The sequence below is a fragment of the Haliotis rubra genome, unplaced genomic scaffold, assembly GCF_003918875.1.
Source record: "Haliotis rubra isolate DU_JTF1 unplaced genomic scaffold, ASM391887v1 Scf165, whole genome shotgun sequence".
NCBI classification, from domain to species: Eukaryota; Metazoa; Mollusca; class Gastropoda; order Lepetellida; family Haliotidae; genus Haliotis; species Haliotis rubra.
This window is the reverse complement of record NW_025765614.1, coordinates 333,903-390,351: the sequence shown is the minus strand read 5'-3', so window position 1 is coordinate 390,351 and position 56,449 is coordinate 333,903. Positions and strand designations below refer to the sequence as shown.

Genomic DNA, 56,449 nt, shown 5'->3' with positions numbered 1-56,449 from the left:
AACAGGAGTCTTCAATTTATGTGTAAAAATATCACAATACACGATACAGTATGATGCAGTTGTGCGAATAACAATGAGATTAAAATGCTTAACAATCTCCTTTTTCAAACTAAGAATTTTGTGACGCCAGGTAATCATGAGTTATAATTCCGAGACTACGTAATGATATGTTTTTGATTAATTTATCGCCTTTGTGTAATCACGGCATGCCAGTGCGACCACGATCGATCAACAGCAGACACTGTGCCAAAAGTTAACTTGGCATAAAGCATCTGCATAAATTTATTTCAAATAAAGTTTTTTAAAAATACTCGTAGGCTACTATGTAATATAATCACCTTTTCCATGAGAGTAATCTGAATCAAAACAGTTTTCAAACTAATCCATCCGTGACAAAACATTAATAATCAAATTAACTTGTTTGTTGTAGAACATTGCAATATGTATATATAACTAAAATATAAGTGTGATATTAGTTTTATTTCATGTTTCTATAATAGCTATTGTTCGAAGGATTTTCAGTACTTATACTAGTATATCTTTTCACGAGAGATCTGTATAACTGACATGATTATATGAACAGAGAAACGTGCCGCTCAGCGCGAGAGGGAAATCCACAAGGCTGGTCACGTGATCTCTCAGTCTGGCCTCGGTAAGGATCGATTTGCATTGGGAGCGAGAGAGAGCTGGGTCGAGTTTTGTTCAGGAATAGATCGCCTTCTTGTGACATTGCAGAACTGCAAAGGTAAATACTATACCCCCTGTTCGTCCTGTGTACAAACTACCTGTATATAATCTTCAAAATACGTGTTGTTCCGAGAAATTTTTCTACCCATCGTTGGACACTGTTTACCTCTATTTCAATATGGTTGTCTTGACCTCGGGTGAATATGCGTCAAGATTGCACTGTTTGACAGCTTATTACGGTAAAGAGATGCGTATTTCACATGTATATACCCCAACTACACGTGCGTCAGTTATCCAGGATTTGCTCGGTGACGTCCGTTTCAGTTAAATGTACCGTTATTTGCACGATTTTGAGTGAAATGTACAACTCCCCCACGCGATCGGGAGAGGTATTTCATGCGGAGTGCTATTTATAGCGTCTCTCCCTCAGACAATGAATTGAATGCATGTCTCAATCTAGGATCGTTCACGTACTGGTTGTTGTCCTGGTCTAAGCCAATGTTTACTTTTTCTTGCCAAAAAACGTCTTCCTTTGTAAAAGCTTATCTTATGTTGAAAGCTTGACATCAACATAGAACTTGCAACAACTTTCAGCAATACACATCTGACACATTTCAACGTTACTCCAGCAGGCACGAAAACCCCGCGAAATAGCTGGTGTGTTATCGTATATAACACCCCTTTTGGTGAGATACAATGTTGCAAAAAGTATCTTTTTCTATATGATTATATGTGCTGACTACTCTTGTACATAATGTTACACAAAGCAAGCTTGTTTTACAATGGATCTTTCATCAGCTGGTCGAATGAATATTAATTTATTATAATTTTTAGGTTCATGACTCTTTACTTGCATATATAAAGAAGAAGGAATATTAATTTTTACATCAAGAGGACTCTTAAGATTACCTGTGAGTTTGTTTTTTCACAAGTTTAGCATTATTATGATGATATATTAATGTATTGATTCACATACATATATGTTGTGAACACATTCAGGTAGTAACTGTATTGTCAATTGTCAGTATCTTTGTTTAATGAAATGTGTTCTGTCAAGAATGCTCATGAGTGCTTCAGAGATGTTTGGATCACCACAAACACTCCAATCAATGATTCAATCGGATTGGTCATTATTATTGAATCAGGGCTACTGGGCAAGTGAATTGCTATGGCAACAATAAATTAGCTGAAATGGATTAGGTGACCCATGACACCGTAAGCTGATGGGCCCGACACTTGTTAATAATGACCTTAATTGCCAAATAAGTATGATAGTTGCACACCTTTATAGTGTCTTGGACAGGAAGCTGCAGTAGACACGAACATTGAAATCACCTCATTAAGGTGTTGGGAGAAGTAATTTTGTATTTTTAAGTTATATACTTCTAATATTAGAAAATATCTCCAAATATCATAAGCATGATAAAAGGATTTTGCTGTAATTTTGCATGTTTCTAAAATTCATGAAAACAAATTTGTTCAAATATATACCTAATGAAATATAATTTCTAGCATAAATGATTTAAGCAGTAATATTTCTTAAAAGTGTTTTTTAGTAAATAAAATCAATTATTTTCTGATTTCAATATTTTAGCATTTTGGAATATTTGCCAAAAATATTGTCAATAAAATTTATCTGAAATAGTTATATATCTGGAAATGATGTTCAAAAGTACATACTATATCTGTTGTATATTTGAAACATTATTGTGGGGAAATATATAGAAGCAAGAGAGAAACTCTTTGAAAAGTGGCGAGTGACCGATTTGACATAAAGATTTGCCATTATACATCTGTCACAGTAGCTGTCACCTAAGTGGATGACAATGTTATTGATCTTGTGATATGCACGTACTGTAAGCCGTCAGTACTACTGTTGGACTACTGCCGCAGCAAAACACGATCCATACAGTTTAGGTAAGATATTAACCACACGGACGGTCTGAAGGTTTAACTTGAAGAGGCTGAGCGCTTGACATATTTAGTGTGTAGGGGAAAACCAGGATCTATTTTTAACTGGTGCCGCGATATGCTTGTGCTACAACGCAAGTGCGCTGAAATGAAGAGTCGGTTAGTGATGAACAATTGCCGCGTATGTATTAATAAGTGACAACCTGTAATACTGTGCCAGTGACTATCGGCTTTGAATCACAGGTCTCCCTACCAGTGACGAGGAAGTTTGTTGACAGATAAGGGAGAAAATAGCGTCAACAAAACCTTTTTTATTGATTGCGTAATATTTTAGGTATGTTTCTGGTTGAGCATAAAGGTTTATAAATAAAAGAGTAGCTATCAGGATTTAAAAAAAAAACCCAAAAACATTTTATTATCATTTTATTAACATACTGTCTGAACTTAACGACATGTATGCCAAGGCTGTTGCTTAGAAAGCCCAGCCAGTGAGAGCTACTGTCAGTGTCACTGTATGAAATAAGACAGGCTTTAATACTAGCTCTCAAACATGCAAAAGTCAAGTGTTATTTTTAAGACTTAATCTAATTTGCCTAATATTTTGAAATTGGTTTTAACATTTGGAACATTGGTTACTATGCACTGAGATCACTCAGGTATTTTTGAAATTGTCTAGAATAACAGTACTCGTACAAATTTCTTATTCTCTTGTAATTTTTATTGAACAAGGACTTGACATTTTCTATCAGCTATAAATGTTCTGTAGATCATACACATATATACTAGGGCTGTGTATTGGCAAATAAATTGTATTGCTAATTGTGATTCAGATACCTATATTGCGATATGTATTGCGATATATTGGGAACTTAAGTACTTGACAGTGAGTGACACTAATTGTGCATGTCAATCCTATTTTCTGCATTATAAGTGCATAAACATACATGTTATGGTTCTGATAACAGCAGCCTCAAACTTAGGTTGCATAGGCAGGGATTCTTTAATTCTTTTTTATACAATTCATAGTATTACAATATGCCGTGTTGTCATTAAATACCGAAGGAAAACATTTGTTGTGAATGAACGTCTGTGTAGATTTTAATTTAGACCATAAAGATAATCACAAAATCTTCATATGTTCTTTACCCAATATACCGGTTCTCAGAAAAAAATATTGCAATATGTATCATTTGAAAAGTGCATTGTAATATACCGGTATACGTGCAGTCCTTATATATATATATTCCAGGATTTACAATTTTCAATGTTGATAAAGGTTTCCTTGGATTCCCAAACCAATACAACTGCACATCATTATTTCTGTCATATTGTACCTGTGTAATAGTGATCATACAACAGTGAATTTTTTTCTCCAGTGCGATATATAAAAAAAATGCAGTACTTTATTGTCCCTGTGACATGATTTGTATCTTGCAACAATGGCACAGGTCAGCAAGGAAATAAATCCACACAAGCAGGAAATGACACTCCCCGCGAGCAGAATGTGGCAGTTGGTTATCACAGAAAAGTCATGCTTTTTGTTCACATTAATTGAACTGTTGAATTTACGAAATAATTCGGTTTCAGTAATCAGAAGTCATATATCTGTCAAGGGTAGTTGCAGGGTTGCTGGATTTTATCACGACATCTACTTAGCTATTTTTCCACATGTTTGTTTTTGTTCGTTATTTAATGCTGTACTCGACAATATTCCAGCTATATGACTTTGGTCTGTGAACAATCAAGTTTGTAGTATACAATCTAGTGATCGACGTCATGAGCATCAGTGAATTTGGACCATAGGTGTATGTTGCATAATTTGAGTTTGAAGAAAAGGGCCTAGTCCTTTTGATAAATTGTACGAGTTTAGTACCTCGATCAGACAAGTTATCGTCTCACCCTGTCAATGTATGGGACAGATTTCCTTTGGAGTCCAGCATAATAAGCTTCTCCTATTCTTGAGGTTAAAAATTATCTTTACTTTTCTCTGACACGATTATTTCCCATGCCACGGCATTAAACCCAATTAATCAAAGGCAGAACATGAAGCCGTAGCCATTTATTTACCAGTATTATTTCTGAATACTTCACACCCATTCTGGACATACCAGCATACTAAACAGAGCTCCAATATCATTGATTAGGAAAGAATGATAACATATCCGTTAACATTTACGCAGTTACATAGTAACAACCTCATCGATATATGACAGCTGATTTGGGAAAACCCAGCGGGACTATTTTTAGCCCAAGCGTCGACCTTCGCTTTACCAGCAGGCTGTGACCTTGTTTTGTCTAGTTCACACACGAGCGTTACTTTTAACCATCCCCTGCACTCAGAAGAGAAAAGTCATTTCTTACTTATCACAATGACTCCATTTAGAGTATTTTTTCACTATTTTGCGCTGCGGTATTGATTAGGTTGGAATCTGAAGGACAATATTGCATTGCGGTACTTGAAATACAAATCAGGGCGAGAATGTACTTCGGTTTAGTTTTCAGCCGAGGCAGTTTTGACGTAGAGAAGATTTGTAGAATAAGGAACCTGTATACCTGTCTGCATCAAGTTTGATTATAATTTTTATTTTGATGTTTATCATTATCATGATTAAGAAACATGTAATAGCAGAATTTAATCTCCATTATATATCCTTATATGAAACGATTTTACATGTGCTAAAATCCAAACTAAAGGTTTCAAGAATGAAGGATGACTATTATATAACACCCCAACAGCAAATATGAAAGTACGCACAGTGTAAATTCTTTTGTGAATAATCATTATAATTTACATTTTGGTATTAACATAGTAACAGCTTTTGTTTTCATTCCATTACCAGCTGCATGTAAATTCAGCTGTCACTCAGAACATTTTGCGATGAGTGATTAGAAACTGATTAACATTGTATTAACAGCAACATCCTGATATTCACAATGATTTGAGGTAGTTATACATATATGTACAGTATCAATCTATTACTTTACACAGACTTAACGAAATTAGAGAAAGCAGTATGTCATGTTATGTAGAGTATTATGATGCTACTCAGATTGTTAACAGGACATGTTGACTGAGAGATTATCCTTTGGTGGAAGGAATGATGGTGTAGTGGAGAAAGGATTGTCCTTGTGGATATAATCAGTGTGCGAAATATCCACTGGCATGCTAGCCGGTGGCTAGTAAAAATCCAGTGAGTGGCTAGTGAATTTTCATGGGGTCATTTTGTAAATATAATCTTTTGCTCAGTTTCTACATACAAATTTTGGGCTGGTGGATTATTTTGTGGGCTAGTAACTTTCAGGCATAGCTTGCCCGAATGACGAGTAAAATTTGAAACTATTTCGCACACTGGTTGTAATCATAATTTTGTGCTGAAATTATGTCACAAGACTGCATCGTGAGTTGACACATCCCCTCTGAGGTTATTCACAAGGGCTCAGCATTAGCAGATGAGTCATCACAAACATCAACGCAAGAGAATCAATTCACTTGTACTTGTCCCGCTTAGCTATGGGAATGCATACGAGAGGCACTCTGTTAATAGTTTACTAAGCCAGGTTAAGTGGTGTGTTGTGTGCAGGGAGAAACATCTTTCTGAAAATGTGCAATTTATGCAGAAATTACGAAAAATTGATTTCCATATTTCAAAATCTGAAGGTCATCATCGTGTGATAGAGCAACTCACTGGGTGGGCTTCATTTGATACAGCTCTGGTGTTGGTTCCATGAAATATACTGAGTTGTGTTGAAGCACCGTTTTAAGAAATAATGAAAGACAAATCTGTGACTTTAAATAAACAGAATTTGCAAAGTATTTCTTTGTGATAAAAGCCTACGTTTCTTCAACATCAACCTTTTCATACAAAATCACTGCAATGTTTTCCTTTCATTACATGGATCAATTTTCGTAAGAATTTTCACAGCTCGTACAACATAACTTGATCATTCTTTCTACGCCATGTGTGAAAAAAATAGTGCTCATTGCAAGTTTACTGTTATGGGGATGGTGGGGAATTTTATTGTGGAAACAGCAATGTAACACGTTTATCATTAAATCACGAGGCTACGAATCTCGACTGGCACCCAAACCAACCTGTAGGGGAAGTCCAAGTCATACAGGTATGTCATATAAGCGTACAGGAAAAACCAAGATCTATTTATAGCTTACAGTTCGGCCGTGTCATTTGTAACAAGGCCGTAACGGCTGTTGCAATGGCTGTTATGAAATAATACGTTCAAGCTTTCTTTGAAGCTTATGACTGGCACCTGATGAATAGACTCAAACCAGGCACAATAAGCTAGGCCAGGAACTCTGTTCTTTACACAGGTAGGTAATGTTTCAAGAAAGTGACCTTGAACCCTTGTATATAATACCGGTAGATCCTGTGAGCGTTATCAGTTATTAGCCAACTGATTGTTGATGTTACAAATGAAGTGTAATAGTGTTAATGAAAGCTGACCAAACCTCCATGCCTCTGTGTGAAATTGACATGTGGTTGTATTGAACTACATCATTATTCAACCAAATAATCTTGGGGTTCCAATTCCAGGCCCTGTACATTCTATTTCAAAAGAGGGTTTAAAACTAACCAAAAATCCTGCAACAGTGTTGGTTACTTTGAAGTTAGTAGTGTTTTTTAAATGTTTTCAACTGTACCTTATATTTGGTCAGTCTCGTACACAGGTGCAACATGCATGCTTAAAATTTCGAACAACAAATTTCTTATGAAAATAAGACAAATTAAATATTACTTACTTGGTATTGTCATTATTTGATAGTGATTCATAAATCTATGCTTGGTATAATTGGCATCTTATGATGGAATTTTATGTTGTTTTGTTGCTTTTATTTCCTTTTGATGAAAACATCATCATTGTAATTGCGATCATTATCAATAACATTCAACAGACCAAATGTTCAATGTGTCTTAGATTGTAGCTGGATCTCATTACCTTCAGATAAGGTGTACACTTCCTTATAGACATGTTTGTGACACCGTAAGAAACGACTCCAACAGCTTGACCTTCACGCAGTCAGTCCGCTGACACAAATGTGTGCTCCCCAGGGCAACACAGATCTCACTGGCCCCTGTTCATTTGCATTGGTCTGGAAAGGTTAAGGAAACGAGATATTTATGTTGCTATGGTTGGAGCTATGTGGGGTTGACGTAGACAAAAGCTGTAGGTATGCTCAATGGGTCTTTACAATGTATAAATGAGTCTTTATCATTCAGGTGTAGTCATGCAAGGGCTATCGCATTGCAGACACCTGGGTTTACCTGGAGATCTTGCATCTGTCAGCTGGAGAAGTATGTCAGATGACATAGGCTAAGATGTAAGGAAAGATTGTTCTCTGTGTTTAAGGAAATTATCTGCAAATCTGAAGTAGGTGCCACGTGAATGTTTACAATGGTATGAAACAGAAGTAATTGTTTCGTTGTAGCTGAATGAAGGTATTTATCAGTTATTAGGTTTTGTCAATACAGGTAGTTATCATTTTTTAGTTTTAGTCCATTGCAACCCAGGTATTTGGTTTGGTGCAAATTGACTCAAAGTGGCGGAAATTGAATCAAATGTATATGTCAGGGTAGAGACTGCGATCTGGTAGAATCGGAGACTCTACCAGTAGAGATTGCGATCGGAGTCTCTACCAGTAGAGACTGCGATCGGAGTCTCTACTTGTAGAATCTCCGATCCTACTAGTAGAGATTGCAATCGTAGTCTCTACTGGTTGAATCGGAGATTCTACTAGTACATTTTCCAATTCAACTGGTAGAAACTCCGATCCTACTAGTAGAGGCTGCAATCGTCTCCGAGTGATCTGTGGGTAAACAACAAGGACACTTTTTCTGAACAGTACTATGCATTTTATATTAAGGACTAAAAATACAAATGTGACTTGAGAGATCATATTACAATATATACATATATTACAAACCTGATTACAAGCAAGATCAATTGTATAATCAGTGTTTGCCCTAGGCATAAAAATTTAGGAGTCATCATGACTCCCTGGTGTCATGAGAGGGAGTCATGGACATGTTTTGGGAGTCAACTTCTTTCATCAAGAGATCAACTGTTATTGTTTAATAACAACAGGTCCAAGTAAGGCAGGTCAGGTATTTAATCAGCACTGAGCAGTTAACTGGCAAACATTAAACTTAGTAGTTTTAAACAACAATAAATTACAATATGTACTCAAACTTAAACTAAAGTAAAGTTATCTGAACTAACAGCCCAGGTCGAGCATTGCCTCAACAATGACGCGAGCTTATAAATTCACTCTTTGGAAAGCAGTGTTTTTATAACAATTACTGATCATAAGTTTTGAAATACATCTGAATGAACTTCCTACTTTTAACTGAGACTTTGATAACAAACATTTAACACCTCACTGTAAACAATATCAAAATATAAAATAAAAATGGTTTGCAACACTGTATTTACATCATGAGACCAAGCTGCCAAATTTTGACTCCACTCAAAAACCAAAAACAAAATACCATACTCCAAAACAGACTTAACAAATAAAGTTAACAAGATAACAATAAATAAGTTCAATTATAACTGGCAAATAATAGGAAAACATTATCCCCACTTATTATACTTGCTTGCATAAGCTTGCACTTGCTTGCATAGGTTATTCCATATAATCGTAGTCTCTACCAGTAGAGACTCCGATCGCAATCTCTACTAGAATCTCGATTCTACCAGATTGCAGTCTCTACCCTGACATATATACAGGTGTATATTAACTTTTAGGTTTGGTCAACCCTGGTAATTATCAATTGTCGGGTTTGGTCTGACCTTGATATTTTTAAGATTTTAGGTTTTCTCTATGTTGACTGAAGTATTTTTAAAATTTTAGGTTTGATCCATGTCGATCCCACTTTTTGTCTATTGGTCCAGTGGACCCAGATATGTACCAGTATTTTTGTCTTGTCTTGGTTGAGTTGAGTATTGATATTTTGAGCGATCCCAGTAACCCAAGTCCTGGTATTGTCTGTATTCATGCATGCACCATCTTGTGGTTGACATGGTTTTCAAGGTCAAGGAAGCCTCCATTGTTTGAGGACAGCCAGCACAAGACTGAACCTTTAGGTTCTATATATGTCACATCAGTAGTGTATTGTTGACTTCATCGGTTGGTTTCTGGGGGAAACAATGCCGATGCCATGTTAGATTATAATAGGGCTGCAACGATTTGGTTCGATTCATCGAAAAACCGAATCTGACACCTTAGTGTCAATTTTCGATAACCATTATCACTATTTCGATTCGATAATTGAAGATCTATTTAAATTAATTCCACGCAGTGAGAATGTAATTTTGACTCCAACTCAAGGAGTTTCGAGCGTTGAAATAAGGCGAAACGTGATCAATGAGAATAGTTGTTAGTAGACATCGCCAAGTTGACGGTGGATTTCAGCCGACTCTGAGAGTTAAATGATGTCTGATGTTTTTGGTTGTATGAAGAATCGAATCAAAGATGATCGAATCGAGGTTCCAATATCGAAAATCGAAACGAGTCGAGGTCTGGGTGAATCATTTCAGGATTATATCTCACCCCCACTGACTTTGTAATTTGTTTGCCGTTCTGTTTGATTTCCATTTTGTTCACCAAGCCACATCACTAGATTAAGGACTGTTTCGGGATGGTCTGGGCTCAAAATTGATTTCTCCGATTAGATCATGAAAAGATCCATTTCTGCATATCATAAATGAGTTGCAGCACAAAGACAGCTTGGAACCAGTCTTTTATAAACTGAACTGTTCTGAAGAACATTTGTGATCAAATAGCATTGAATGAGTTTTGTACCAACAATAAATCAGTTTATAGTCCCCTACTTCAGCTAATGAGGTCAGTGGTTCTGAGTGCATTTTCATGGCAAGCAAATAATTTTCCAAGCCATCAGATTTAATTCTGTTTATTGATTTATGTTCAGAACAAATCAAACATTGAGAAAACAGATCAATGGCAGTGGATGTATTCAAAGTTTATTACAGAATCTATTTCAATTTCACCAAGCATGCCTGGTCACGGCACCCATTAGCCTGGAGAGAGTCTTCAGGAGTAAATGTGGCATTATCTCCACGGTAACAAGATGATGGCATCTGCCATTAGTTGAATGGAATCTTTACAGGAACAGAAGCCATGTTAACTTTCTTGATTTGAAAAAACTGTTGTTGATTCCCAAATGTGTCTTGTGACATAACAAATAACAAACATGCAACGCAGTGACTAAAACCGTTGAGTCTACTTGCCCCATATTTCCTGCAGACCTTTCACGGATGTTCCTTCTATAGACTAATGCTTAGTCTCTGAAAATATATAATATATATGATCAGTGAAATGGAAATTCTGAGTCAAAGATACATCTAGACTTCCTTCATTTAGATCTTTTGTGTTACAGATAGGGCTTGTTGGAAGAGAAAATATTATGGACTGTAAGATAGACTCTTGGTCCCCATATGGACCCTTGAAACTTTAACTCCTGGAATAAAAGATATTCTACTCTGCTGACTGGATTTTGAAAAGTGGCTGATGTTTCAGACTAGTGACGCTGAATGTGCATATTTCTAGCATCAAACACACACCTCTCATAGGTCCAAGCCTCCATGAAACACACAGGCAAATAAAATCTTAATACACGTGGTCTAGATCCACATTTAGAAGTCATACAATGTATTGTTATAGCTTCATGCCCAGCTACCTGTGAAGATCCAGGTTAGAATATTGATCTTCAGTAACCCATGCTTGTCGTAAGAGGCGACTAACGGGATCGAGTAGTCAGGCTCTCTGACACATGTCATCGGTTCCCACTTGCGCCGATCGATGCTCATGCTGTTGATCACTGGATTGTCTGGTCAAGACTTGATTATTTACAGACCACCGCCATACAGCTGGAATATTGCTGAGTGAGGCATAAAACAAAACTCACTCACTCACTCATGCCAGGTTGGAGGTAAGGGCTTCTTGTAGGGGTGTGTCCCTCCAGGATATGCTGGGTCACAATGACCATGATGTGTGGAAATACTTTCTCAACGATGCCTACTCAGGAAACAATCTTGTACTAAGGAAGTTGTTGCAAATCCGTTATTGTCAGATGTTTGGTACAGTTTGTGTACAGACGTATTTAAAATTACCAATCAGCAGATGGCATGGAATAATCTGGACCTGATGAGGCATATTTAGTCCAAAGTCTAAAATAATATCTTAACAATTCCCAAATGGAATAAAAAATCCCAATTCACGTAAATATGTTTAACGAATACCTAATACTTATGTTTTGGAGAGATCACTTTTATTTCACTGATATCAAAACCTTTAATGAGGAATGCTTTCTTATATATTTTCACATTGAATGCAATCTCAAAATACGCTGTTAAATTACCTCTTAATTAGAAAATAAATACACATAAAATGAAAAAAATATTTAAAATTCAACATTCCCATTTTGCCTGTCGGGGCACTAAGGTTACAATTCTAGATAAGTTCATGGTTATATACTCATGCCAATGATGGTGGTCACAAAAAACCCCAAAAAACCACACACACACCTTCCCCACCTCAACCCCCCACCTCAACCCACACCCCACACCCCCTCTCCAATTAAAAGAATTGAAGGGGGTGACAACCATTATTGGCATGAGTATATTTACGCATTGAACAAGTAATTATCCAGTCCTCACAAGGCTTGTCTGCAGTAAAATACTTTTTTGCAGTAAATTGACATATTAAGTCCAATAATTTTAGTTGAGATGTAATGAGACAAACGTTTCATTACGAAACAACTTTTTTTCTGATAAAATTTAAGAATTTGAAAATAAGTCATAAACATTCCCTTTGCATGTATGTTTGATGATTGCCAGTGATTCTGTCTCATCTTTTCGCCAAAACCTGGTATCATGACTATGTGATCGTGATCAGAGACACCTGTACGTGATAGGGCTATAAAAATACATTGGTCTCTGCTTTTGTTAGACAATTCCTATGAATATGGAAACGGTTTAGTGGCTTGTATTTAGTTTAGAGTAATGTTAATTTTTTTCTGATACCCTATTTTCCGATAACCCTCTCAGCTGATAGTTGTCTGTGATCACTATTAAGACCACAATTAATGACAGTCTGCCTCAAGGAGTGAATGAGTGTAGTTTTAGGCTGCACTCAGCAATATTTTAGCTATGTGGCAGTGGTCTGTAAATAATCGAGTCTGGACCAGACAATCCAGTGATCAACATCATAAGTATCAATCTACACAACTGGGTCAACCAAGTCAGCGAGTCTCACCACCTGATCCTGTTAGTCACCTCTTATGACAAGCATGGGTTACTGAAGATCCGTTCTAACCCGGATCTTCACGAGTAAGCCTCAAGGTTGGTTGAATAAACAGGATTCACATAGCATATGAAACCACAGGAGTCGTTATGACTCAGTGCATATTATTTTCATGAGTCATGGGCACAATTTAGTCATGCGTGAGGGTATGTTTTAGTCTACAAGCAGATTTGCCCTAGAAGAGTTGATGAAAGCAGGCCACACTTAAAATCATGAAGATTCTGTCAATTAAAACACATTATGTTATAAAAAGTTGACAGATTCTGTGAAATGTTTTTGTAGAAACCACAAGTGACTGATAAAATCATGTTGCATAAAAAAATAATTATCAGGGTATTTTGATTTGAAAATTGCATCAGATATAGTCACATGAAACTGAGAACATGTTCGGAACAGTATTTGCACAGCATTTTATGATTGAGGGGTTTATTTTCCATCCTGTTATCTGCATCTGTATGCGTTGACCCGGAAATGTGGGTCATACTACTTGGTCCTGCTGCAGAATACAGGGGTGACAAGTAGCTGAGGAATATGAAAATCAAGTAATGTGTGTGTCACTGTTATGCTTCAATATTCTACCAAAAATACAATATTCTTTTACAGTATGAAGCGTCACCTTACAAAATCAAAACATACAAGTTAAAAATGAAGTTAAGAATATTTGATGAAAAAATATATGGGCCCATAGGAAATGTTGAAATATTATGATGATCAAGTTGAAATATGCATGTGGAATTTTAAAATACAATGTTAAAAAATGGGTGTAATAATATATTTATGTTTTAAAATATTGAAATTATGAAATACTGAACTTTGGAACGTAAGGGTTCATTACTTTGTATTCTACATAGAAATGTCTCTCTTCTGTGAAAATACGTTCTCCCCAGACTAGGAAATCTGTTTACATATTTGGGCCAAGAGAATTAGGAGACGGACGCACTTTCGCGATGGATTCTGTGGTGACTATTGAAAAAAACATTGTACGGTTTGACAGGCAGTAGGTTTTATGTAAAATCACGGGATTTAAGAATGATTATCTTAGATGACCCAATAAGACGGTTGCCAATACGAGTGAGTTAAAGGTTCATCGACTGAAATACTTACAGACAACATGTCTTAGTTTATTTTGACAAATTCAGATTGTTAAAAAGTTAAATTTAGTTGTTTACCATAATTTCTGAGCATATAATGAGTGGAGGCAAAGCCTAGGCGTTGGGATTTGTGCCAAATATGACCTATTATTGAAACTGGGTCACGTGTAATAGGGGAAAGCCAGAGAATCTATATTTAGTCCACGCTGTGGATCGTAAACAAAGCTTTTGTGTTCCGATTGCCAAACTCTCAGATGACAGTTCAACTTAATAGTGGATGGATCTTTTAGACAAAATAAGACTTTCAGGTGGGAGTCTATAAGGTAATTGGAACGTAGTTGTCAGTTTGGGATGAATTTTGATGAGTTTTGTATAGAACATCGCAGATTGCAAATTGTAGGTCAGTGTTCATCGAGTCTTGCAATTTGAATTTAAAAAAATAGAATTGAAATGTTTTCAGTTGTTGAATGCCTTAAAGACTGAAATTTGAATATTCATTTGGTGACTGTTGCCACTGAATTCTGCAGAATTAAACAAACTCCTGGCTTAAGACAAATGTTGAGAAACGTGGTTACCTTCTATTTCCCGTTTCCTTACTATACTGTTGACCTGGTTTTAAGTTTGAATGTAGGCATCCAATGAGAGAAACAGCAACTTCAGGTTGATGCTGACAGAGCTGTCCTGGTCAAGTTTGATCTCACTGAAATGTATTTCCAAGTATTCCAATGATGTAGATGGAGTAGGTGGCTCTTTAGTCCTGAAATAGAAGGTCGAAATGTAAGCATATCAGAATTATATGAATAAGTAATATTTAATGCTTTTTTAGCTCTTTGTGCATGCCTCAGTTTGTGAAAGTGCTATGTTAAACTGACTATTATAAAGGTGAATTACTTTTATCATTTTTTATTTAAATGGAATTAATTACAAGATTCTATGATCCATAATTACAAAAGTCATTTGATTTTTAAAAAATTCCATTTGGTTGAATCGCAGTCATTCCTCCATTTTTGTGGTCTGATTGACATTTGTGTGTCAACATTGTACTCTCTGATAAGTACAGATGCCGTCAGTGTTTCAACATCGTACTCTGTTTTAAGCACGGTTGCAGTCTGTGTTTCAACACTGTACTCTGTTTTAAGCACCGATGCAGTCAGTGTCTGAGTATTTTACTGTTCGATCAGAACAGTTGAAGTGCATATGTCCAGGGTTTTACGGGATGCGTGATTCTGTGTATTGGACACAGAAATTTGATGAAGTACCCCCAAACTAAAATCCTGTGTGCCCTTGTGGACGCAATATAATTTTTTCTAGAAAAGAACTTTATGAGTTTGTAATGATATCCCATATTAAAATATAAACATTCTATTTACAATCATTATTCCAATGACATTGAAAGTAACACATATTATAACCTAATCTTTATCATGCAAGTTGATGGACTCCCAATTTTGGAAATAGACTCTAAAAAAATATGCCCACAGGACTCCCAGTTTCGACTCCCAGTTTCGAAGAGCTATGTAAAACCCTGATATGTCAACATCATACTTCTGTTGATGCTGTGTTCTTGCTCTGTAATTATAAAAGTTTGAACATGCTGCACAGTTACACTTTAGCATGTTAAATCAAACCACATTTGAGTAAACTGCCCAGGCTGAGTGCGGCGTAAAACTAAACTCACTCACTCACTCTTATTGTCTATAGCATAGTATAAAATACATTCCTTGCAATGAATGCCACGATGATGACGGGATTGTGCTCTAAATTAAAAATAACCCAAACTTTTTTAATTGATATTCTTAGGTACATCCTTGTCAGGTAGACATACCAAAGTGAAGAATCAGAACTGTTACAAGCCACTCCTTCCGGTACCTGTTAAGAAATCCAAGCTCCATTTTAAAAGCTATATTTCACAATAATATTGTGACGATAGCTGGGCAAAAGTTATGAGCATTATATTCTTTTACCACAGTGTCGCTGGTGAAGGCTTATCTTGAAGAATTATCCAACCTCCATTGTTGCTGGTTGAGTGGAATTGTGGGTGTAGTGGTTAAAGGCCCACCCCCTAATTTGCAGAAACAGCTTGATGATCAGTGAGCCCTGACCGCAGCTCGCCCAGAACAGCAGCGATGAGGAGGGTATATTTAGCTTGACTTAATAAACCATTAGCGGTCTCAAGGAATGTAAATGTCGCAGACTGATAGTCATGAGTAAGTGAGTGATTACTGTTTAATGACAAATCATACCAAGGGCAGTTGCTGTATGTTCCAATAATCTGACAAAAATATTTATGAAATCTGTTACTGCAATGGTAACAAAAATATATTTGGCATCAGGGCTTCAGATAAGGGCCGTATCGGCGTATGTACGGATAAAAAATATGCACAATACGGTAGGAAATAATTTAGAAAACGTAGCAGATACACACCATGGCGTACGGTCTTAGAATCATTTACAGACACATTTATCCTAAAAAGTATTGTTTTATTGTTTATTGACCTGTTTACACAAGACTAGCAATGTTGTGGTGCATATATGAAACGAAACACAAGAGTACCGACACGCCATTAAATTCCATTCAGTACTCTAATGTATTCTTTAGTTTTTCCAGTACTCCGGTATTGAAAAAATAAGGAGTACATACTCCTGATGTTGAACAATTATCTGGAGCCCTGGGCATACCACAATATCATGGAAACGTGGATGTTTTGGTTCCATGATTTTGTAAGTGTTTGAGCAGCATTATCAGAGTCTTTATGCTTACATTGCTTTGTCGTTGAAACCTTTATGATGCACTCTGAAGTCTCAAGCCAAAACAGGTACCAGATCAAAACGTAATGAAGGTATCGCTTTAAGACTGATAACTTACCATGAACATATTTGAAGATATTGAATTGTATATTTCTTTATATGTTAATTGTTGTGATTTTCATTTGTTGGAACCAAGTGGATGTGAATGAATTGGAATCATTGGCATTTTTGGAAGTAACTTCCACATCAACACATAAATATTACTCATGAGAGACCAACACTAGATACATTTATTCACATACTTGTTTGATTGTCCAGATATGTTGAATCTTACTGAAGAATATGTGTTTCCAAATTAGCCTGTCTTACGAAACTTATACGAGAAAGGGGAAAGCCAGAGTCTATTTTTAGAACACGCTACAGATCATAAACAAAGCCCTGTGAACACCTCTCCAGCTGTCTGCCTGATGTAGCCCCGTGTTGCAAGCTGTGGGATGACCTTGAACCCTACTAGTACTGACAAGCTTAACGTAACATAAATTTTGCTCTCAAATTAATGATTCACTGATATTTTGTAATATACAATAGTGAAAAGATGTTTTACTTTTCTATTTTAATTATTTTTATTATAGGATATTTATATAACGCACATATCCTCGCAACTAGTACATGCTCAAGGCGCTACTACATTGTACTATTGATTGTTGACTGGAGTCAGTGGTTTTAATTAAAGGTGAAGTATCGTTGATTTTGGACAAATGTGATTTTTTCTTAGTCCAACTTGACATCAAAGCTCATTTTGTTATATAATAATGGCTGTAAAATTTCAATTTGAAATAAATAAGACTACTCTGTAGGGGAATATTCAGCTTGGAAGTGTCATGTTACCAGGGCGAGGATCGGATAAGATGCTGAGCCTGTTTGGTAGTAGCCGAATCAAGATGCACGCTTATCAGGGGTACCTTATCAGGTGATACTGGGTAACAGGGTCAATCATGATTACCATCATCAGGGCAGTAACCATGGAAACAGGATACTGGTCATATCACGACACTGTTTATATTTTTCAGTTTATGAAAAACTGTAAACCAGATAAATTAATTCACTTGAAATTTGATCAATTATTTTTGAAAAATAATCCTTTCATTATTTATGACTGTTGTAGTTTTATATGTTTCTAATTTTTTAAAAAATAGAGAGGGCAAGGAAATAATATGAAATTCAAACAATTTGTTATAGTTTTCTTTTATACATATTGTAGCTATGCATCAAACTGATTAATATGAACACAGTTCATAGACCAGTCTACAATTATTCCTTTCTCAATTTCAAACAATTTCATAGAATCTTCCTTCTTCTTCATACACGTCATGTAGTACTGAAATATCTAAACTTGCACAGTCCGTACACATCAATGCTGGGTCCATATGCTGTGCTTTAAAAAAATATTTATCAGTATTGAAACAAAGTGTGCAATTTGTAAAACAGCATTATCACAATTTTGTATGTTATGCTAATGGTAATGTTTTATATACAATACATTTCTTGAAATATATTAATATGCCTGGATAAGTTTAAATTCGTGAGACTTTTGATCCGTTGCCATCCAGGTTCCAATCTTCTGCCTGCAGGGAGAAACAGTCAACTTTGATGGAAAAGTTTCTCCTGTCACTCTTTTGACATGTAGATTAATCCTTAATTCTGTTACATCTATTGTTTGAACGCATGTTGTTACTCTTCATAAGACCTACACATGCATTGTGCAGAGGTTGGAAGATTTGATTCATGGTTCCACAAAGTTTATCACATTTGTGGTCCAAGTAGTATAAGTCAGTTGGTGCCCCTTGCCTCAATGGATATTCACTTCAGTGTCGAATGTTCATGTCACCTTTCAGGAGGGTGCGAATAGATACAGGCTCTGTTCCTAAGTATTACGGCAGTGGGGTAGCCAAGTGGTTAAGGCGTTCACTCGTCACACCGAAGATCCAGGTTTGATTCCCGACATGGGCACAATGTGTGAAGTCCATTTCTGGTGTCCCCAGCTGTGATATTGCTGGAATATTGCTAACAGGCGTAAAACTAAACACTCACTCTTTAAGTATTAAAGATGGTTTGCTTGAAATCTGCATTGAAGGCTTTTCATTTACATGATGATTAAGTATTGTTTGTTTGTGTTTCAGTGTGGGATGAGTTGAAGGTGATGTTATGGAGCAGGATCGAACCCAGGCTGAGGTTGGGTGGGGGCGCCCGGGGATGACGGACGCCCGATCAATGGTAGATGCCATGCAAGACCCGGCATACCTTGCAGCATTGGCAGGTCACAGTTTTCAGGGCGCCAGTTCCCAAGCGGGACCGGTGAGCTTGCCTAGTGGCCTCCCTTCCTTCAACAGCATGGTAGGGAGTCAAGGGGCTGTGGGCATGCAGGGAAGGGCTGGGTACCCTGGGGGTGGGGACATGTCGATGTTCTACCCAAATCAGGACAATGCGCCAGGTGATTTCAGAAGGTCAGGCATACCCGATGCAGTCACTCCCAATGATGCGCAGCTGAGCCTCAAGAGGAGGATAAGTCAGTTGGTCCAGATGCGAGCCATGCAGCAGACACTGTTCGGGGCAGGGGGAACAGGAGGACTGGGAGGACAAGTTGGGGGACCAGGAGGACAAGTTGGGGGACCAGGAGGACAAGTTGGGGGACCTGGAGGACCCGTTGGCGGTCTGGGGGGATTTGGGGGAGCTGTGGAAAGCCCTTCCCCACTGTTCCGTGCCCAGTCGTTGCCCCAGTTACACAGAGGAGAAAACACAGGAGGAAATGTTACAGGGCTTGATGGAAAGACGCAGTCACAGAAGGTACGGCTTTGTTACGTTTGCTGTTGTGTCACCTGTTGTTTGTCTCTACATAGATTCCTAGTTTATAGGTACCTAGTAAGGCTGTAACGATTCTGTAATATTTGGTGAATCGAACCGTAGCCCTTCATGAATTCAGTTCGTCATTCGTGGTCACCAGAACCGAATATTAATGAATATTTATGTTTTTTTAAGGGAGCATGTTTTACTTGAACCCTTGTGTACTTTTTGAAAGTGAGATATGCAGTAATGGAATATGTACTAGCCTTGCAGTAGCCCAAGTCATGTTAGTTTGCTACGGTTCGATTCACCGAATATGCAAGTGAATCGTTACAGCCTTACTAGGTACCTATAAACTAGGAATCTATGGTAATGTCAATTATAACTATTACATACCAAATTTGAGTGTCATGAGATGACTGGTTATTGCTGTGACAAATCAAAACTGTCAACATGGTCGTTCCATATTGTACATCCATCACTTAACTACAATATGTATTCGTGAATAATTATTCATATTTGTTACCCAATATTCATGATGCGTATGATATTCGCCACATAGTGTATTCGTTGCAGCCCTAGTACCTAGTACACCATGCTTGTCATAAAAGCTTACCTGTGATAACAAGGTCTGGCCTGGTTACTAATATGATTGCTTGACAACCTGCTCCGACAAAGTGCATTGTTCATGATGTGACTTTCAGAATATTGGTCACAGCTTTCAAGAATTTTCATCATTCAGCTCTTCCATTGTTACAAGGATAATTTGGGTAACTCTTACATAACCATTGGGTGGTTGCGAACCTTTAGAAAGATGTAGTTGATGATTTCTGGCAAAACAGTACCTAGTATCCTGGAGGTGACTAAAACATAGATTGGTTGGTAACGATGGCTTCTGTAATACTTGCATGAATGACTGCCATCAGTGAAGACCAGCTGGATCCATTGATCGCACTCTCCACGGCCCATTGGGGCGGTGGGGTAGCCTAGTGGTTAAAGCGTTGGCTCGTCACGCCGAAGACCCGGGTTTGAATCCCCACATGGGTACAATGTGTGAAGCCCATTTCTGGTGTCCCCCGCTGTGATGTTGCTGGAATATTGCTAAAAGCGGCGTAAAACCAAACTCAGTCAGTCAGTCCACGGCCCATTGGACATCTATGCAGGGTGTGTTGGAACAGTGATGTTCGTACAATGGCTGCCCTAACACAAAGTCTGAAATAGAATTATGCCTGGTGTAGTGCTAAGATCACTTTGTGGAGTAGGTCCAAGACGTATCCCTGTTTGAGTGCTAACTGTGTTTAGAACCTAATTCACTCCATCATTAGATCTCATGGTATGAATATAGACCCACCAAAGAAGGTTTGCATGCAACTATATAGCACTAACAGTTGACATCTGTGCACTAAACTGTGTTATCTGTAGATATGATACTTTTTACTATTAATAGATGTTACTTTAAATCTTCTGTAGTATTACATGTTTTACTATCTGTAGATTTTACACACACTATACATGTCCTAGTTGACATTACACATGGTTTACTGTCAGGAGAATTCACACACACTGACCTATTGTTTATTTTTCACATTTTACCGTGTTTACTCTCTGTAGATATTAGATACATTTAACTGTTCGTAGCTATTACACACATTTTGCTGTCTCTCAATGTTATGTTTTACTACCTGTAGATATTACCTGGTGTACTATTTGTAGATGACACACACATTTTCCCATCTGTAGATGACACACACATTTTCCCATCTGTAGATGACACACACATTTTCCCATCTGTAGATGACACACACATTTTCCCATCTGTAGATGATGACACACACATTTTCCCATCTGCAGATGACACACACATTTTCCCATCTGTAGATGACACACATTTTCCCATCTGTAGATGACACACACATTTTCCCATTTATAGATGACACACATTTTCCCATCTGTAGATAGCACACACATTTTCCAATTTTGTTTATTTAGTAGTTACATGCATCATTTTGTTTTTCTGCACACTCATGGATGACAAGGTTATGTGGGAATCTAGTTATTCTATTACATATGTTGGAATTACATATTCCACATATACTGTGGTTTGTTTGGATATGAGAAAGATAACCATACCTATAACATATTACAGAATTTGTTGTGACCATTAACCATGTTTAATATGCCTGGTCAAGTTATGGCAGTGACAGCTGATCTGTCCCTCAACTTTCAATATTACTTCAGCTCCAACCACCACCATTTATCATTGCTCATGTTAAGTACAGCACACATAGCCGTCAATCACACTGCTTGCCCTAGCGTTACAGTGATAACAGTATATATCCAGGGTTGTAGATATCAGATTGACTACCCAGGGCAGCCCATATCATCTGTATCAATTAACATGTGCTGTGAATATTTTATTGCTGTCCTGGCATTCAGGCAGCATCTAGGCTTTGTCGCATGTGACATACATTCTGAATCCAGCTGTTGGTTGTTTTGGCAAAGCTGAATTTAATATTTTTGTGCAAGGATTCTGTTGTGTTTGTTTAGTGAGTGAATGAGTGCAGTTTTACGCTGCTTTTAGCAATATTCCAGCAATATCATGGCTAGGGACACCAGAAATGGGCTTTAAGCATTGTACCCATGTAGGGAATCAAACCCAGGTCTACAGCATGACAAGCGGACACCGCCGCCATATAGCTGGAATATTGCTGAGCTGACACTAGACTATGTCTATTGGTCTTTAGCAAGCCATGCTTGTTGTAAGAGGTGACTAATGGGATCGGGTGGTCAAGTTCGCTGACTTAGTTGGTACATGTCATCATATCCCATTTGCATAGGTCAATGCTCATGCTGTTGACCACTAGATTGTCTGGTCCAGACTCATTTTTTACAGACCACCAGCATACAGCTGGAATATTACCGAGTGTGGCATAAAACTAAACTCACTCACTTACTCACGGAAAGGCTGCCATATAACTGAAATATTGTTGACTGTGTCATTAAACAAGAAACAAGAAAACACAACAAAATGTTCATTCCTTACGGATAACAACTTCTCCATTATGCATATGACCCGTGAAGATCCAGGTTAGATTTGGACTTCAGTAACCCATGCTTGTCGTAAAACGTGACTAACGGGATCGGGTGGTCAGATGCTTTGACTTGGTTGACACATGTCATCATATCTCAATTGTGTAGATTGACGCTCATGATGTTGATCACTGGATTGTCTGGTCCAGGCTCGATTATATACAGACTGCCGCCATATAGCTGGAATATTGTTGAGTGCGACGTAAAACAACAAACGAACCCCCCCCAAAAAAAACCAAAACAACCAGTATATATACACAACATTTCAGAGTCTATTTCTTGCCACTTCAGTTGACGAAGTAGCACAGAGTTGCCATGAACTGTATGATACATATCAGAAAGAAGCTGTTATCCATAACACTCATTGCCACAGTTGTATTCAAACTGCAATACCTGTAACGGCTGAAAGATGAGACTGTTTTGTGTGACATCCACAAGGATGTCCACAAGGCAACCCCTCTTGATTCCCATACATTATTTCTAGTGTAGTTTTGTATTTGATGGATTCTGCCGACATTTCATAAAAAGTAAATAGCACTATTAACATGTGGATGAGACAAAAATACCCCTAACGTCTTCAATATTTCTTTTGAGGTAGGAAAATCACAACGACACATTTTCTAGATTTCAAATCTATTTTTTTGTGTACCATGCTTCGAGGGGCCACTTCCTTGTCCTGTGTTCAAATTCTGTAATTCTTATGCTAATATTGTACTTTACACATAAGTGGGCATCCTGTCAATTTACACGATTATGGTATCACAATGTTTTAAATGGTCAGAGAAGGGTAATTTTCATAAACAATGAATTACAGTAAATGCATATTTCACCACTTGTCATGATTCAGGCGAAAACATTGGCTCCCAACCACATATAATGTTATCATAGTTCAAATGTTTTTCCGCGTTTAATTTGTTTGCCCTGAAAAACACCAGGAGCACCCGGAAAGATAACGGGATCAGTCTTTTGAGTATAACAGTTCCCTGTTTCATTCAGTGAGCTGTTTCCATGTCAGCTTCTGTTGTTAATGAAAACCCAAATAATATGAATAGTATGAATCAGATCTCACATTTATAGTGAATGTTAACAGATGTATAAATCCTTTGAAAACATGACCATTAAATTTATTAATTGATTTCATTGACTTGTTTGGCACATTTTTGTCAAAGGGTCTGTCTTTGATTGGAGTCGATCCGATAAATCCTATTGTGATAGGATGATAGTGTGTTGTCAGACTTTGACACTAACCACGGCCTACCCAAAGGAGACCGCGTCTAATTTTAGCCCCGCGATGCTCTTAAATTTCAGTTCATATTGGCCCAATTTCTCTTTAGATTCCATTGCAGCCCATGTGACTGTGTTTACGTCTAGTGACCCAGTTTAGGAGACAGATGAGCCAAGCAGGAACATGACCTCAGACGACCTTGAACAGGCTAGCGCACTTGCCAGTAAAGGTGTCGTCTGTGTGAAGTGGAACAATGTCAAACTGCAGTGTTATCTCTGCATCAGAGTGGTAATAGATGTATAGGGTGCTTGTCACTTTTGAGAGGGGGATATTTCCCTGTTCACACCTGCGAGGAGGAAAATGAATGGAGGCATATAAAGGGGTAGACGAAAACAGGGTAGACTTATAATAAGTTCACCAGACCCTAGTCGTGCACCATGACTGCACAATATATGTATTAAATTATACTTAAACCAATCTAGATTGTCAAAAAACAAGTCGAGCCAGGTCTATGTAAGTAGCATGAGGAAAAGATAAAGGTATATATATGGGATGAACCCCCTGCTATGATAATATCAAGAGATTTTGATTTTGTATTAAAAGATTTTATAGACTATTTATTTGTTGGACTGCACTGTTTCCAGTTGTCTGTTAACAGGACCAGTAAATTCTTTAGTACTTTGACTGGATAGTGTACAATGTCTATTTGTTAGACAGTTCATGCTTTTTAAAAAGTTAAAGGACAACACAAGTCTCTCATTAGACAACGAAATCTGTCACCACTAGTATAAGTTAAATAACCGTGAAGATTCAGTTCATTGTATCCCAACTGTGTAGACAGATGCTTTGGATTGTCTGTAATTGTAGATAGATGCTCATGCTGTTGATATCTGAATTGTCTATAATTTTCCTATAGGTTTTCCTAACATTAGTCTAGATTGTACATTGAAAAGTGCGTTGTCATCTATTAGCAATTATTCGGAGCATTGTGCCAATTTTTAATCCAGAATGTTTTTTAGGCTTGTGAAATGCATATGATATGTATAAATGATTAGCACTGATGTAATTAATTTTCCAATACATTTAATTAGCCATAAAGGAAGTGCTCTTGTTTATAAACGCCTTAACCTTTACTTAGTCCAGGGCTGTATATTTTCTACTGACGAGAAAAAACATTGGTTATGGTTGATGGAACCATTCTGACAGAGTAACCTGATAGTGACCAATTATTTTATGTAGATACAATATTCACCTAAAGTTTTTAGTTTTAATGAAGAACTATTTGCAATAAATAACTAGATCTTTGATGTGCATCAACCTAATGGCTCATTTAGAAATCTAATGATACACTTTATTTTCTGTTTGAACCCTTTACCCAGTGCAAACACTGTTGGATCTTAGAGGTCATGGGTAGCGTTACACATGCAGATGTGAAACGCGTAAGTGATGTGGAATCGGTTAAACAAATATAACAAGTCTGGCCTCTTGGTGTGGGTAATATACCAGCTCTTGATGTTAATAGTTTTAACAAACTGATAAGAACTGGATACGGGAATAAGAGCTGAGTGTTATATTCTTTGGTACACAGATTTTTGTGTGAAAATCTCCTGATTGGTAGCAGATAGGTGGTAAAAGAAAATTAAGATATGCAAAATGTATTTAAAATGAGTTTATTTTCATTAATAAAAAAGTTATCATAATATTGTAATTATGTTGGTACCGCTTTTCTTGTTGGTTTTGCAGATTAACCAGTTTATTTATCTATTTACATAATTTTGTATTTATGAATTAAACAAATATTATTCTTAATATTTTCTTCTCACATTGTGTTGCGGAATCTGTAAACCAATATAAAACAATTAAAAAAGTGTTGCTTAACAAATGTCATAAGTTAGTCTGCATGGTATGTCTGGAGTACTGGTTTCTTAGATACTAAAGTATTATATTTTGGTCATAAACTTAATAGCACAGATGGTGACGAGAAATGTGCATATTTTGTTTTAATGTTGAGATAGACATACCTGTAAAACAGAGATCGGTTATGTGCTGTTGGCTCACTAGCAAACAGCTACATGTTCAGGAGATTCCCTTTTGATGAAATGTATGGAAAACTGCAAAGAATCTTTGTGGCTTGTTTTGAAAGCTCTCCAGGTTTATGACTAAGAGCAAGAAAGTATCAGGGTACACCTGTGTTTGTGGAAGCCATCAGCTGCTGGGTTATTTCATCCACATGTGTTGGCAGGCACCTTATCTCTTCCACAGAAGCTGAGAGTGAAGGGGGGGGAAGGGAGGGGGGTGTCAGTTCAGGGGATCAGCTGACATGAGCTGTGTTCAATCAGAGTCCCCCCCCAGTTGGTGTGGATGAAGCTGGGGAGGGTTTAAATCAGAGGTGGGGCAATTCTTGGCGGAGAGGGAAAGACAGTGGGGACAGATGGATTGACTATTGAGCTTAGACTAACAACTAGTCTCTGAAGTGAACATATTTTACAGAAAAAAGCTAATAGTGAAATAAATAAAATATATTGAAAAGGAGCCCTGAGACTTTCTTCATTTTAAAGCTGAGGAAATCTAGACTTGCCACATTTTCTAGACTTACGTGGGATTTCTTGGATATATTTGCTTCAGGGTCTGTATGACAGACTATGTTCAGCTGTAACACAGAGGATCTGGGTGGGATGAGGAAGGGTATTGGTTTCTGGAGAGTTAGGGGGTGAGCAAGTGTGGGGCAATTCATGGTGGAGAGGGGAGGGACAGACTGAGGGTGGGGACAGCTAGAGCGGTTACACTGAGGATCTGGGTGTGATAGTACAGGGTGTTGATTTCTGGAGAGTTAGGAGGTGAGCAAGTGTGGGGCAAGTCTTGGTGGAGAGGGGGAGGGATAGACTGAGAGTGGGGACAGCTTGATTGACTGTTGAGCGGTTACACTGAGGATCTGGGTGGGATGAGGAAGGGTATTGGTTTCTGGAGAGTTAGGGGGTGAGCAAGTGTGGGGCAATTCATGGTGGAGAGGGGAGGGAAAGACTGAGGGTGGGGACAGCTAGATTGACTGTTGACTTAGACACTGAGGATGGGGGGGGGGGCAATTCTAGGTTAGAGACTAATGCAGTGAGGCGAAGGAGGGAATGTTAAGGTTAAGATTAAAATATAGAAATCTTCAATTACATTATGCATTTCTCTTCTCTCACAAAATGTGTTCTGGTGCCCTATTTCAAGTGGACTAGTGCTGGTTTTGTTTTTATAAAATACATATAGTCTACAGTCCTGCACTTGAGGAAAATGTGAGCCTGTGGGCAAGCATATTAGCCCTCCAGCCGTGACAGTGGGGATGTGGATGGGATGTTTTGAATTATATAATTCAGAGACTAAGCGTTAGTCCAGATGGGATGAGGGAGGGTGTTGGCTCCTGTAGAATGAGGGGGTGAGGGGGAGAGCTTGACATCATTAGAAGGCATTTGTGGGGGAGAGATTCTGATGCATGGCGAAGGAGGAAATGTGTGATGGTGTGGGCAGACAGAGATACTGTTGAGCAGTGACACTGGGGATGTGGGTGAGACTAGACCGGGGCTTGTGTCTGGAGAAGGTGAGGTGAGGTGAAATTGGGTTTTACGTCGTGCTTGAGAATACTTCGCTCATATGACGACGTGCATGCGTGTGTATGTGTATGTACGGCTGCTTGTACTAGCCCAGACTTAAGCTGGTTTTATAGTGCTAGCCCACTGAGATACCATGCCGCAGTGAAGCATGAATACCCCACTCAGACACATTATACTGACTCTGAGCCGACCAGTCCTTGTTGTACCCTTTAATGCCGAGCACCAGGCAGGGACCAGCAAGTACCATATCTTAACGTCTTTTGGTATGACGCGGTCGGGGAACGAACCTGCGACCTTCCGCTCTCCGGGCGGATGCTCTAACCACTACACCATGGAGGCAGTTCTGGAGAAGCGGTTAGGGTGCATTACATCAGGGGTTAGGGCGATTTTATTCAGAGAGGGTTATGCGGGAAAGTGTGAGGATGGGACAGACAGATTAACCGTTAAGCTGTGAAGGAGAGAGTGTATAAATGGTAGAAAGGTAGGGTACGAGATATGCAAAAAGACATCTACAAGGTAAGAGTGGGGACAGAGATCTAGTTCCAGGAGATGAAGAGAAACTGATATGTTTGTCTAGGTTTTATACTATACTGGATTATTATGTGTGAAATTTCACCTCAAGTGACAGTGAAAAATATGTGCCTGAACACATGAGCCTATTCTTCATAACTGCTCAAACAACACCTGACAGGCTGGACACAATCTCAGATGTTAATGGGTGAGCGAGTTCGGTTTTATGTCGCTTTTAGCAATATCTTCTTCTCATAGTAACAAGGTGAGCTAAGGACATGTTGAGAGTCTAACTCTGCTTGTTATCATTGAACTAAATCACTTTATAGTTTCACTTTCAGTGTTGCTAAGTCATATTGATTGAGGAAATCACGAAAAGCTTTTTTTGTCAGCCTGTTTATCGGTTTATGTTTATCTTGGAGGAAAATGCATTAGTAATGAGGTCAGTTCAGAAGCAATGTCATGCATTTGTTTTTTGAAAACCAGCCTCCATGTTAGTACACTAAAACAGTTTCGTTCCGAAGTCTGTTTACATGGATTCCTGAAAGCAGAGTCAGAAATAACTAAAATATCTATTCATAGAATGTCGAGTACTGATGATACAGTATTTTTCTCTTGAAGTTATCCGTGAGGTAAATTGGCACATGTGAAATTTTGATAGCAGAACAGAAATATCCGTTTAAAGTAACAGTGTGACACGGAGCAAGCTTGACAAGTACTGTACGGTTAATTCACGACGATCGAACGTAAGGTCATAATGATCTGTGCGGTGGTCACATGACCAACACTATGATAGACTAATTTGGAAGTGGGGTTTTCCAGGTTTTCATGTATCTCTCAAACCACAGCTGGTGTTGGTGAGATAGAGGTAGTAGTGCTTGACTGTTATTTCATCGTCAATATTATTTTTGATATTTTTTTCTTTATATGTGCTGTAAGTTACATCTTTGAGGATTACTGGGATGAACTTGTTTGTTTTTTGCAATTCTCTTAGTGACGTTTGTATGAAATGTCATAATGGTTATTTTTTACCTAATTTTAAGGATTCTGTCAACCTTAAAATGGAAAAACAATTTGAAAGCCTCTGTTTCTCTCATGTCCCTTCAATTTTACTTGTTTAGCACCTAAATGTTGTGCTTCAGCTAAAACAGACTGCAAGACTGATGAGACTAGCTTATCACTAAACGCGACAGCATTTTAAAAAAATATAATTAAACGTCCTCTTTTAATTTTTGTTGTTTCTGTTCAACAATCATTCTATTCAAAAAATCTGTAATCTACAAAATAACACAATATTTTACCTGTAATGGTTACTTTTAGGTATATTTTCTTCTAAATGTATATTTATTATTGATTTTCATTAAGTTGCTCAAGATAACAGCTGCTTGAAGAAGAATATTGTATTGTTTTTCAGGATTGTAATCATTTGTGAACACCTGGTGTCATCCCCAGATTTTCAGTGATCCAGTCATATAATTTTCACTGCTGTTGCGTCTTTCATCCCCTGTGGAGTCTGTTTCGTGGGATGTTCACATCTAGTTATTGACCTTGTAGTGTTTACGGTCATATAAACTTGAAAAGTCATGCAAGGGTTCACAGTCATGTCTGCACAAACGTTATTTTCTTTAAAGGATAGTCATACTAAAATTTGATCACTTTGTAAAAGATCAAGTTAAAAGACTCTAACCCAAATCACAAGCCGAAGTACAGTGAATAGTATGCATTATCAGGCAGCTGAGCTGGTTAACAAACATTATTTAACAGAAACAGGGAAAAAACACACATTTATTGAAGTTGAGAGGTTCAAAGGAAAGCTTGCCTGCAGAGAAGCAATCATGGAGATTACCCTGAAAAAATCCATATGGTTTTGCTGTATGGCTCTTGCTAATGTAACACACCTGGTGGGTTATATTTGATCAGTACACACGAGGCCTTACGTGTCAGTGTTCAGCTCCCTGTAGCCAGGTACTGTGATAGAGTATAGTGTTGGTTATATGTAAAAGATATCATTCTGTTCAGCTGCGACCCGTGAAGATCCGGGTTAGAATATTGATCTTCAGTAACCCATGTTTATCGTAAGAGGCGACTAACAGGATCGGGTGGTCAGGTTCGCTGACTTAGTTGACACATGTCATCGGTTCCCAATTGTGCAGATCAATGCTCATGCTGTTGATCACTGGATTGTCTGCTCCAGGCTCGATTATTTACAGACTGCTGCCATATAGCTGGAATATTGCTGAGTGCAGCGTAAAACTAAACTCACTCACTCACTCACTCTGTTCAGCTGCAACAAATATACCACACTTAACTGTTTGGAAAGGACATCTTCAATTATCCCTCAAGAGTTTTGAGAATATGGAAAATATATTAACTGCATTATTGTTGAGAATATAGAGAAAATGAGATGTTGACAGTGTAGCTTTATCGAACATATTTCAAATGTCTGCACCAGTGTTCGAAATAGCCACTGGACCGCTAGCCCATGGCTAGTATATATCCAGTCGGGCCAGTATATCTCCACATTCACTGGCCGGACTAGCTAGTGTTTTTTCATGGGGTCATTTTTTAAATATATCACTCTCTCCGACTTCTTAAGCTATGATACACTTTTAAATCATGCAAGATTATGGCCTGATAAATGATGGTAGTTAACCTTTCTGTAATATTTTGCTTAGTTTCTACATTCAAATTTCGGGCTTGTGAATTATGTTGTGGGCTAATAACTTTCAGGCACAGCAATTTAGCTGTCAGTACATGCCCCATATGGTCTTCTGGCGACAAGTAGTGTAGGTCAAAAGGCTGCAATCGTAATGTCCAAAACACAATTAGGATATTCATCATTATGGAAAAAAAACATTTCTTTTATGTTTCTTTTTTTGCCCCCATCAAACATTGGTGTGTACGGTTTTTTGCCTGTCAGTTGACTCATTACTGAATGAAGACATTCTCAGTGAAATATTTATACCTTTTACTTTCCGGATAAACTACAAGCCAAAATACAATTTGATATGCTTAAAACATTTGCACTATTTTGTTTGAAAAAATATATTTATTGACCATTTACAGGCATTGTGAAATTTACAAGCTTTTCTGCTTTTTTCTTATTTGTTTAATTTCCGTGCTGAGTGACACTGATTTAATGGATGAAGGTTTCTTATAAGTCAAGTATTATCCCTCCGACATAAAACAACATAATGATGCATTTACCTTGTCGAGTTATATTGCCGGCTGACTTAAATAGTTTTATTGTCAGAGAGTTTCTCTCCCCACTTCAAATAATTCACCTCAACAATGGCCATCACAACCAGGTGAGTGCATTTCTTTCTTTTGTGCAACTCCATGGATTTAAAACCATCAGCTGAAATAATTACTTTAAATTCCCGGCACTCAATGGCTCACTGGAGAAAGGCTAAACTATGGTGAATGTCGCTGGGCAGTAAAATCAATAATAACGCGGAGTTTTGCAGCGTTGTCGTGGTACCTGAACATCATTGATCCTATTGTAAGTGACCTATATTTCACTTGGAGGAGCATTCGGCTGTCCTAAACAGCTGTCGTTAATTGCAGGTAAATATGAGCATGTATCTTACTTGTCAGTTGCAAAGTCTATAACACAGTGGAACGCACTGGTGCGATAGTGGTAGGCATTGCTCGTAGTTATCACCTTCTTGTATTGGTCTTTTATTATGCTTGAAACGGATACCTTCAGTTGTTATCATTGTTCGTGCCTGAGCCTCCATTGTTATTGTGAGGTGTTTACACAAAGAGATCTTAGGGTATGAGTTTCTAGTTTTTAGTTTAGTAGGTACAGTTGTATTTTTGTGGAAATGATGTGAAGTTGGTTTCATTGATTGATCGAGTTCCACGGTTATCTGCCGTTTGTATTGTGTGAACTATACGTGGTTGGTAACATTCATGATCAACAGAACTTATTGATCTTGAAGCATTACACATGAATGATATAGCTGTAAGGGGACATGCGGAGCAAGTCATGCAGTGATGACTGTTACCATGAAGTATTAATATTTTAGATTTGTGTACACTAATGTGTCTCGTCCTGGCATAAAGTTGCTTTGTGCTTAAGGTCCTGTTTTGCTGTTGTTCAACCACCACTACTGCCACTTTCAACCTAGTCTGTCTCACAGTCCATGAACCACATTATATTCCATACTGCCCAGCCCCCCTAGTCTAACAGTCCCTGAACCACATTATTTTCCCTACTGCCTAGCCCTCTCTGCAATGCTAAAGCTCTAAATGAAGCAAGTCTAGATTTCCTCAGGTTCAGGAATCTCTGGTCTCCCTTGGACTCCTTTTCAATTTAAATGGGTTTTTGTTACAATCAAAATTAAATATTCAGAGACTAAGTGTTCGTCTACAGCCGTCCCTACAATGCTAAAGCCCTGAATTGAGCAAGTCTAGATTTCCCCAGGTTTAGGATCTCCCAACTCACTGAGGCTCCTTTTCAATTTAAATGGGTTTATTTGTTACTATCAAAATTATATATATTTATCTACTTTCAACCCCATGTCCAGCCCTGCGCCAAGGCTATATATACTGAATGCTAAGCCCATGTATGTATAGTAATCCTATCCTTTAAAGAGTCAAGTTTAGATAAGTGGACAGTAAGTTCACCAGTCTGTTATTTATATTTTTGTAGAAATTTTCATTTAAACTATTAATTTTTACCTTAGAGACTTGTGCAAGTCTACCCCATCCCCATCCCCATCTCCATCCCCATCCCCATCCCCATCTCCATCCCCATCTCCATCCATTCCACCACCTCCTCAGCAACCCTCCCATTCGCTCTCTTAATACTGTTGAGTAGTGACACATGAACTTTGACCTTTAAACTCCTGTTTATGGCCCAAATGGTAGCCATCACGTTAGTACACATTTAACTGCCAGTTTCAGTTATGTTGCTCGGCAACTCCTCTTACTCATTTGAAATTGATGATATGGTATATAAGAAATAGTTTAGCAGTGAAAGTGCGTTAATTTGACATATGGTATGGAACTGTTGAGTTCATGAAGTTTATTAAAATGTTTTTATGAGTGTTTTTTAAATGAAAATATTCGAGCAAATAACAGATACTACCTTTTCATAACCATCAGATCATAATTATTTATGCCTTGAAATGTATATTTCTTATCAGAAAGTGTTTATTTCCAACGAATTCATTTGAAGGAGGCTTGCAAATGGATGATAATATCATGTAGGTCACGTGAAACAGGTGTTGATTGACAAGGAGCACTGAGCTGAGAGAGAATATATATACAACCCCCAGGTATGGCTACACTGAATGGCTCAAGGCACATTTAGGTCACAGGTACTTGGCTGCATGTGTATATCTACCTGTGTTGGGAGGTTACCTGTTTATCAGGTTTCAGGATGGACTTAACATGGTTGCCCAGTACAAATACTGAGTATTTGTATGTGCTCAGCGAGGCATGGTTTGATAGGTTCGACTTTTGTTTCGACTAAATAGACATATTATGTAATGTGTCATTGCAATACTCAAGTGTGATGAATGGGTAGTATTCATTTTGATGTTATAACTGATGTAGGTTTATGTAAGGATTGATATACATGAAAGGGGTATGCATGCGTACATGCACTTTTGTTCCAGCTGATTGAACTGTTGAGTAAAATTTCACCATAACTGAAGTTAGGACCTTAATGATGAACTGTTAAAGGTGTAAATGTAAAACTGATGTGTAGAAGATATTTAATTAATAAGCTTAATATGTGAGAGAGAGAGAGAGAGAGAGAGAGAGAGAGAGAGAGAGAGAGAGAGAGAGAGAGAGAGAGAGAGAGAGAGAGAGAGAGAGAGAGAGAGAGAGAGAGAGAGAGAGAGAGAGAGAGAGAGAGAGAGAGAGAGAGAGAGAGAGAGAGAGCTGTAATTAATAGTAACATAATAAAGACTGAGTTTTTTCTTATTTATTAATAAGATGACATATTTAAATGTTTTGCTTTATTTTTCGTCTAAGTCCCTAGAAATAAATATGATATGATGAGACAATTAGAATGAACAGGAATTTAACATTTTAAAATTATATTTATTTACTACAAACTACTAAATATATATCTATGATGCACATTAGGTCCAGCATCTGCTGTAATGTTTGAGCAGCAGCCAGGCCAGTGGTATCCTCACCATCTGTGAACAGTAAATCAAGAAAGTGAAGATAAACATTTGGCAGACACCTGATAGGTGTAGAATTACACCCTGCTACTGCCATACTGTTCATCCTCTTACCCTACCTAATTGCCTTGTGTGTACCATAGCTGTGTGTAGACACAGATGCTCACCTAGATTAAGCCTTCGCTGCTATAGGTGTTAGACGTGGCCATACCTAGCCTGTCTCACAGAACCACATTAATATTTCTTTTTTGAGTGGCATTTTAGAAGTTGGGAAGTACAATATAGAACAAACTTTATGGATAACAACGGTACAAGAATCTGTATCGAACCGTCGCACTCACGAATAAAAAGAAGTTGTTATCCATAAAGTTTGTTCTATATTGCACATTAATATTCCTTCCATCCAGCCCTTTCGGTAATGCTGAAGCTGTAAATGGAGCAAGTCTAGATTCCTTCAGGTTCAGGCACTAGACCTCCTTTTCAATTTAAATGAAATCATTTGTTTCTATCAAAGTTATATGTATTGACAGACTGAGCATTAGTCTATGGCCACACCCTGTGGGGTTGCAAGGCAGAAAAGGCTATTGTATTTTGTACTGGTCCCAGAATGAAATCACATTTAAGGTATCATGAACATGGTGAAGGATGTTTGTCGTGAGCATGATGGATGATAATCACCATGTTGTACAGTTCAGTAAATAAAATGTTTGAATTTATAAGATGTATTTTTAATCATGTACATAAACATTACTGTTACATTTTACTGTTACATCAATGTTTATAGTTAATCAAAGTAGTAGACAGCTAGCAACAGTAAGGTGAGGTGAGGTGAAATTGGGTTTAACGTCGCGCTGGAGAATATTTCGCTCATATGACGACGTGCATGCGTGTGTATGTGTAGGTGAGGCTACTTGTACTAGCCCAGACTGAAGCTGGTTTTATAGTGCTAGCCCACTGAGATACCAAGCCGCAGTGAAGCATGAATACCCCACTCAGACACATTATACTGACTCCGAGCCGACCAGTCCTTGTTGTACCCATTAATGCCGAGAGCCAGGCAGGGACCAACGAGTATTCATATTTGAACGTCTTTTGGTAAGACGCGGTCGGGGATCGAACCCGCGACCTTCCGCTCTCCGGGCGGACGCTCTAACCACTACACCACGGAGGCGATCAGCAACAGTAAGAATAAAGTGACTCAGTGAGAGACATTGTAAGATAATGGTTGCTGATGTTGAGGATATGATCTCTCGCCCTGGAAATAGAGCTTGTTTGTTTGCTATGTGTGATCATCATATCAATCTATAATCATATTCACTTGTCAGTAGAGTACTGAAAAAGTTTTTGTCATGACATATGTTTATGGTCTCCTAGTAACATGACGCATTTACATTCCAGGATCTTCAATATGGTTCCCCGAGTCCCCGATCCTTGGCCAGTATGATGATGTCTGCTCCATCATCACCCTTGGCCAGGCCTCTCTCGAGGCCTTCTTCCAGGCAAGACCTGCAGGACATGGCTCAGAGTCCTCAGGGATTCATGATGAAACAGGATGTCCAGAATGCTTTGCAACATCAACAGCAGCAGCAGCAGCTAGTAGGGCAGCAACCACAACTTCCACACCCAAAGAACATGCAGCATCCACAACAGCGGGTTAATCATCTTCAACATCCAGGGCAGCAGCCTCAGTCATCACATCATCAAAATATTCCTCATCAACAGTTGGCAAACCAACAGCGTCAACTTCAACAACAAAGGCAGCAGCAGCCTCCAGATAGTCATCAACAGCACATGCAGCAACAACAGCAGCATCCTCAACATCCACAAAACATGCAGCAACTTGGAAATCAGCAACATATATTTCAGAAACAAGTACAAAGTCAGCAGGAGGTGCAGCAACAACAGGTGGGAGGCCAACAGTTCCAACATATGGCTCATCAACAGCAGGGACATGGTAGTCCTCATCCTCATCATTTCAACATGCAACCACATCAACAACTTGGGCAGCAGCAACAGCAGCCACAGCAGCAAGGGCAACAGCTTCAAAAGCCTGGAAGTCAACTGAATATGCAGGAACAAATCAGTAATCTGGTTGCTCATCAACAGCATCCACAGCCAATGAAACACCCACAGCAGCAGATGCAACAACAGCCAAACCAACACCTTCAACATCCACAACAGACTGCAGAATCTTTCAAGAAGCCATCACCACAAATGCTGCCCCCTCAAGCTCCTCCTCAATACTGGAAGACGTCTCAGGGAAATCAAGATAATAACATTCTCAGTACAAATCCATCATATCCATCACTGAATGCATTTGTCACAACAACTGCTTCAAGCTCAACTGTGATGTCATCTGGTCCTTCAGGAGCTCCTGCCCCTGGTAACCAGATGTTTGATCCTATGGCATCTCACACTCACAAACCAACCGGACAACCACCTCCCCCTAAGTTCCCTGGCAATCAGAATAACATGATGCCAGGAAACTTTGATCAACAATTTCAAAACATAAAGGGGGTCAGTGCAAGTTTTCCAACCTACCAAGTGTCTTCAGAAAGTAATTTTTCAAATTCTGTTGGCTTTAATGGCAATCTGTTAAGCAATTCTGAAGTCAAAAATACAAACATTGATGGACAAAAAGGCAACGTAAATTCTGTACCAGACGTTAAGCCAGTGAATGCAGAACCTAACAAACCTAAAAAGCCCAGGAAGCCCAAAGCGAAGGTTGAAAAGACCCCTGATAAGAGCAAAATTTCAGATTTGATGGCTTCAGATATCGACAGACAGCTTCTTGCTATGTTTCCCCAATATCACTTTTATCTTGATCAGAACACAAAGCCAATGGAGGATGTCATGCCATTACCAGTTGGCAAGAAACTCAAAAAGAAAAGACCAGCCAACTTGACCCCAGATGGAGAACCCAAAAAGAAGAAGAAGGTGAAGAAAAAGGTTGACGGAGTCCTCCCTGAAGGTATTCCACAACATCAGCCAGGGTTCCCCAAGACTCCTTTATTAGCTTCAGAGGCTGCTCCTCTAGACACAGATCTGAGCAGGCAGCAACAAGAGGACAAGAAGGTTGCTCAGATCCTGGCAGCAATCAAAGATCCAAAAGTAGAAGCAGTTCCTCCTGGAAATCCTCTGATGAATCATAAAAATTTGTCTAGTGCTAAAATTGCTACTCCAAATTCTCTACCATCATTTCAGTCACAACGTGATGGAGAACCTGTGATTAGTGCTGATCCATTTCAGTTTGAAGATGATGACGATCCTGGTGTTATTCTGCAGCCTAGTCTGTGTAAGAAATCAGCTCAAGAATCAAAATTATCTCAGCATGAGAATCTTCATCATGTTCTTGGAGGAAGCGGTGGGAATCTGGATAAATTTTGTTGTGATCATTGTGAAGAAACTGGTGATCTGCTGTCTCTACACTGCCAGAACAAACACTCACATAACTCAATGCCACTGAACCAGACAGTATCACCTCATCCTGAAGGATCTCAAAAGCAGCAGGTTCCTGTTCAAGGACACACTCCAATGTCATTCACATATCATAACACCCAAAGTCTTTCATTTTCTCAACAGAAAAGTCTTAGTGCTGGATCCATGGCTGTCACTACTGGATCGGACCCTGTAGCTTCCTCCATTAAGCTTGAACCTCTTGGTGTCAACATGACACCTTCTGAAACAAAACTCCCTGTTAAGGATTACATACTAGATCAAGGGCCCCAAACTCAGGCCAATCCGTTAGCCAATCTACAAGCTTCAGTTCAGAGTATATTTGATAGTTCACTAAACCAAATAAATGATCCTCGTGTTCAAATTCCACCCGAAATGCTAAATGAATATTTGAACAAAACAGAGGGAATTGTGAAAAGTAAGATACTGTGTGATGGACTGACTCCAAATAAACAATTCTCCAGTAAAAATGCTGATTTTTTGTCCACAAATTACAGTCCACCACATGATATTAAACCAGTTCCTCCGTCTGTGCCATCTGCGCTGAATCAGTCAAAGACAGACAGCAAAGTTGATGTGAATATGCCAGAGCTTTCACCAGGCATGAGAGTCGGTCCGGAGGGTACCACCACGCCGCAGACGACACCGACAAAAGACAAGAACTGCAAGGTCCAGTTCAACATTGATGATGATGATCTCTTAACGGATGAAATTCCAATAAAGCTCGGATCAGTAGAGGAGGAACTCTTTGACCGACTCAAGAACAACAAGTCTGAGGTTCCTCACTGTGATTGCTTAGGACCCAACTGTGAGTACTTTGATGATTTCTTTGATATTTTGTGATATTTGTGTTCAATTTATACAGTCGAGCACCGTTATCTTGATAAGAAAAAATATAGAGTTATCCGAACTTCGAGACATCCGACCAGGGCATATCATCACATATCATTTAGAAACAACAGCAATCACATGTTAGTCACGTGATTACACAAAACCCTCTTTGGATTCTACAGTATGTTTTGATTCGAAACTATATACCGTTATCAGTAGTGTTTAGTCGTAACAGTGAGTACTTCCTTATTAATTCCTTCTTAATTAATCCTAATTAAATAACAAACAAGTGACACCTTCAACTCAATTAGCCCTAATTAGTTTACACTACCGCATCCCTTTTATTCATGCCGCACCGGGGGCGGTGGGGTAGTCTAATGGTTAAAGCGTCCGCTCGTCACGCCGAAGACCCGGGTTCGAAACCCCACATGGGTACAATGAGTGAAGCCCATTTCTGGTGTCCCCCGCCGTGATATTGCTGGAATATTGCTAAAAGCGGCGTAAAACCAAACTCAGTCAGTCAGTCAGTCATGCCGCACCGTGTGTAAATGTGTGGAAACAACCTCAGTTCAGAGGGATACTTGCCCATGATAGGTAGGTGAATATCGAGTTTCTTTGCAAATATCGAGTTAAAAGGGTAATATTGCTTGTTGGGACAATGAAATTATATCGATATATGTGAAATATTGAGACATCCGTAATGAGTTAAAAGAGCTTGAATAATGATAAATTATGAAGGATTTTGCCAGGACCGAGATGTTATATCAAGACAACTGAGATATCGAGTTATCAGAGTTCGACACAACGGTCGACTGTACTTTCTAAGGGCTGATATGTTTTTTCAGTACAATTTTACGTGGTGTTGCTCATACCACCAGTGCAATTACTGGTTTGTAGACCACTCACTTATGACAGATGTTAGTGATATCCCAATCTACGTCCCAGATATACCTGGGAAACCTAGGATGACATGATTGACAGTGAAGATCAAGGTTATTCAGCATGCACGAAGTGTCAATACCTTGGATTCATGTATGATGTCTCCAAACACTTGTATACACACGTTAATGAATGGAATTTGATGAAACTTGATTTCAAAATAGCACAAAACAAGTAGTAATACATGGGCATGTTCTTTTGTGCTTGACTTCTGTCAGATTGTCATTACAGTGTGCTGGAGTAAACTTACATTTGTAACATAATATATACTATCAGTCTTAACTAGGCCATTGAACAAGAGTGAGTGATTGAGTTTGGTTTCACGCCACTTTAAGCAATATATACTGGGGGCAGCAGAAATCAGTCTCAACTAGGCCATTGAGCAAGAAGTGCTTATGACTTTGATATTACAATCGTTACAGGCATGAGACTCTCTGTTTCAAAGTTGTATAATATTGATCTTATGTTTTAACAAACATAGAATTGATTTAATTAAGTGTGAAGTGTTTGCAACTTGTATTTAGAGTACCTACACTCAATAGACTGTTACATCTTAAGTAGATCAAGGAAGAAACTGGACTTGATGAAATCAAAATTGTTCATGTTATTTGTTTCTGATGGAGGTGCTTGATGTCTTCGAACATAGTAACAATCAATATGGGGTTAAATTGTTTCATACAATAAAAACTATCAATTAATTTTTATTTGAACGATTAGGGCAAGATTAGGCCATTTTATTTCTTGTTTGTCCTCAGAAAACCTAAAGGCAGGAGGGGAAAAAAATAAAAATAAAATCACAAATCAAAATAATATTCCTTCTAATTATTAAAAGTCTTTTACTTGTGGCAATTTATGAAGTGTATATGGGGCAGAAAACAATATAAAAATAAGTTTTTTGTAAGTTTACATTTTTGGCCAATAAAAACTTTACAATTTTATTTTTGGAGAGGGTAAAATTAATTTTTACTTTTGTTCTTATTCTTGAAAAAATACGACAGGCGGATCCGTAAAAGAAGAAATAAAATTGGTCTGGCCTTAACAATGAAATTATATTTTTCTGTATGAAATGTGCACACAATGTTACACACAGGAACAACTTTCTTTTTCAACCATTTAGATCATCTAGAAATAATTCTATATCGTAGATATACCTGTATTGGAAACTTAACCATCCTAAATTTCCTACAAACAAGTAGGCATTTTGAAAACATTGACAGGTCATTGTCTTGTGTGTTAGATTGAGCTTAATGACATTAGCCCGCAACATTGGTTCCATTTCATTATGACTTTCATGGAACATGTAACTTGTGCTCAAAGGGCTACATACACCATGATTTTACATGATGTGTAATGTCTGTGTTTTTGACTCAACAAACAATTTTTTAATATACTCCCAAAATATATAAAGAACTACTACGAAGTACCAAATGAATTCGGCATTCCCATGGGTTACATTGAAAATAATAGAAGAGCGCTCAGCCAATCAGAAAACGACATTTATGTGTGAGGCAAGATAATACAAAATATGCCTTCACAGCCCTTGCTTCAGTTAGAATCATAATGGAAGTATTTTCATGACAAAATATTTTTATGTGTCAGAAATTTGGAATATGACTCCCAAAGAGATTTGCCGTGATTCACCATGACTCCCATTCTTTAAGGTCTATGTAAACCCTGATGAACACCTGTTGATGAGGTGTTCGACATGAATTGATGGTATACTTTGACCCTGTTTCTTGTTATGTTCTAGATGCCCAGAATGAGAGTATTGAAGGTCCGTATTATACCCAGCTTGGGTCTGGCCCTGATATCCCATCAATCAGAAAGCTGCTGGAAGAAAGGTGAGTGTAATACAAATGTTGGATTCATTTAACTCCTTACTGCACTGCAGTATGCAGATTCCCAATCTAGAAGAATCTTGTAATTTTACTGTAAAAACTCTGGATGTGTGGTCAGGATATTCAGGACTTCTTCACCCACTGCCAAACCTGACACAAGGCAGTATCATGTGACTATTAACACAAAATATTGGTGCACAGCTATTTTTGAGAGGACATGAATTTTTCACAGGCATATTGTATACCCTTGCAAAATCTGCAGTCTGATCAAACTGCCCGGCTGTCTAATGGGCTGTGACATGCACTGGCATAGAGGAGACACTGTAATGCTGTGGCACATCTAAGGCAGGGGTATGTGTGTGTGTGTGTGTGTGTCTAAGGCAGGGTATTAGATTTCCACACAGTCCCTCTGGGTTTCTAATGAGTAAGCAATGAGAGTGCTGTTATCTTCTTTTATCAGCTCCTGGGCTTTGTTTCTTCAGAGATTTTGGTAAAATGTGTATGAAACCAACATACCCCTTGACTTGAAGTTGATATTGTACACTGACCAAGCAGATCATTTTTTATCACTATTGACATGGACTATGCTATCTATTACAATTTTTACCACAGCACAAAACAGTAGGCTAGCCCTGATAATGGTTTTTTTGCCCATACCTGATCTATGATTCCTGAATTGGGCAAAATTGTCGTTTCACGAAATGTTGAGATATTGTATCAATTATGAGTAACAGTAATGTATGTTGTATCAGTCAGTGTATAAGAATAAGTTGTATATCTGTAAAGGTATTACTTGTAGGGGACCCGTAAAGATCCAGGTTAGAATCGGTCTTCAGTAACCCATGCTTGTTGTAAGAGGCAACTAACGGGATCGGATGGTCAGACTTGCTGACTTGGTTGACACGTGTCATCATATCCCAACTGTATAGATCGATGCTCATAATGTTAATCACTGGATTGTCTGGTCCAGAATCGAATATTTACAGACCGCCACCATATAGCTAGAATATTGCTGAGTGCGATGTTAAACAACAAACCAACCAACCAACTTGCAGGGGAATCATGTAAGGGCAGATGTTATTTTTAGTCTGATCATATAGATTAAGAGAGAATAGGTTATGTTTTAGATAGCCTTCGACTATTTTTTACCATGCTTTAGTTCTTCACATTTTGTGATAGTTCTGAATGTGTTGACCTTGACTTTCTAGAACCGGAACAACAGGCAATGCCATTCGTATAGAGAAGATAATCTACACGGGCAAGGAAGGGAAGAGTACACAAGGATGTCCTGTTGCCAAATGGGTGAGAACTGAATGTGCTGAATAAGCAGAAAAAGAAATCATGACATGAAGTGTTTGAATTGAAACTTTATACTTACTTAGTGATTGCATATCAGCTGATAGATTTGAATATGCACATTAGGCCAGACCAATTTTATTTCTTGTTTTAGGGATCCGCCTGTCATATTTTTTCAAGAATAAGAAAAAAAATTAAAAAAATTTCCCCGCTCAAAAAATAAAATCCTGATGTTTTTATTGGCCAAAAATGTAAACTTTCAAGAAAAACGTTTTTAAGATGTTTTTTGCCCCATATACACTTCATAAATTAAAATAAAAGTAAAATGTATTTAGAAGGAATATTACTTTGACACGTGATTTTATTTATTTTTTCCCTCCTGCCTTGAGGATTTCTGAGGACAAAACTCCGTAAAACAAGGAATAAAAATGGTCTGGCCTTACCCCAATAGGTCATAAAATAGGTCCTGAAATAGGTCTACTGCTTGTCACATAGTGGTGCCCCTTGTTAGAATGGGTGCCCTGAATTTTGGTATTTGTCACCCTGTGGTAACATTGTTTAGAACAGATCCCCAGGTCACTGTTCCTTGTCACCCACCTGTGAAGATGCGGGTTAGAATTGATCTTCGGTATCCCATGCTTGTTGTGAGAGGCAACTAAGGGGATCGGGTGGTCAGACTCGCTGACTTGGTTGACACTTGTCATCGTATTCCATTTGCGTAGATCGATGCTCGTGCTGTTGATCACTGGATTGTCAGGTCCAGACTTCATTATTTACAGACCGCTGCCATATAGCTGGAATATTGCTGAGTGCAGCGTAAAACTAAACTTATATACCTGGCTGTAGATATCTATATATTAGAGCAACATAGATGGCATATTATTCAGATTGATTCATCTTCTTCTCCCAGATCATCCGCCGGTCAGGTCCAGAGGAAAAATACCTCTGTGTCCTCCGCCATCGCCCTGGACACTTCTGTGCCAACGCCTACATCATTTCTGTCATGGTGGCCTGGGATGGGGTACCATCAGATATTGCCGATGATCTCTACAGCTACTTGAGCGGAACTGTCACCAAGCTAGGATTTGAGACTGAAAGAAGATGTGGTACGAATGAGAGGTAAGATGTTCCACTCTGGCTACCCAGCACTAAACAATTCCCATCACATAATAATTTCAAGTCATCATGTTGGATGTCCTACCTACCTGAAAGGGATATTTCACATTTTATCAAGCATTTGGTTGTCTGATGACGTGCTTTTGTCATGTGTCTGTGTCATGTCTGTTGCAGCATGACATCTCATCTGCCAATCACTTTATTCATCAATACACATTACCATTTAAAAAGTGGTCAAATGTAACATGTTATTATTTGGATTACACTTTCTCAGTAAGCTGCGGTGGCTGAGTGGGTTAAATGGATGGGACTCAACCCAACAAAAGAATCTGTACTTAACTGACTGACTGACTGAGTTTAGTTTGACGCCGCTCTTAGCAATATTCCAGCAATATCCGGCGGGGGACACCAGAAATGGGCTTAACACATTGTGCCCATGTGGGGAATCGAACCCAGGTCTTCGGCGTGACGAGCCAACGCTTTAACCACTAGGCTACCCCACAGCCCCCTGTACTTAACTGAGACATTGTCATCCCAAATTTAACATGTGTTACACTTTATTCATGATGCTTGGGCAGATATCTGTTCAGCAATTCAAATGTTAAGATGCTAGAATTGTGAAGGGAATATTGAATGTTAATCAAGTAATGTAATTACATGTATTTAAAAAAAAGTCTACATCTGTGTGTTAAATCTAGACAAGGGGAGACAACTCTTGTCATTGTGTCTCCTCTGAATTTTGCGTTCCGCTTTTACAAATTGTTAGAGAACTTAACACCCGTCAGTCGGTTTCAGACAGATTTAAGACTGACACTTTGTTTATTTCAGGAAAACCTGTGCTTGTCAGGGAGTTGACTTGGTGAGACGAGGTGCTTCATTCTCGTTCGGCTGTTCATGGAGCATGTATTTCAATGGCTGTAAATACGCTCGCAGTCGGGATGCTAGAAAGTTTAAGCTCAAGGACACAGTAAAGGTGAGAAAAGTCTCACAAAATAATTACATATTCATTTCTTAACTATATGAGACTGATCGGTTTGCTTGAGATATGTGATAAGAGTAAGATATTGTTGTTTTTAAGTCTGGTACTGTAATAACTCTTTCCTTCGTGTTGTCATTTAGGAACCAGAGCTTGAAGAGAGGCTACAAAATCTGGCCACTATGGTGGGACCCCTGTATGAGACCGTGACACCAGATGCCCATCGAAATCAGGTAATCAAAATATTTAGGGATTAACTTAAACAGGGTTTAATGTTGTGTTTATGATTATTGCACATATAGTTCATGTGTGTGGCTGCTTTTCAATAGTGCAGACCTTGTAATAGTCCAGACCTTGTAATAGTACCCTCCCTAATAGGCAGAGTAACAACAAGTACCATCTTTTAATGTCTATAGGTATGACGTTGCCAGGGATTGAGCCACCCTGCCAATTCAATGCCTTATTGAATGAAAATGGACTTGATGAAAGAAATAGTTGGCATTATGGCATTCGGTCCCATGGGATTGATATAGAACATTGCTGTTGCTGTGATTAATTTTAGCAATTATTCTTTGTATTTAGAGCTGTACCTCATTTTGTAAGTTTTTGATGTTATAATTTCTAGGTGTATCAGAAGTGTATTTGATTTTTATTAAGAATTGACCTCAATACCTTTTGTGTATTGGACGTATGAACTTTATGAAATATCATGAAGTAAAAAAACATTTGCAGGCTGCTTATTTAATTCTTAACTCTAATAAGATATGGCAATGATTTGAAATATGTAACATCTTAAGTTCAATAATGCAACATGGGCTCCATCTAATCTAGTGTCTGTTAAGTGTATACAGCTAGTGGGGGTGTCCTCAATACCATGGAATCAGTTGCAATTTCTATAGTTTTGAATATTCTGTCCATTCTAGTGTCAGTTTGATACAGAGGGAGGTGAGTGCCGCCTCGGTAGCAACAAAGCTCGTCCGTTCAGTGGAGTAACTGCCTGTGTGGACTTCTGTGCTCATGCTCACAAAGATCTCCATAACATGAACAATGGCAGCACAGTGGTGAGTACACAGTCGGAACCTGTGATGATTATTATTGTTATAGGGTATTAAAATAGCACACATCCATGCAACTAGTACATGCACAAGGCACTGAGATCCAGGTCAAACTTGGTCATCAGCTACCCATGCTTGTCATATGAGGCGACTGGCGGGATCAGGCTGTCAGGCTTGCTGACTTGGTTGACACATGTCATCGTATCCAAGTTGCATAGATCGATGCTCATGCTGTTGATCATTGGATTGTCAGGTCCAGACCCGATTATTTACAGACCGCTGCCATATAGCTGGAATATTGCTTAGTGTGGCGTAAAACTAAAGTAGCATTGATAGATGCTTGTGATGTTGATCACAGGATTGACTCGAATATTTACTGACTGTCGTCATGTTACTGGAATATTGCTGAGTGCGGCGTTAAACACAAAAACAATCAAAGTCAATGCTGGGTGTGTGGGTCAGAACAGTACTACCTCATTCTCTGGAATAATTGTAATTATCATATGTGGATGGATATGAAATATTACATTATATTCACAGGCATCTCTCTAATGGAAAATCGGATACCTTGTTCAATTTCTATATTATAAATTTAAATTCTGCAGTGGGTATCCCCTCCCAAATCCTGAACACCACTTAACACAAATCTCAAAATGATCGACTTAAGGATGCAAAGTTCAATTACTGAAAAATATTTATACAAAGTCTGAAATGTGTAATGGAAATATTTATACATGTATGAATTAGTTTTTCTTAAATTTTGAATTTGTGTACCAAATACAATTATATTTGCATTCAGTGTACAACACCCAAAAGCAATCTCTACAGATACATATACTCTGTTAGAAGTCTCATAAATGAAGTACATATCTGAAACAGGACAGTAACAAGAAACAAACTATTCATCATTCTCTCACATAACAGTTTGTTAATTGGAGGTGAACAACTCAGATGATAAAACTAGAGATTTAATGTGAACCGTTTGCTGACTAATAACGACAAATTCTTTCCTCAGGTTGTGACCTTGACCAAGCACAGAGGGTTCAGTAAGCCTGACGATGAACAGCTTCACGTGTTGCCATTGTATGTTCTCGACCCAACAGATGAATCTGGAAGCGCTGAAGGACAGCAGGAGAAGATCAGAAACGGATGCCTTGAAGTCCTGTCCAACTATCCACTTGAGGCAAAAATGAGAGCTCAACCCCTTACCCCAAAGAAAAGAGGAAAAGCAGCCAAGAAAGACAGCCCAAATGCTAAGAAGAAGAAGGACCAAGAACAGGCGATACCACAGCCTCCAGTCCCCAATGAGCCACCCCCTGGTAAAGAACAGAAAGCCATGTTGGAACATCTGATGAAGAAAGTGAACAATGAGAGCATTTCATTCGAGGATCTCATGTCTCACTCCTATCTCCCAGGCTTTAATGAACTGTATGGCAAATTCTGGGATTACTTCTATGCTAATGGTACATTCCCTCCTGGAACTTTCTTGTCTAAATGGGCAGCTAATAAAATGTCATTGTTTAATAATCAAAAATCAGACGGTGCTGGAAACCATTTTAAGATGGAAAATAATCAAATGCATCATAATCCGCACCATCCTAATATTCCAAACCACAATTGTCCTCCATCACAGGGTCAACATTTAAACCAAGGTCAAGGGCAGCAAAATGGAATGACCCCCAACTCTCAAGATCAAGGGTTGAAACATGAAGGTCATAACCCATTCAGTCATCCATCAACTCCTCAAAATGGTGCATCTCAGGAACAACATCTAGTATCATCGAACTCATTCTCATCGCCACTGGACATGTTGTCAACTGCTGCAGTAATGCAGAACGGAGATAAGCTGTGTGCCAATGGACCAGGAGGTGCTCAAATACCACCTCAATATTCATCTTCCCAACCAGTGCCTTCCCAGCCTGGTCCAATGTCAGGTCAAGCAGGTCCTCCTCATCCTCAGACAACTCAGGATCAACCACATCCGTCTGGATACCCAGCTATGCAACATCAAGCATCATCACTGCCACAACATCCGAACCAACATTCCAGTGCAGACGGCAAATCTGACTGTAACAACCCCATGGGGTTCAATAATAGGGCACCCTGCAATCCAGCAGGGCCATCAATGTGCAATGGAGGTGCAGACAAATCTGCATTGGACTGTGGGAATCAGAACAGGTTTAATGCTAATGAGCCTTCTGAGTGTATAATAGACCCAACTGTTGTCAAATGTGAGTGGGAGTACAACGAGGAAGTGTTCCGTGATCCAAATATCGGTGGTGTTGCCATTGCCCTAGGGCATGGTGCTGTGCTGTTTGAAGTTGCCAAGCGTGAGCTACACGCGACTACTGCTCTGAAAAACCCAAACCGCTATCATCCGACCAGAATAAGTCTAGTTTTCTACCAACATAAAAATTTGAATTATCGGCATCATGGCTGGTATGAAAATGAACGAAAAATGGAAATGTTGCGAAGAAGAAGTTGGAGAAAATGAAAGACCCCATTGAAAATGAAGTCCCTGTAAATGGGGCTGTCAATGGAGCTGTGAAAATCGTTAAAAAGAAGAAGAAAAAGGAAACTGTCGATTTTGCAAAAACTTCAGCAGCACAGTACAAATACATGTGGGATGCGCCTGTTCGACATGGCGTTTCCTTGACAACAGACTCTATTATTACACGCTGGATAGATCCGCAGCCAATGGTTTCAGGCCCCTATCAACGATGGGTTTGATCAACCAATCAGATATATTGTTCAAGGATAATTGGGTTTATTATATGTAAGCATTTTCCATCCTAGTACTTATCTCTAGATTCAGAACATATTCTTGTTATTGTTAACACCGTACACAAACAGCTTGTAACATTGTTGTGCCAACATTCATGTCATTTGTTTTTTTGTTAAGCCTCTTCATCTTCTTTTAAAAATAACAGTTAAGGTTTTTGCCACGTTAATCTTGTATTTTTGGATAGAATGTGAATATTCTGTTTTTGGCTATTCCATTGTGCTTCAGACAGAGGAAGTGCTATGTTTTAAAGATCAACTGTTAACTGTTATGTCTTTCATCTCAGTATGTTTTAAATTGTGCTATAAGTGAATTGTTACATTTTCGAAACAGGAATGCATACCACAGATGTCATGTATTCATGAGCGTGGAACCGGTGTGCAACAACTGAAAACAATCATCCGTTTCATTCGTCCAAACATCTCTTAAACAGGCATAAATGTGAGATTTTTCTGATAGTAATCCTAGCTAAGAGATTGTTGGAAATGACTATTTACATAAGTTGTTTATTATTTTCCCCAATTATGAACGTTTTTCTGTGGTTTTACTATGTTCGTGCTGTGAGAAAGTGCTGTGAGATGCTGACGATTTTCAAGAAATTTAATTTCACAAAAGTAAAGAGCTTATTTCGAGAATTGTAAATGGTACGACGACTTGACAAATTGTGATCTTGATTTCTTGAAAGTAATTCAGTGTAATGCATGTCTGATACTGCTTGTATACAACTAATTAAATTATAATTTATATGATAGTGATTTTAGTTAGCATAATTTAAGGCAATGAGCAATACTGCTCGACTCTTATTAACTCAGGGGTTTTCAATATATTGTTTAGTATACTCACATGTATATGAAGTCCCATATATGACTTTATTAAAGAGAAATAGTATACATTATGAATATACATGCAGTGTATATTCAGAGAAATGCCTGAACATATTCGTACATACCTGCATAGTGTCTGTGTGTGTTGTTATTGTTGCTTTGAGTGAAGAATGTAATTAGTTAGTTAAACCCCTAATTAAGTCAAATTAGAACCTACAAATGTGTCAGAAATCTCTGAAAAATTCAATTTTTATTTAACTTCCTTTTAATTAAGATAATCAGTTTTGTGCCATGACAACGTTGACTACACTTCTAATGAACTGATGTTCAAGAACCATCTTATGATTATGAATATGAAAATATGAATACATTTTGAAAATCCTTTAACAAAAGCAGGATTTGATAGTCTGGGTATGCTTGGAATTCTTATTTAAGTTCATCTGATCTGATTTCCTCATTACTTTGATTCATAATGGCAGCTGAATTGTAATTTGTGTATAGTGGTTAATATTATTGGATGATCTGATTCTTCAGTCAAGGGGTGTCAGGTAGGATCTAGGCTAGGAGTGTGACTTAAGTACAGTATATATTGTGTCTGTGTTTTGTTCAAAATGTGAAGTAATCTCCACTTGTGGAATGTATTCTGTACATTGGTTGCAATTGTAATATAAGTTAAGTCATTCTTATTCTGCAATAGTTGACATCTGTAATTTTTAAACTGATATATTGTTATAACAGGCATAAATGTGTGTATTTTGACCCTTGTTGTACAGGTAGTTTATTTATCATGGTCTCCATGGTAACCCAGAGAAACAATTGTACAAATTAATGAATTCAAGAAAAATTATGTGACATAGTCTGATTTTTAGTACAAGAGATTTTTACATATGTTAATTGTTATTGTCTTGAGAGTTTCTCATACATTGAGATGTTTTCATATTGGCGAAGTTTGATTGTATTTGTTAAAGTCATACAAATGCATGTTTAGGTTTTTAATCCCATTTCATCTGGCATGTTTGGACATTTCTCACTTTTTAATGAATGATAAGTCACCATTTTGTTGTTTATTTCTGTTTTAATTATTGCTTCACAAGATCTCAAACAACAATTGTTTACCAGCTGTGAAAGATGATGACACAAAACTATGATGGCATAATTGTTTGATAATAATTTGAAATGTTTACGTAAGGAAGATACTTACATGAACAAAATTATGGAGGGATATATTTAGACCTGCACGGAGGCTGATATTCAGTCCCATATTTGCAGTAATAGTCAGTACTAATTTACAAACTGGATTTAAAACTTACCTAATTCATGTTATTTTTATACAAATATTGTTCTGTGTTTACAAGGGTTACTTCCACTTACTGATAACAGGATCAGAAAAAACAAAGAGGCTGTAAAGTTTACTTTTACTGTATTGCGTAAATGAAAAGTTGAAGTAACTCTGAATTACATGTGCAGAAAAATATTTTAAGCCAAATGATTTCTTTCAATTTCCCAGCCATAGGTAATTACTTCTGAGTTAAGTTCCTGTATAATGATGATCTGACATTGTGGTCTGTTTAGGGTGATAATCTTTACTAGTTACTCTCTGGTGCTAGTGTGTCTTCAAAAGACACAAACACACAGACACACACTTTGTTTACTGCTGCTGTGTGGGAATATATTATTTGCCATCTCCATTTGGAACTCTTATTCAGTGTGAATGTGGAATGAGTGAGTTGAGTTTTACGCTGCCTTTAGCAATATTCCAGCAATATCATGGCGGGGGACACCAGATATGGGCTTCACACATTTTACCCATGTAGGGAATCGAACCTGGGTCCTCGACGGGACGAGCGAACGCTTTAACCACTGGGCTAACCCACAGCCCGAATGTGAAATGAATACAACATAATTTGTTAGGGTCGTAAAAAGTACTTCAGTACTGCTGGGAGGTTTGAAAAGATATTCGTTTTGGGGTCATCTTTTTCAGTTTCTTACCTTTTAATAAATTGCCATTTGCTAAAAGTCATGCATTTATCAATACATTGTCAACAGCATTTGTTATTAACATTTTTCCATGTCTACTGTCACTCAAGATCACATCTTATTGATGACTTTTGTAGATAACATATTTTACATAATTTTATATCTTTTCTATTTTAGGTTAGAGTAATTTACAAAATACAAACTGTTGATTGTACCACCTCAACAATGTTTATGAATCCTGAACAAAGCCAGCCAATGAAATAGTTTAATCAGGGATCAATGATAACAACTTTGTGTGTGTTAACTGATCTATTTATTATTTTGTTGTCCATCTACTAGTGAGGTAGTGTAATTTATTATTTGTAGATTTTGAACAATTGTATATTCTTAACGGGTATATTTTTATTAATATCCAAAATGGTAATATTATTGCCGTACGTTGTAATGCTGCAAGACTCATGGACAGTTAGAGATATTAGATGTTATTTTCAGCATTGATATTGAGAATAATATTTATTATGTTCATGACTGAGTTAATGCTTATGTCTGCCTATGGTATTAATCTATGATTTAATGAATTACTTTAATTCTTGTGATTGGTGTCTTTCTGGATGTAAATTCCTGGTACTAGTAGACGTGGGAGATCCCCGCAAGAAATTGTACAGAGAATGAGCCTGGTGGGCTCCACAATAGATCGTCAGTAGATACCATGTGTAGAAACACACAATGAATGTGTGTATGTGTCGTCAAACTAGAAATGATGAAAATAAATCCATATTTATACCGTCTTTTGTTGCTCTTGTTTTCATTGACCAAAGACTCCTTCATAATACAGTGAGTTTAGTTTTACGCTGCTTTAAGCAATTACCCATGTGGGGAATCGAACCCGGGGTCTTCGGTGTGACGAGTGAACGCATTAACCACAAGGCTACCCCACCACCCCTTCACAATAAGAGGCGACAAACGGGATGGATATATGCAATTGGGATACTATATATCCACCAAGTCAGTGAGCCTCTTACAAGAGCATGGGTTACTGCTGACCAATTCTGACCTGGATCTAACACAGATTGTGATACACTGAATAAACTCAGTCTATTGAGCTGTTAGATAACATTGTGAGAGTATACCATCTATATATTTCGCACATATTTAATAATTCACATACTGATTTAATACTATTCATTTGCCCCAATCGATAAAATGCATGATACGTAAAATAATACTGTTAACATACATGTGTTGGTTAGATAGGTAAAACATGACATTGCGTTTTATTATGAATACACAATGCCATTTAGAAGGTGGTCAAATATTTGGGATTTCACTTTCTCAGTGAAGTACAGATTCTAGTACTTTCGTTAGGCCACATAAAAATACTTTCTTGTTTCTCATTACAACCCGACCCTAAATTTATATATATATATTTTGAACTGGTACATTTAAGTGTATAAAGCTGACAGACTTCCAAAATCCCTCTCAGCTTCCGGCATTCCATGTTTTCGACTAACATTGTATAGAAAATCAGAAGAAAAAATGTTCAAAATTGAAAAAAGATTCGCCCTACCTACCCATTTTGTATCCCCATTAAAATGGACTCCGTCCGTCCGTGCGTTCGTCCGTCCTTGCACATTCGTCTTTTCCGGAGCAGAACTTCAAAAGCGTTCACTATTTCTTCACCAAACTTGACACATAGATAGATCTGGTGGTGTACTGGTGCCTTTTGGTAGTTTTTTATTTCTGAATAAAATATTGTTTGCGTTTCCATTGCAACAAGTTTGACTTCGATTGAAATTGGTGTCGGCGCTCTTTTCCGGAGCAGAACTTCAAAACCTTTCAATACTCTCGTTCCACTTTGCTATATACACACACAAACATTTGACATAGTCAGAACAAGTAGACATATGCATGAAGACTATTTTGCCATTGTAGGGGATATTGATGACTTTGCCTTTTAATGTGGCATTTGTGATTCCCACCCGGGATTTGAGTAACAGCCTGTTTCCATAACGGAGAAAATGCATGTTTCTATAATTTGACATCGGACTTCGTTACGTCGAACCACAGTGATATTCCATAGCACACTCCTAGGGATTTTACAGCCGCATCATCAACTTCTAGCGAACGGCAGATTCTCATCCCCGCTTGGAGTCGTCGAACCTTCGGACACTGTGATTTCTTGATTAAAAGGCATTTTGGAGAGAAACTGTAATTTCAAATCAAATCACTCTCTGCTTCTAACTGCTACATTTATAGACGGTGAACGAGGTCATGTTCGAGTGAATTCAGAGACTGAAGCCAGACCTCTTACACAGGCAACAGCAGGTGCAGTCAGCCTTTACCCTGTTGGGAATCAAATCCAGGTCTTTGGAGTGACGAGTGAAAATTTACAACGTTTCATAAAATAATTTGTTATAAGAAGTTAAACGTAAACTATGATATAATATAGCCCTCGCCACTTAAATCACGAACTATCCTCGGTAGTCTCCTCTGGTTATAATGCCACTGTTTGTAAAGCCCAACATTGCCAGATTTTCCCACCATTAAAACTAGTTAATCATACAAGATCTATAGATGCAAGTGAGCGAATGAGCTTCACACACTGTACCCATGTGGGAATCGAACCTGGGTCTTCGGCGTGACGAGCGAAATCTTTAAGCACTATCCTTCCGACCGCCCCAATGATAGAATGGTTACCAACACAGTAATTAGTAACCGCGATGCATCACCAGACGTTGCCGGCGACCTCAATGCCTGCACAGTTCTAAACTGGGTCAGCGATTTGCCTTTGCATGCGGAATTGCCAACAGTGGCGTATCGTGAGTAAATTAAACTGGAAGCAGGTCAATGCTAGATAAAGATTAATTGTTTGACGACGTTGCCATCTAAACGTTTTAAGGGTCATAGCAATTAAATTGACGTACAAAAGAAAGTACAAACCTGATGTTTTGTGATTATTTGAAAAGTGTTGTGAATTTGACTGGCAACTTCGCAATTGGGCACGATATATGTAGTGTTTTGGCAACATATTAGGAATGTCTGTGACTTATATATCACTTTAAAAACTCTTTTCAAAACATTTACGTCGCTTTTTGGAAAGTAATCCAAAAGCACCAGGTGTGTATTTTCTATTTTACGTCAGTTTATTTGCACATAACAGATAATAACACAATCAATGACATGCACTAAAACACCCATCTTTTACTAGTTGCACTGTGAAAAGAGAAACATGCAGGTTCTAACAGAGTCAACAAAGATGATTTGTGAAAACAATAAAAATTGCCTTTTTCCTCGACATGATCCTCAACTGCAATATTTTGCGCCAATGATTCTCATCAACAAATCTTCGATTAAACGTTTCACACATCGGAATTCTGTTAAATGTATTTAAATATTTTTTCACCCTTTACATCTGGAGATTTAATATTCTAAAGAATTGTTTGAACGAGCTTGTTCAGATCTAGACTATGTTTGTGTGTATGAGAGCCAATGTAAATACCAGAGTGAGTGAGTGACTTAGTGAGTTTTAGTATTACGCTTCTTTATGCAATATTCCAGCAATATCAAGGCTGGGGACACCAGGAATGGGCTTCACACATTGTGCCCATGTGGGGGATCGAACCCGGGTCTTCAGCGTGACGAGCGAACGCTTTAACCACTGGGCTACCCCTACGAATGTCAGAGAAACTGCAAGGTGGGAAGTTGTACGGGTTGTAGTTACACTCCACAACGCAGCGTCTAATTTTTCCGTGACGCCGTCGGGCAACCAAACAGAAGTTGAAGAATATGTGCTGGTATCTGCAGGACTTTAGACAAAGTTCCTGATATGGACTGTTTAACAACATCAAAAAAGAATGAAGAATCAATTCTCTTGAAATTGTCAATTTTTATTTTCTTGCTCACGACAAGACGTCAGTGTAATTTATATGTGTAAGTACTGCTCTTAAATTGAAATTAGCCACACTCGATTATTTCTTATTTTAATGGAATTATAACATCTTTTTTGTCTTCTAAAATTCAAATACGTTTACTTCACAGAGGATGCAATCGGACTTTAAGCATTACAATCAACCTGATAATATGACAGACACATTAGGTGGGATACTTGGCGACACAAGATTCACACTTGGCATAAAGCTTTCTGATAAATAAACGTGTTTGTGTCTTGGCTAGACTCCAATATATGGAAAAACTAGACAATGTTAAGCGAGTTATTACTTTTTTGTATGTGTCCATGGGATATTTCAATAATAATGAACGCTTTTTTGATATTTTCGTTTTGGTGGCCTTTGGCATTGCCTACTTAAAGATAAGATTATAAAGTATAAGCATATACTTTTTCTGCTGTGCAGTAGTCACTCCACTGTCCATGTGTTAGCTCAAGGAAGTTGGCAGTCCTAGAAAGTTTGAGTCAAGTCTTTCCAACACCGATATGTTTGGTGGGGTGGGTGTCACGCTGACTGAAAGGTGTCACACACCAGGTTTAACGACTTGGACAAGGCAAGTGGGAAAATGACCCTTTTTGACCACAGAATCTGCATAATTTTTAACTGATCAACATTTGCAGAATTTGGTATGCGGTGCTCATGTGTTTATATGAATCACTGGTCATATCGAACAGTTGGATAAGGATTACTTTTGTCACAACGGTTGATTTTAGCGGTTATTGGGCAGAAATATTGACAATGAGCAAATCTTTGATCTAACACTGAGACTCCAAAGATTCTCTATGATTTCAGTCCTGCCCAACACTGAAGCCCGTCTCTTCACAGTGAATGTGTATCCGGTGGGATTGGATGGTAATTTGACAATTGACCTTCTTTCGACTGTATACTCACCAGAGAGAGGTGATTGAAAAATTCATTATGTTCTTGTGGGGCATTATAAATAAACACATATCATTAGTTCTATATGTCATTGTGGGTTGTTACTTCAGTTTCAGAAGTAATATTTTAATGTTGTTTGTGATGTTTCCGACATAATCGATATTCTCGAGGAAAAACGTTGTATATGAATATAGTTATCTCTACATTTGAGGATGGAACAGTTTCAAAGTCCATTCACTGTCTCGTGGATTTCTCAGGAAAAGTTTCACAAACAATATGTACATAGAAAACAGGCGCGTAGCAAGCCAATATGTTTCGTGTAAGCCCGATAGGTTGCAAGGCTTTATATTTAGAT

The 56,449-nt window shown here is 38.1% G+C and overlaps 1 protein-coding gene and 1 long non-coding RNA gene across 2 annotated transcripts; one reads left to right on the top strand and one right to left on the bottom strand.

The window, feature by feature from the left end:
• The first annotated feature begins 636 nt into the window (after positions 1 to 636).
• LOC124271982 lies at positions 637 to 52,056 on the top strand. The gene is given in 11 exon segments (XM_046707150.1): positions 637 to 745; positions 18,957 to 19,620; positions 35,577 to 38,442; positions 41,155 to 41,245; positions 42,451 to 42,544; positions 43,449 to 43,657; positions 44,483 to 44,627; positions 44,774 to 44,863; positions 45,554 to 45,691; positions 46,701 to 48,156; positions 48,159 to 52,056. Coding segments are annotated over 10 exon segments (5,985 nt in total). The 5' UTR covers positions 637 to 745; positions 18,957 to 18,981; the 3' UTR covers positions 48,416 to 52,056.
• On the bottom strand, positions 8,699 to 25,223 carry LOC124271983. The gene is made up of 3 exons (XR_006897194.1): positions 25,212 to 25,223; positions 13,874 to 13,876; positions 8,699 to 8,882 (listed from the first exon to the last, which is right to left on the bottom strand). It is a non-coding gene; the product is annotated as an uncharacterized LOC124271983 (long non-coding RNA).
• Positions 52,057 to 56,449: the final 4,393 nt, after the last annotated feature.